The sequence below is a fragment of the Cupressus sempervirens genome, chromosome 4, assembly GCF_028749045.1.
Source record: "Cupressus sempervirens isolate cs-2001-9-10 chromosome 4, ASM2874904v1, whole genome shotgun sequence".
Taxonomy (NCBI): domain Eukaryota; kingdom Viridiplantae; phylum Streptophyta; class Pinopsida; order Cupressales; family Cupressaceae; genus Cupressus; species Cupressus sempervirens.
This window is the reverse complement of record NC_143121.1, coordinates 114,401,616-114,473,704: the sequence shown is the minus strand read 5'-3', so window position 1 is coordinate 114,473,704 and position 72,089 is coordinate 114,401,616. Positions and strand designations below refer to the sequence as shown.

At 33.6% G+C, this 72,089-nt stretch overlaps 1 protein-coding gene across 1 annotated transcript; it reads right to left on the bottom strand.

Annotated features, from left to right (window-relative positions):
- Positions 1–19,688: 19,688 nt before the first annotated feature.
- LOC149560189 (UDP-galactose/UDP-glucose transporter 4-like) lies at positions 19,689–63,250 on the bottom strand. The gene is made up of 5 exons (XM_089827573.1): positions 63,161–63,250; positions 20,903–20,925; positions 20,531–20,732; positions 19,931–20,161; positions 19,689–19,781 (listed from the first exon to the last, which is right to left on the bottom strand). The coding sequence occupies exons 1-5, from the start codon at positions 63,248–63,250 to the stop codon at positions 19,689–19,691; spliced, it is 639 nt and encodes a 212-aa protein (XP_089683699.1).
- Between the last annotated feature and the right edge of the window lie 8,839 nt (positions 63,251–72,089).

The window sequence follows — 72,089 nt, the reverse complement described above, 5'->3', positions numbered from 1 at the left end:
ATTTGTTTTTCCCTCTAATTTTGGTGCATTTTTCCTCCAATTTTTATGTCGCCGATATCAGATATCGGATCTCATATTGGATATCCGATATGAGATCTGAATATTCGATCTCATATCGGATATCCGATCTCAAATCAGATATCCGATAAGGCTTGGGCCTTACTTTTCAGGTTTGGTACCTAGATAGGTGAAAAAAAGTCAAAGCAGATTTTGAAGTGCTTTTAGACGTGTTCAAACTCTATTTTTTTCACATTGCCACTTTTTGACACACCATGATCCTGCACATACCCTGGATTAGCTAGACATTTTAGAATTGATAAGACATTATTTTTGCTGAAAGAGAAGTATTATTGGCCACAAATGTATAAGGATGTTCAAAAATTTGTAAAGAGTTTTGGTGTTTGTCAAGTTGTAAAGGGAGTGATTCAAAATACTAGTTTGTATACACCTATTACTATTTTTGAGAAACCTTAGACTAACTTTAGTATGGATTTTGTTCTTGGATTGCCTAAAAAAGTGAAAGGGTATGATTCCATATTTGTTGTAGTGGACAAATTTTCTAAGATGGCTTATTTCATACCATGTAAGAAGACATCAGATGCTAAGCATGTTGTTGAACGTTTCTTTAAAGAGATTGTAAGATTGCATGGATTACCAATAAGTATTATTTCTGACAAAGACAGTAAGTTTTTTGGATACTTTTGGAAGACTTTGTCGAAGAAGATGGGTACTGAATTGAAGTTTAGTTCTACATTCCATCCACAAATAGATGGATAGACAGAGGTGGTGAATAGAAGCTTAGGAAATTTACTAAGATGTTTGGTTGGGAATAAGCCGAGTAATTGGGAGATGGTATTGGCACAAGCTAAATTTGCATATAATAATTTTGTGAATAGGAGTATAGGGAAGACACCTTTTGAGATTTTTATTGGAATGCATCCTAGAGGTATATCAGATTTGAGAGATGTTGCTGGTGAAGAAAAGAGAAGCACTACAGGAAAAGAATTTTCTTATTTTATGGAGTCTTTGTATAAGAAAGTGAAGTTGAGATTGGAACAAACTAATCAGAAGTATAAGGAGAATGTTGATCAGTCTAGAAGACACCATGATTTTCAAGTTGGTGATGAGGTGATGGTTCATCTGAGGAAAGGAAGATTCCCGATTGGAACATATAGTAAGCTAAAGATGAAGAAATTTGGACCTTGTAAGATCTTGAAGAAGTTTGATAGTGGTAATGCTTTTGAAGTTGAGTTACCTGATGACAGGGATATATCTCCTATATTCAATATTGCTGATTTGTATAAGTATCATGAGTCAGAGGATGAAGTTTTTGTATCAGATGATTATCCTAAGAAGTAGATTGAGGAAGTTGAACAAATATTAGATCAGAGAGCTGGCAAGACTACAAGAGGAAAATATTACTATGAATATTTGGTGAAGTGGAATAACAAACTTATTGAAGATGCTTCATGAATTCCCCAATTTGAGTTGGATTTAGCTCAGGTTGGGACATCTCAATGATTCAAGAGAATCATTTCTTTCAACCCTAGTTGTCTAATGCAGGAGCATCTTGGGTTGCCTTGTTATTCTACTTATTTTTTTCATTCTGCAATTCCTTCATGTGCCTAGTAATCCTTTATTTTCCTAGCAATTCCTTCATGTACCAAGTAATCCTTCATGTGCCTAGAAATTTCTTCATGTGCCTAGTAGTTCCTTCATGTGCCTAGTAGTCCTTCATGTGCCTAGCAGTTCTTCATGTGCCTAGTAGTGCAGTTTCCTTCATGTGTCTAGTAGTGTAGTTTTTTTCATGTGCCGAGTTACTATAGCAATTCCTTCATGTGCTGAGTTACTGTAGCAATTCCTTTATGTGTCAAGTTACTGTAGCAATTCTTTCATGTGCTGAGTTACCTAGTGTATGCCAAGTGACTCTTCATGTGCTGAGTTACCCAATGTATGCTAAGTGTTTCTTCATGTGCCGAATTACCCAGTGTATGTTGAGTGTCAGTATTTGGATGTGATTTCTGCAGGCCAACTTGCAAGATTTATTTTGTTCATGACATTTATGTTAAGATCTTTTCTTGGGATGAGTCCAGACCATTGTTGGGTTGACCTTCCTCTTATGTAATGTTCTAGAATGATCTGTAAGCCATTTTGGCAAGTATAAATAGAGTGTTTAGGATTAGAGTTAGAAAATTTTTTGGGGAGAGTAGATGGGAGAGCAGAACTAAAAGTGTGAATTTGCAGTTGGATCTTTGAATCTAAATGTATTTGTATTTGGTTGTAACCCAAAAGGCCTTATAGTTGGGCATGTATGAAGATATTTTGATGAATCAATAAAAGTATTTCACTCTTCTTCCTCCTTTGGTTGTTGTTCCTTGTGTCTGCTTCCATTGTGTTAACTCTTGTAGGGTGGATTGGATAGCTGGGTGAGCCTTTGGCCCTAGTTATTCATCTTATTGTCTACATCACAAAATTAGATTGAAAATATTGCCTTTTAAACTTTTTTTTTCTACAAAAAATCAATGATCCCTTTCCCACTATATTTTTGAAAATATAATAATATTTATTACCAATCAGAGAGAAAATAAACAATGGTATCAGGTGGTTAAAACTCTTGTTGGCTTGATTGTACTATTAAATTATAAATAAATAATCAACTTGGTTAATAGTTAATAGAATGCATTTCTAATTTTAAATTATAAATGCATTTAAAGATGACAATAATGACCTTTTATTTAAGAGAAAATCATCTTCATAAAAAAAAATTCACAAAAATCTTTTCATAATAGAATCTTGATTGCTTCTATTTAAAAGGGTAATATTAAAATTGCTTTGTGACTCACATATCATCTGCAGATTATATAATAGTATAGGATGTAATGATGGTTAATAAAGAAAATCTATCATGATAGAAAAGACAATAGATCTACATGTCCGATGAAGTAGCTAGGATAATAGCTAGCATGGGTTTTGATACAAGCTCTCAATCTTTGTATAGTAGGGCTATCATTTCAAAACCAAGTGTAGGAAAGCTCCTTGCATATTCTTCAACATTATGTCAAAGACTTGAAACTTTACCTTGGAAATGGAAGTTTATTTGGTTTGTGGTATTAAAGTCCTTAAGAATTATACCACTGATTGTTTCATACTTGACTTTTATTGCTAATCGAGTAGGACTATTAAAAAAATCTTCTAATTTTTCAAAATCATCCTCTGCAAAGCCTCTAGATGTGAGATCTTGTATTCTCTTACGAATTCCACTGGGACCCATCATAGAAATATCTCCTAGAATTGTATTTTTATTGGCTACAATATGAACCAATTACAAGACTATTTCAACTCTCAAACCATGAATACCCTAATTTTTCAAATTCACCAAGACCAAATTAATGTCTATTTAGCTAGAAACAAGTTATAGCCTCTCTCACCAAGGCACTTAGAAAAGTGTGAACAATTATTGAAAACCTAGTCTTGATATAATTTATACTCTAGTGTAGTTACTTTCTTAAGTGCAATAGTTAATCTCATTATCATACAGATGGCTTAAACATCTCACACTAAGCTTAATTCATAAACTAAAAGTGTTAAATAGTCAAAGTTGACTTTTTTTTTTCTAATTGTATGAATATCTTTACATAAGGTTGTTCAATAATTCTTATAAATATATGATTTTATTATAAATAAAACTAGAAATTAGTTTTTTTTTATTTTCAATTTGTTATCAAAATCATTATTATCTACAGGAGATGAGGTTGTAGCAGCCATCTTTGGAGAAATTTAGTTATTTATATTCCATATTGATAAGTTATGTTCTTGGATCATTTTTGATAGTTGCTCCAAGATTATCAAAAGTGACATCATAATTTGATTCCTTTCTTTTGCTCATTGTAATTCTTATTAACATTGACTTCTTACTCTTGCTAATATTTTAATGTTAAAAAATCATATGTAATATCAAAAGTATTTTGTTGTGTTTCATTGTAAATAATATTAGATGTAATAATATCTTTATGATATGATATTTTTATGCATTTTAAAAAAATTGAGTGAGAAGGAAAAGTTTGATAATTAATTAAAATGAAATTTGTTTATAATATATTGAATTTGAAAATTCGTTTATTTGTATTTTAAGAGATAATAATTTAAATGTCATTGTATATATTTTTATATAAATTAGAGATGAATATTTGAAAAATAAGGTACTTGGTCAATACTTGGAAAAGAAAGTCCTTGGTCAAGTTATATAGGAAGAAAGAGAGCACTACTACATCTGAGGTCATTTTTCGACCATTATTGGTCAAAATTTTGACCCATTTTTCGACCAAAATTTGACCAACTTTGACCAACTCATTGGTCAGAATTGTTTTCGTCAAAATTTTGACCAACCTTCTAGTTGGTCAAAATTTCGACCAATACTTTGGTTGAAAAACTCTCATAGCCATAGTGCAAGTTTTGCCTAGAATTGGTCAAAATTTCAACCAATGAAGGTAGAAATTTTGACCAATAAAGGTCAAAAAGTTTGACCAATGAAGGTAGAAATTTTGACCAATGAAGATAGAAATTTCGACCAATAAAGGTCAAAAATTTTGACCAATGAAGGTAGAAATTTCGACCAATAAAGGTAAAAAATTTTGACCAATGAAGGTAGAAATTTTGACCAATAAAGGTCAAAAAAAAAATTTCAAGCATTCTATAAAACAGTTCACATGCTTTGCATATGATATGACATTTTTCATGCATCTTGCACTCTCTCATCTGGCTGATGATGGATTACGGAGAGTGATATGAAATGATGACGCTAAAAAACACACAATCAAATCCAAAATGAACTTGCATTACAAATGGATTGCGGAAATTTGATATTGTTGATTTTGCATGCATGTCTACCAGGACAATGACAACTTAAACATATATTTATATGTTTAAGTTGTCATTGTCCTGGTAGACATGCATGCAAAATCAACAATATCAGATTTCTGCAATCCATTTGTAATGCAAGTTCATTTTGGGTTTGATTGTGTGTTTTTTAGCGTCATCGTTTCATATCACTCTCTGTAATCCATCATCAGTTGGATGAGGGAGTGCAAGATGCATGCAAAATGTCATATCATATGGAAGGCATGTGAACTGTTTTATAGAATGCCTGAAAAATATCGACAATAACTAATCAAACTGTCATAAACACCGACAGTAACTAATATGCTTCTTCATTAATATGCCTGATACAATAAGAAAACTTGGCAACTATGCACAACAAGTTATACGCTAAAAGAAAATCATTTAGGAGAATCCACCTTAATGAAGGCTGCACCCAAGATTTTCAAAGTAGATTCAGGTGCTGAGAATGAAAAATCACTAAAACATAGCTATTTAGGAGCTTGGAAAACCTTAGGAACAGTCCATTACAACTTGCAAGACTAGACATGACCATCTTCATCCTCACATCTAAGGTTTATCAAGCCATAAAAAGTGTGTAACTGTTGAACAAAATCTGAAAATGTTTTGCTTAAATGGTATACTCTCAATTAAGCATCTAGTTGTTATGTGTTGTTAGTTTTACCTTGGACTAAAAGCTTCAATGGAAAGATAAAACTGAAGCTGACTATAGTGTAAATTATTATTACTTTCTTGCATGAACAAGTCTTGAAACATTCTCTTCAAGTACACCTGACTCCCTCTTATATATCTATAATAGTAACTCCCTCTAACATATATAAGACTTCACAATATAACCAATTCAACCAACTGCTATTGGGTTGAAAGGTTCCTTGTTAGATGAATTTGAACCAATGGTATCATCTGAGGAACATCCACAAAACTTCTAACAAACAAAACCTTGATGATGGATTTAGTATCTGCCACCAATTTAGAAAGATTCATACCTGTCTAAGCCACTTGTTGGTTTATCCAAAAACAACAACCTTGGACAACAACCTTGGCCTCATTAGAATTTCTAAGGCAATGCTCACTCTTGTCTTTTCTCCACCATTGATTCCCCTCAAGTACCAGATTCTTATGGGAGTGTTGGCACATTCCTAAAGACCCATTTCCACAGACCAGATTCACCAAGTTGTCTGTTCAAGTATGCTCATCAAGTTGACTCTTTAAGTTTTCTCATCAAGTCACCCAACCAAAGTGCCTCATCAAGGTCATTCTTTAAGTACACTCAGCAGGTCGGCTCACCAAGTTACTTCGTGAAGTCACCTCACCAAGTGGCCTCAATAAGTCAGCTCGCCAACTTGGACCATCAAGTTGCCACTTTAAGTCGACTCGCAATATTAGCTCGCCAGGCTAACTCCCATAGTTAGCTTGCCAAGCCAACAATTCAAGTACGCTTACCAAGTGGACTCTTTTTTATTCACTAACCAAGTCTGCCCCCTAGGTCAACTCTCTAGGTCAGCCCACCAAGTCACCCCCACCGAGTCACCTCAACGAGTTGACTCTTTAAGTCAGCTCACCATGTCAACTCACCCAGTGGTTATACCACCTTGCCTTAGCAAGTTGGCTTGCTATGTGTTCTTGCCAAGTTGCCCCATTGAGTTTCTTCTCTAAGCCCACTCACCATGTCAGCTCACTTCGTCGGTTCACCAAGTTGACTATTCAAGTATGCTTGCCAGGTGGGCTGGCTAAGTCACCCCACCAAGTCAACTGTTCAAGTGCGCTCGCCAAGTTGAGTCTGAGTTCATTCATCAAGTCACCCCACCAAAGCGCCTCATCAAGGTCAGTCCTTAAATCCACTCACCAAGTCATCTCGCCAAGTTGCCTCACTAAGTCAGCTCGCCCACATGTCCCACCAAGTCCCCAAGTCCACTCACCAAGCCGACAATTCAAGTGCGCTCACCAAGTTGACTCTTTAAGTTTTCTCACCAAGCCCATCCCCTAGGTCAATTCTCCAGGTCAGCTCGCCAAGTCACCCCACTCATCAAGGTCAATCTTTAGGTCCGCTCATCGAGCTTGCTCACCAAGTCAGCTCACCATGTTGCGCCTCTAAGTGGCCTCACTAAGTCAGCTCGGCAACTTGCTCCACCAAGTTTCCACTTTAAGTCCACTCACCATGTTAGATTCCCAAGCCGGCTCCCCAAGTGAATTCATCAAACAATCTCACCTACAATTCAACAACCTGCCCGAAAAATCAAACAAATATCAGTGGGGACTCTATGTCCATCTACCACTTCTATACACAAATCTAGGCCCTTCATCCCCTCATCCCAATATTCAGTGGGAAATAGAAGTCTCATTGTCTTTATAATAATAATAATAAGTTATAACCAATACAAAGACACTATATAATTAAAATAACCAAAGAACACAGCAAACAAGAGGAGAAGAATTCAAAACTTTGGAAAAGCAGTTGAGTTTTTCGTAGCTTATGTAATAGAGGTTTCCATGTTTAAATAAGCTTCCTTCCAATATGTTGTTTATGATTTTACATTGTTAATCCATTTCTCCATTTCCACAACTTATCTCAATTTTGTGTTTGACTTTGCAAAGCTAGAAGTTTTATGTTTTCAATTTAAATAAATTGATTAGTTTGTATCCTTTGCAACCATGATTCAATATAGACTGTGTTTTCTTGTAATTTCTGAAATATTATTTCTATCAAAGTTGTGATCTAGCTGCCTCTTTGGTAGGACATGACACTTTGACATCGAAGTGACCTATTGGAAACTCATCTTTGAGATGTGATATATCAAATTTGGTTACCTTTTGTAAAATTAGTTCTATAATTAACATATGGATCTGCTTCTTCATGCATCTCTTGAGATGTGTCCTAAGGAATCCTCGAATGAATGTCAGGATTTGAATCTTCTTCAAATCTACCAATTCTCTCATCAAGATTGTTTGCTGAATACTCCACATTAGTCATATCTATTGAACTATTTTGAGGAATGTTGTGGGCCTGGAAAGTTTGACATTTATAGTAAGATGCCTCAAGATTTATGATAAAAACCATATCCTCGTACCAAGAGCACATATTTCTCTGAATATCCATGTTTCTTGCCTGCCTGATGCCAAATGTGTGGTTTTTCCCATTGTAATTTGCATTTCATATGTTTAATAGAGTTGCTCGAGAATAACTACAAATTTTTGGATCATTGCACCTGGAGATTTTTCCATTTGCACAGTCTTGAAGCCATCTGCACCAAGCTTCATCTTCTGAAATTATTTTTGATGCTTCAGAATGTAGTGAAAGAATGGTTAGGAGCCTAGATGCATGCTTTCTAATGTGTGCAGTAGGTGGCACCCTCACACTAGATGAGATATTTTCTTTTGGAATGGCACCTTTATCTACAGAAGTAGAAACTTGATCTTGTCCCTTGTGCAAACTAGATGCATCATATACTTCAGTTGTAGCTAGTTGCTCATAATCATCACTAAGCATAAAACGCTGCAATAAACAAAGTCCAAGAGATTCAATTATTCTTTTTTGGTAACTCTGATTCTCTTAGCATAATTATGTCAATGCCTTAATGCCTTTAAGGGTTGCTAATACAGAATCAGCTGCATCAATACTTATTGGCCTATCTTTCTTTTTAGGAGTGATATATTCAACAAATGTAGTTAACATAAGTAGATCATTTGGGGCTTGGCTTTCAGAACTGTCTGAACTTGCAACCTCATTTTTCTCAGATGTGCATGCAATTATGCCTACCAACTGGGTGGCAGACTGTACAGTTGATTGAATAATTTGGCTCTGCAAAACAGAATGAGCCATTCAAATCATTTATATATCAATACATTAACCAAAGTTGAATGGATACAGATACATATACAATATAGGTATGATAGCAGATATTGATAAGGCCATTTTTTAAGACCCTCAATATGGATATGGTTGAATACAACATTCATAATAGAACATATACACATATATTTGACACGAGTTTCTAACTTCTTACAAGATATTTTCATTATTTCAAAAGCAACATAGACATGCAATTGCTATCTACATAATTATAAGTTGATTTAACTATTACAATATTCTAAAACTGATAGAGTTGTTCTTTGGAAGATAATTTAGAAAAATGGATAGCTGAAACAAGAAAATAATTATCGTCTTCCTCATTTGGTGTAGGTTTTTGTTTATGCCAACAACAAAACAAAGTTGCATAATTAAAGATTTTCTTAATTAAGGATGATTTATGTCAGAGTTTTAAAGATCAAATCACATATTATTTGGCACAATTGGAAAATTAAGTGTTTTTTACCACGCATGGGTAGGGAATCCAATGTCTATCCATGCCATATTGTATCTGTATCTGATATAGATATAGGGACATGCAAGCATGAGGAGGGGCAAGGGAGTTCCCAGCTTTTCTGTTTTAAAGTGACATGGTACTTATTCATCATTGAAACATCAATTTTCATGCAAAAGGAAAAGCTTGGCCATGCACAACTTGAAATAGAAGTAAATTTTGACATTGACCTTCAGAACTTGAATTAGAAGTAAATTTTCTCATTGACCTTACACTTGCAAATACCAAAAACATTATTACAATGCAAAGAATTCTTTCCTAAATGACATATAAACCTTAATTAAGCAAGTAGTTAATAAGTTCCCTCATGTATTTTGAGTAACCCACCCTAATATTTTCCTTGCAGTTAAAACAAAAGTCAATTCATGGTTGTGCCAGTATTGGTGCATGGCTTCATAAATTCAAACTAGGTAAGTGATGTTCATGCTAAGATAATTTTCTAACAATCTTATAACATTAGTAATCACACTCTCTCTTTTATACTTAAGTTTAGTGGATAGCACCAAAAGTTTCTATTTTCAGTTGCATTTTAAAATTAGGACTTTAAGGGAAATAAAGATGTGCTTCTCCTAACAACTGCAATATAATAGATTTTATAGAGTAGAAAAATCACTTGCACATTGCTATTTGCCTTGACTTCTGTAGATTTTGATGAAGTATTATTCCTCTTTGCAGGTGTGATCTTGCAAAGACCAATAAGTTCAGAAAGTAATAAAGTCAGTCATGTTTGAGAAATGATAATGGTATTTGTTCTATGTCATATGCCATAATATTTGGTGGAAGAAGAAAATAATAATCCAATATTAATACCCTAGGCACAAGACCATCCAAACTGTATGCAATGCTATTCTCTCTGGGTTTGATAAATTGACATGTACATGAATAGTTGCTATAAAAGACACAGCTTTGACAAGCTGAGACTACAATACAAAATATTATAGAAAATAAATGCATATAAAGAATTCTCTATAGTGTTAGATAATCAAACATCAAGTAGAATAAAAATGAAATGTGACTGTTTCATGGTCAACAGATTGATATCTTCCAAATACATCAATGTTCTAACTCTATCGAGTCTCTGTGATAGATGCACTTATAAAAAGTGAAATATATTAGCAATAGCAAACACGAGTTTTTCTGCAACTAAAATTGAACCAATAGAGGAGTTGGAAATGCTAACGTGGGCTTAGTTCTCTTTACAAAAACTTCTCACATCTTGGCAATAGGCATCTTACTAGTAGTTTGACACTCCTTTAATACTGTTATTTGCTTTCTTTTCATCTACTTCAACTAACTGTAACAAGGGTTCACAACTTTACTGAAATGGTCCAAAGGGTTGCAATGCTACCATTGGAGGACACATGGGAATGTAACTCAGGACAATATCCTACTACTACAATAAGTCAACCCATAACTCCAGCAGTGTGTGGCATGGTTGTGTTGTACCATAGTTGGAATACTCAGCTTGGCAAGAACTCAGCATTTTAAAAAATAACTTATCCAACGAGTGTTTCTATTTAATTTAATTGATTTGATTACAAATTAAGTACGAAATTGCATCCTCCTGTAGGATCTTAATATTATAGTAAGCTAACACCTGAAAATGAATTTATGATCATTGCCCTTGAGCATCATCATGATTCAGTGTAGTTCATAAATTGAATATTACAATGTTTGACATCTTCTTCCCTATTCTAGTTCAAACTTTGGGAGAGGTTTTTTATTTCTAATAATAATCACATTTGAATCTTGGATACTGATACCATGAGATTTTATAGGTCTTGCTCAACATTTCATTTGGACATAGCTTTCTATACATATAATGTTGGACCAATTTCATGATGTATTTTGTAAATTTCAATTTTACAATTGCAGGATTTGACAACCATCTCATAAAGTGGGTGATGCTAGTGTTCTCACATATTTTTCAATAGGCATGGTATCTAGATGGTGACTAAGAAGAATTTTTCTACATTTTAGTCTTGGTGTCTGAGTTGAATTTTAAGGGTTTACATATAGTTTTTTTGTAAGGGTTTACATCACTATTCTACTATTGTTGTAAGGGTTTGCATCCCTAGACCTATCTTTCTCCTGCAAGAATTTTAGACTAAGATTTAACATCAACAAACTAAATAATTTTTAAGATCGTATTTGCATGGTCCTAAATAATGTGTCTGTAATCATAGCCAAACAAGAAGCCCAACAATTTACTAGAAGATAAGCAATGTGCATCATGAACAGACAGAACTATAAGATACATCACCTCTTCCTCTTTCTTCTTCTCAGTCTCTTCAAATGCTGCCTTTTCAGCCTAAAAAGACAAGGAACAAAATCATCAAAAAATAAGAATGATTGGCTCTACAGTCTGCTTAAACATCTACAAGAGAGAATTTCAAAACAAGATTGACTCACATCTTTTCTTTTTCCCCATGTCTCCTCTGCTAATTTATTTTCTTAATGTTGAGCTGGTGCAACATTATTTTTCAAATTTAATGAGAAGAAAGTTAAAGGTTTGAGAGTTGAATACTAGGTATTCGCTGTTTGCTTTTCAATGAGATGTACTTTCAGATTCTTGTATTTAGAATCAAAAATTTTCATTTTTTAGGAGTTATCATGTTCAACATTCCTGGCATTCTAACTTTTAACATTTTTAGTTTACAATCTACTTACCATGGTCGGGAAATGTAACATGGTATCAGAGTATGTAAAGGGATGTTGTTTGTGAGGAAGAGTTTTTAGTGGTTTCAACAGTTGTGATGCCCAAGATTTAGTTATTGAAGCCAATATGTGCATGTAAGAGGCATTAGGTCCCATGATATGTTATTGAGCATGATGCTTAAGAACTAGTTATCGGAGGATTGATTTTCACCTACATAGGTGGCTGATTCTTTTCAGGGTGTGTTATGCTCAAGATTCTTCAGTATTTGAAGAGCTCCATATGAGTGAGAAGTTATAGGGCAGGATGCCCAAAGTACTTTAGTATTGAAGTGTTTCTGCACTTGTGATAGGTTGCTAATCTGTGTTATAGCTAACCAATCTATTTGGTTCTAGCATATTCTAAGATTTGCAGGTGTGACTACTCTCAAACTCGGAGAGCATGCTTGTGTAGAGGGTGCTTCCAAATTTACTCCTTGGAAATGCAATTTGTAGATGCTATTGGGGGAGGGCTAGAGGTTGATTTTTGAGTTTCATGGAGACAAGGTGGCAACTCAAGTCTCATGCTAACCTTCTTTAATTGGCTGGACAATAACAAAGGTCAACCAAAGCTGAAGAGAATCACCTCGGATTTGGTGAATAATCATTTGATACTGCACATTTTAGAGATGAAGACAACAAAGATGTATGATGCCTTGATCACTATATATTAGGATGTAAACATTTCTTGCAAGATGCTACTAAAGTGCAAGCTCAATGCCATACACCAACAATATATGCACACTGGCCAGTTATCTTATGAATATCAATAATCTTTGAAATGATTTCATCTAGAAGAGGACTTGATTGGAGATTGTTTCATTTAAAGTGAAGAGTCAAAACCAAACTCTCATTCATAAAATGAGTAAAGGTGTGAGTTAGCATCCAAACTTGAAGCAACTTTCTCCAAGGTGTCATGCCTATCCACTTATAGTGTTTTAGTGTAGGGTGGTGTGATATCTCATCTTTCAAATATGAAACTATCAATCAAATTATGAAACTACATGGTAGATGGATGAAAATAAAATATAAAATGGGGAAGGTAGCATGGGGCAGAGTGCAAGAAATATGTTTAGAAGGGATCAATTCTCGAGCCATACACATGCTAGGTAGATACTTGATCTATCAGCATAGTCGTAGCATATTTGTGACTGCAGTAAAATGTTAAAGAGGATTGGAATGAAGGCATCTTATGGTCAATAGCTTAGGACTATGGTGGACTAGAAATAAGAGTACCCATACTTGCACCGCTGATCTGGCATCACATTATTGGTTGTTTTTCACATTCAAGTACTGAGTCCCTTCACTAGCTGGGTGTTTTACAAAGTGAAAAAATAATTTTTTTATGGGTTAATCGACATTTTTTTTAAGAATAATAGTGCCTACTTTTTAGGACTGGAGATTTGAGAGGGTGGTAAAGGTGGGGGCTATAAATTGCACCACCAGCTAAGGCTTTTTATCACCCATTTCAACTCTTACAAGCTTGAACTGCAATACAAAATTTATAGCACCACCAGCTTTAAAATGACTTAAAACATCTCAGCAATACCTACTAAATTTTTTTACGAAATCCTCCTCTATATTCATGTTTTGTTACATTGTCATTTCTACATTGCATTACATTTTCCTTGGAGCCAATCCAGATCTAGAGTGATTCATAATACCCTGGATACTTGCACTACTATTCAGTGTTGATGTCATACTATCTTAGATATACTACAAATATTTTCAGTATTTGGATATGAAATTTTTCATAAAAGTCTTTAAGGCAACAAGGATTAGACAAAAATATCATGGAGGAATGTCACGCAAGTCATACTAGAGAACTATCTCAGTTCACAGCATCTATTTCAGGCAAGGAAATTACAAGAACATAATGATGACATAGGACAATTTTTTCAATTCATATCATCTTGTTCAACACCAATCAATTTTCCAGAATCAGGGAGCACATAACAATCTTCTTGAAGGAAGAAGTTACATCCTTCTCACCTCTAGGAAAAATCAGCCAGAAAGGGCCCAAAAAAAAGAAAATAATAGCAATTAAATTTAAAAAATTGTAAAATTTCGGAAGAAAGAGCCACTAATAAACAATTGTAGAAAGGAAAACCATTATGAACAGTTTAAATGATGCAAACCTAATGTATTCACATATATTTTACTTGTAACCAAAATAATGTTACACATGCAAAGCAAACAAGCGTATGTACACAAACAGTTTACCCACCAAAATTTATGATTTATTTTGGCAAAGGTTTCACCGCCAGTAAAACAAACTGTTAAAGATCTTGAACAAACATAAAATGAAACTAAAAAAACTAAATAATTTGAACAACAATAAATGAGAAAAGTGTAATCTTTTACTCCGTATACTTATCCATAATAGAATTTCTTACAAACCAAGCTTTAGACAGTTTGATAGTCCTGCTTCAAAAAAAAAGACATACATAGAGCCAAAATAAATTGAAAAACATACATAGAAAGGTCCAGAGCATCTTTGTATATATCATTACTTATGCAAACACATACTGTAAAATTGAGGTCACATCCTATGTTTTCTTACTGAACATTTCCTGGAACCAGAAAGCTAGGTTGAATTATAACCCCTTCTATAAGAAGTCCATCTTTCCCATCTCCACCAACCATTTCTTTCATCTTAAATGTCACTTTCTTTGGACCATCCTCATCTTCTTACACAAAAAACAAACCTACTTCAAACTCCATCCAACCATCCTCGGCATGTCTAAAAGAAGTCATATCATATCCTTCACTATGAACAGGATTCTCAGTGTTTTGCAAAAATTGAGCAGATCATTGTTGTTGTTCTCAAGGATTTGTAAATAGAAATTTGACTGGTTCAAAATACCAACCATATGGGCCATCATCTGATTCCTTGAACTTCAGTCTAAATAAGAAAGTATAGTCTATACCAGGAGACAAAAGTGTGCTGTCAAAATTGCCTTCCACTTCAAACCAACATACATCAATTAGTTTAGCTACTTCCTAAAAAAAATGCTGTAAAATGAATGAAAATTTTTCATTAGCTTTGCTTGACCATTATTTTCATGTTCACCTAAATATAAAACATTTAAAGAATTCAACAACTATGCAGTAGATTACCTAATGTTATCTTCAGAATTCCACTTCCAGTATCGATCATCACTTCTCCAAACTATACCCAACTCTCTTGCAGACAATATAAAGCATAGTTTCCCCATGGATTTGTGCAGCCAAAACTTTTGAATTGATCAAAGATTAAAAATAAATTCATTTGAGATTTAAAAGAAAGATGTTCTAAATAAGAATCTCTGCAAATAACAATCTAGTGACTTTTAGCTACAGCTTCTAACTTCATTAAGCCATGAGGCCATTGCAAACTGAAACATTTATTCTAGCATTATAAAATAAGATGTTCTGTGTGAGAATCTCTAAATTAGCTAGCCTACTGAAATAAAGGTAACCGAGAACCCTAGAGGACTAGAGTTAAGGCTCCCTAAATAGTATTTTAACAGTGTTTGGGGTCATGTAGTATGTCACTAAAGGAAACCAGGCAATTGAGTCAGTATTTGTGTTAAGTTTTCAATACAAACTGATTTGGTGGCTAAACTTGAAAGAGTAATTCTAGAATTATTTTATGTTATCTATTTAACATCACTGAGAAGCATGCAAGGTGTATAGATATTGTAATTAGACTTAATTATGATGAAATATAATAATAAATTATATGGTGGTTTGAAAGAGCTATGAATTTATAAAGAGAAGTAACATTATGAGAGCTTGCCTCTTAATTCCAATAAAGTTTCACTCAATAGAAGAAATCATAACATTAATCTCACAAAATGGAAATTTTATAACTGGATGACATTAAGCGATCTATGTTAAGGCTTGCAGAAGGCTTAAACTATATATGGCAGATTGGTATTAGATATAGGCAACTTAAAATTGGATATAGGTAAACGAAGTCTGGTGTTCTCTTGAATGTGTTCAAGAAAAAGAAATAAACTATTCTGACATTATTATAAAATTGAAATATTTTCTAACATTTAATTCCATTATAAAGTTAAAACAAAAATGATGGAATCAAGGGAAGAAGAATAGAAAAGAAACATGAAAGTTATATTAAATATTAAAATGAAGCTATGCACTGGTCTGAGCTTCGACTCTTTCGTAGCATAGTTACATTTTTTTTCTCAACTCGTGGCATCATTTTTTACTCAACTTCAAGCTTGCATCTTACAATTCTACATAGCTGAATTACACTAAGAGTGTGAAATATGGAGAGTGAAAGGTGTATGAAGCATACAAGGTGGCATATAGATATTTTTATTAGAGTTATATGATAAAATGTAAGAATCGGTTCTATTGTATAAGAATTGATTCTATGGTCGAATGAGAGAGAAGGGAATTCAAATTAGAAATCTTGCCTCTTATTCCACTACTTAAGTTTTATTTAACTAAAGCAATCACAAAATTAATTGTAGGAAATGGTGAATCAGTATCAGATTTCAGGCATACAGTAATGAAAAGTCTTTTTGATACAATTAATATGTTACTACAAATTCATATACTATTTTGAAATTATTATTGGAACCATTTTAAATATTTTCTTGACATTCTAATCTCATGGTAAAGTTAAATCCAAAATCTCATGGTAAAGTATAATCCAAAATAATGAAAATAGGGCAAGCATGAAATTTATATTAAATAATTGAATGACACTATGCACCAGTATAAACTTTGGCTCTTCCTAGTCACAGTTACATCATCTTTTGTCAACTCAAGGCATCATACTTCATGCTCAACTTCAAGCTTGCATCTTACAGCCTACAATGTTGGATTTGACTGAGAGAGTGAATAGAAACTAGAAATTCAAACAATGTATGGCAAAATAAACAATTGTAGGGGAGAGAATATTAACTTAAAATTAATATAGCTCTTTTTTTTTAGGTAAAATTAATATATTTCTTGCTACCCACAAAACATGTGAATTTTGTAGATGGGGTAGTAGATGGATTGGAGAAATTAAAGTGAAATATACTCAAACCCAGGACTAGATCTACTAAATATTTCTCTTGATTCTTAATGCCATAAATGCGATGGAGGATATATAGATAACAACTACTGACATAGTTGTTTGTACAAGACCTGAAGCAATGCTGACTACTTTTTTTCTAGCTTTATGTATTCTTTTTATTGATTGAGTTACTTGGAGCCTATTCAAACATTAACTGACAATCTTTCAGATATATATAAAAGTTGAGGCGTTGTTGTGCATAACAAGATAATGCCTTTATGTGCCTCAATTTCACAAATTTTTGTTTACCCAGTGACTATAGAAATAAGGATTCGAAGCCCCATTATAACTTTTAGCTTCCACTTATTGAACCTGACCCAGAACATAGAACATTAACAAACCACTCTAAAATTCACCCTCTTCTTTGTCTCAAATTTTATACATGTATGGTTCAGATAGTTAATGTTCTGAAAATTCCATAAGTGAGCAAAGTGTTCATTATACTTTAATTATAATAAGAATAGAAACATGATACTAGTTATTATCACCATGTTTTTACATAAACATTTGCATGTTACATGAAGACCTTCGGGGGTGCAAAACAACCAACACATACTCACGAATCTAAACAAATTGGCAAAAGTAATAAAATTAGAAAACTCAAGTGCCATAGCAAGACTATTCACCATGTTTACTAATCATAAATTAACAACCAGAAAATATTAGAATGAACAATCAACAAACATACATACTCAAGGAAATAAACAAACCAAAAAACATTAAAAAAATTGATTCCACAGCAAGGATGATCATCATGTTTACTAAACACAATAAATAAATTAACAAATGTTAGAATGTTACACCATTTAGTAAATATACTAAGGAACTGGAAAACTCTTACAAGCTCAGTTCTCTCTAGAAATAATAAATCATGAGAAATAAGGAAAGGAGACAGAGCACGAAGAGATCAAAAATTGTAGATCTCTAAAACAAAAGACTGGTATAACATACATATGGAAGACATAAAAAAGATGACCATTTAGGTCCTGTAGGTTTAAGAATCTCATAGGTTTTGCACCAAACTTGAAGGGGAAAAATGTTTGTATCTTAAAAAAGGATATATATGATTTAGCCTAAAACAAAACTTTTATAGAACAATTTCACGGTTTGGTGAGAAATCTTAAGTCTAAAATAGTACTGCAAAGTTGAATTTTCAAAAATGGATGAAATCAATCTTCTCAACGGACATAGAGAGGTCAGCGGCAAAAACTATGACTTCAAGTTAACAAAGCTTTTCATTAAATCCATCTAGCTATATCCTGAGATTGAAGTAGGGATAAGAATTAATTTGGGGGTTGTCATTTTAAGCCAAGGCATGTCCTAAGCATAAATAACAAGCTTAGAAAGCAAGAAATCCTGAAGTTTGGGCTATAGGTGAGAGAAGAAAACCCACTTTTGTGGCAATGAATCACATGTCCATTTGCCACTGAAATAAGCCCTTATTTTGCTGGTGGATCATTCTCATATTTGCTAGTGATCTAATCATTTTCAATGATTCGATCCATGCATTAAAGGTTGAGAGAGGTATAGGAAGTCAAGTCTGGGCATGACATTTCAACTGAAGAATTTAGATAGATAAAAAATAAATAATTGTATCTGACTCGTTCAAATAGTGAGGAATAAATAGAATTAATCTAGGGAGGAAAAATGGTTCATAAAAAGAACAAATTATTACATCAATTTTTTTTAAAAATTATTTGAAGCAAGCACAAGCAATCGCAATAAGGTGAAATACAAATTTAGTACAATGAGCATGGATACAGATAGGGAATTCTAAGCCGGTATTTGATATAATGGTCTCCTTTATGGAAAAGCCCTATTCTTTCTTAGTTTGCCCTATTTTTCACTGTGATAAATTTTGGTATATAGCCATCTGTTTGATTTTTTATGTAGGGAAACTTTCCTTGGCAGCAAGATGTCGAGTGGCAGAGCTCTTTCAGAAAATATCTCAGATGAACTATGCACAATGCATTCAAAGGAAACATAATTTAATTGTACCATTTTCAGAGTGATGACTGGGCATGCAAATACACATCGCCCAAGTAAATAGTAAGTCTTCTAGGAAATCTTCCAAATAGACTAAACACCAGAAACTGTGAGAAATACTCTACACTAGCAATTCTTACAGAGCCTTGCCAAAAACACAACTACACACAATAAAGGAATGCCTCAATATAGGCTTCAATTATGCCCAAGTCATTTAAGGGAAACAAAAATATTAAACAATATTTACTATCATTCATAATAGGTCCTTTGTACTTGGTAACATAGCTTCAAGTGCTACATTACAACTACTAGGTCCTTTGTACACCTTGAAAATATACTGAATCTTCCTTTGTACTCGGACACAGCCAACTAGAACATGGTTTTGAGGAAGAACAATGGGCCCTTACAACTACCTTCTTCCAAAATAAAGTCCTCGACAGTATAGGGCCCCATATAAATGTGACCAAGGTCATGATTGGCAAATGTTCCATGCAAATATGGAACTCCTCAAAGATTTGCAGCATTGCAAAAAGGTTAATTACCAAAAATGATAAGACAAGAATCACTGACACCAATTTAACAAGGGTCATTGGACGAGGTGAAATAACCCCACAAATAGATAGGTGGTTGAGCAATAATGCACAAAATCTAAATAGCCTAGAGGAAAAATATACAAGCTAATGCAGAATTAATTGATATTTTCCTAACAACTGGATGGGGATGGCTAGCATAGGGAGCCCAATCATTGTTGAACAGAAGAGCATTTCCATCTATTCATTTCAAACTAGCAAGGAAAATTAAATCAATAGAATCATACGTAATTGTTTCTCCCTTAATTGTGATTGGGTGAAAATGTATAGCACCCTAAAAGAGGGTCTTCACTTGTTGAATATGTGCAAAAGGTTATACAGCATCGCACCTGTGAAGCGGATGGATTGATAGTAAATATTTCCTGTAAGGAATCCATTATTAGAGCTCCATAGATCATTATCACTCCCGCAATGCTGAAATTTGGTGAAGTATGAGCATCTACAAGGGTGAACATGATTAAGCCCGCAACAAGTAGCAGCGTAGATATGTATTCATCGATGGGATATTTCCTCCTCAAGCCAGGTATAAAAGCTCCCATCACCATCACTAGAATAACGTTCTCACATATTTTTAAGAGAGATATGAGATCATTATTCAATCAAAATCAAAGAAACCACCCTATTCTCAGGCCCCAACAAGTAATTCTACTAACTTTCCATTAACAACAATAAAATTACTGCTCGACAATCACGCTTCCATTGTACAACTAGAGAAAGGAGCGATCGGGAGTTTAATTTAATTAAATAATTAGAAAAGAAGACATTCTAACACTCCAAAAAAATAGGGTAAGGAGCCACTACTTGAATTTCTATAATGTTTTTCAATTATTTATCCAAAACATTTACTACCATACATGTGACCATAAATATAAGATCCAGACTGCCCATGTAGCCTGTTAGGAAGAGGAAGAACTATAAATGCAAAGTACCTTGGTTGATTTGAACATGAGCTGAGCAGGATAGTTTAGAAAAGTGAGGGAACCCTTGGTTAGTCCATGGGATCCCATAAGACTGCCTAAAAGCTTCACATATGTTTCCCATGGATTTACAACTGATTTCATTTTGAATCCCTGCAATAAAATGAGATCTAAGTAGATGAAGTTTTGCACAAACGTGAAGTACCATCCATAGCTACAACACAATAGCACATAATCTACTTACAGTCTATTCAGGTTATCTCATAAAATAAGCACAACGACACAAGATATGAGGAAAATACATAAAACAAAGAGTAAGGAGATCGATCTAGAAATGCAAAATGGAACTCGCTAAAGATATTTTTGCTCCAAAATGACAAACACCTAAATTGTAGCCTGCTATAAATCTATTCCCCGATCAATAAGAGCGAACACTCACAGAGGGCGGGTGAATGTGCAGAGGCCAGGATTTGGCAGGTGAATGTAGACAAAAGCACACCGAGCTTCTCTAAAGCATTATCTTTGTTCCTACTCAGGCACTACAAAAATTTAGTGTTCAAACATTTTACCTCTAAAAGCTATGAAAATTTGGTCCTTTTTTTTTTTTTTGGTTATGAACCCGATTTGGTCGAAATTTTGATCAACACGGGGATAAAATCTAAAAAAACATGAAATGATAGGCCAATATGGCCTCTGGTCAAAAAATTTGGTCAAAAATGACCCTCAAATGTACTAGTGGAGAGAGAGAGAGAGAGAGAGAGAGAGAGAGAGAGAGAGAGAGAGAGAGAGAGAGAGAGAGAATAGATAGAGACAAAGAGGTGTATGGAAGAAGAAATATGGATAAATATAGATCAAGATGCAAATAGTTATATGGATACATGTTTAATATTTAATTTTACATGAATTATTTATCAAATTTTAGAATAACAAAAATAATAAAGAAAATGAAAGTGTGAAAACTCAAAACACATTGAATCCATTTTTCATAGGAAAACTTAAATTTAAAATAAGATTAGATTTATTCAGCATACAACAATCCCACATGGCTCGATTTTAAGAATTTTCCTTAGGGAAAAATCACCCAAGACCAAGAAGCTCAACAACTAGCAAAAAATGGACCAATAGAGGACGATCAGAATGACAATATGAAATTCAATTGACGTACAATTACACTAGGAGTGCCTATATATAAAGGCCTCTAGAATGTTTCTAGAATGTCTAGGAGTTAGCAATATGATAAGCCTCACAACTAAGCACATGTCCACTAGGAGTAGATTATCCTCCATTAAGCACAAGAGTTAGTGTAATGATGAGAGGATAAGCCTACAAAGGTGTGTCACATAAGATTATGTTGTAGACACCATGTGCTTAATTAAGAGTGTGAACACCTATGTTGTCTACATGACAACTCAGTTGATTATACAAACTCCAGTGTTATAGACACTATGTGCTAAAATAGAGTTTCTAACTCTTGTATTCTCAACATAAAAACTCATATGAGTACGCAAACTCCTAGGTGTCTAACCTAAGAAATAATAAAATAATGCATTTATCCTAAATAAACTTAAGTAAAGTGTAAATAATAATTATTTACACTAACACCCCTACTTGAGTGCAACTTAGAGGAATGCACTTAAGTTGACAAAAGCTATGTTGAAATGCATAATGGGTCTTGGCTACTAGGCCATGTTAGGTACCCAAGTACAAGTGCAATGCTGCAATGAAATCTCTCTAAAAATGAAGAAAGAGGCAAAACCTCATGGAAAAACCCTCCCCCAAAAAGAGAGATATGTACAATATAGAAGAGAAGGATCATGTGACCCCACCTGGTGAAAAATCCTTTACCTCCAAGAGATCTCACAAATGAATATACTTGACCTCCATGAAGGGCTTGGTGAAGATATCGGCCACCTACTACTCAGTAGGACAATACTACAATGTGATGACCTACTCATGAATCAACTCTCTGATGTAGTGCATATGAACCTCAATATGTTTGGTGTGCTAATGTTGCACTATATATTTTGAGATTTCAATAGCACTCTAGTTATCATAATGGATGATTGTGGGTCTAGGTAATTCAAAACCAAACTCCTTCAAAATCTATTGCAACCAAATAGCTTATGTCACTGCATTCATAGCTCCTTAATACTCTACCTTAGTTGATGAAAGAGAAATAGTGTTCTACTTTTTACTCTGTCGAAAAAAGGGGCCAAAACAAAGATGAAACATATATCCTAAAGTAGACTTGTGAGAATTAAGGTCCCATACATAGTCAAAGTTTGTATATCCCACTAATTGAAGTCCTGTACCAGATGCATAGTGTATCCCATGTGTATGTGTACCCTAGAAATAGTGCAAGATTTGTTTGGCTAGCTTCCAATGAATTTCATGTGGCTCTTACATGAAGTGAGAAACCATGCCAACTACAAATGAGATGTTAGAGCATGTATGTGTCAAGTAGATGAGGCTTTCAACCAACTATCGATACAAATTTGCATCAATAAGTGGAGTGGAACACTTTGTTTCTAACTTAACACCTAAAAGGAATGGGGTAGATGCAACCTTGCAGCCACTAATGTGAAATCAAGCTAGTTTATCAAGAGCATACTTGGGTTGTGATAATGTAATTCCTCATGAAGACTGATGTATCTCTATAACAAGGAAACAGTATAGTAGACCCAAGTCTATCATTGAAAACCTATCCTGCAAAGTAGCCTTGACACTTTCAATAATGGATGCTATGATCCCTATAATGATCAAGTCATCAACATGAAGCACAAGAAGAAAATATGGATCATACCTGTGAAGAATGTAGAAATTTGGATTGGAATGACATCTGATGAACCCTTTGGAGAGAAGAAAATAATACATCTTGGCATACCAAGCTCTTGGATCTTGTTTAAGCCCATAAATAGAGTCTTCAATTTGTAAACCAAGGTAGAAATTTGTATGAATCCTTGTGGTTGCTCCATATATATATCCTCATGAAGATCCCCATTCAGAAATGTGCTTTTCACATCCATCTAATGAACAACCCATCATTGAATTGCTGCTATAGCTAGTGTCAAATGAATAGAATTCATTTTTTCCACTAGTGCAAAGGTATCAATGTAATCAATGTGAGGTACCTAAGAAAAACCTTTTGCAACAAGTTAAGCCTTATGTTTATCAATACTTCCATCCACTATGAATTTGGTCTGATAGATCCACTTACACTTAACCAAATTTCTTCCCTTAGGAAAAGAGACTAAGTCCAACGTATCATTTCTCATGAGAGAATTATATTCATCATCCACTACTCTATCCCACTCTAGAATACCTAATGCTTCTTTAAATGATTATGGATCCGAAGCAACTGTAATATAAGCATATGGGAGTGAGTTGTGGTGTGACCTTGTCCTCCTTGTATCTGAAGGATTCCCTTCCGATGGTCCTGCCTCATGTAATGCCTACTTAGCCCATCTAGGTATATTAGAAGAAGATGTAGTAGGCATATCCTCAACCTCAACTAGTTGATGCCTCTCTTTGGGTCAGGGATGAACATCTTCCAAGTAACTGTTATCACTATCACTCTCTTTAATGAAGGAGGAAGAAGGAGGAGTTGAAGAAGTAAATCTTGGACAACTTTCTTCAAAATGAACATTCCTCTCATAGAATATGTCATGTGTCTCTAGATCCATTAACTTGTAGGCTTTATGTGAGTCTACATATCCAACAAAGATGCAAGGTTTGCTTTGTGCTTCCAACACCTTGTGTTTCCATGGAGGTATTTGTGCTCATGTTGGACAACCAAAGACTCTAAAGTGCTTAATCATAGGTTTCCATCCAATCCATGCTTCAAAAGGACTTACACCATCCAAAGCTTTATGAGGACTCCTATTCTAGATATAGTTAGCACAATTCATTTCTTTAGCCCAAAAGACTTGATCAAGAGACTTGTTTTGTAGCATGCAAGTGCTCATCTCTTTGAGAGTTCTATTTTTCCTTTTAGCAACACCATTTTGCATTGGTGTATATGGTATTCAATGCTAAAGGTCAATTCCCTCTTGAGTGAAAAAGTCTATTAGTATTTTGTTCACATACTCCCCCCATTATCTGTTCAAAGAACTTATATGGCTTTCCCTGACTACTTTTCCACTTGAGCCTTGAAGCTAAGAAATTTTTCAAACACTTCACTCTTATGAGCCATGAAAAAGACCCAAGTAAAGTGAGAGTAGTCATCTATGAAGTGAGTACATAGCAAGACTTGCCAAATGATGGCATTGGAAATGGTCCTGCCACATCACTATGAACCAATTCAAGAACACATTGTGCTCTCCAAGACTTCCCTTTTTTGAATATTTTTTCTGGATGTTTTCCAAGTGAGCAACCTGAACAAACACCTTTTGAAAACTAGACTTGAGGTAGACCATTAACCATTTTCTTGCTGCTAAGCTACTAAAGATATCTGTAGTTGAGATGTCCAAATCTCTCATGCCACAATTTGCCTTCTGCATTTGAATGTAATAACAAGGCTTGTGCATTTGATTTTGGCACAAAGGAGGAGAAAGTGTAAAGCCTTAAATCATGATTTTCTTCACCTATTGCAGTCATAGATTCATCCTTGATGCTTTTCACTACCACTGAATCTGGAAGAAATTCCACTTTATTTCCACCTCCATAGTGAGTCATTTGGTAGACTGAAAGAAGGTTGGAGGTAAGATTAGGAACATATTGAGAATCCTTGAACACTCCATTTTTCATCTCAACTTCACGTTTACCTTCAACTTCCACCTTAGTATCATCACCTACAAAGATGTGTGGTACCTCTAAATGTGTCATGGAAGAAAAATCTCACATTAATGCACCCATATGATGTGAGGCACCTGAATCAATGATCCATTCTCCCTAACTAATAGTTTTTGTGAGTAAAGCATGTCCTTTTCCCTTAGAATCTAAAGATGAAGATCCTTTCTCTTTATAAGCATTAAGCACTGGAACATTGTGTTTCTTCATGATGCTCTTCAACTCATCAATCTGCTTGTGATAACTCTGATGTTCATCATGACCCATCTTCTTACAATAGGCACACTTTTTCTTATCCTAATTAGTGTCCCCCTTTCTGTTTGTATTTGAGGAAGACTTTCCTTATTGATTTGATGTTGGTGTTGTCTTTTCTATATCCTCTTATTTGTTATTCTTCCACTTCTTCTTTTTTCCCTTTCCTGTTTGAACTTTGACCAGTTGAAATTTGAGAACCCTCATAATTAGCCACCAATGCCTTAGACTTTGAAGACTTGAGAATCCCCATTTTTTGTAACTTAGTTTGTTCATCTTCTAACAACTAAGCATAATCATCAAAAGTTATTTTCTTATAGAAAGCTCCTAAGGTAGTCTTTGTGGTGTTGAAAGAAGAGACAAATGTGGAGTTCTCAGATGGCAGCTTATTATGAATGAGATAGATCAACCTATCATCTTTAATAGGACTACCACAATCATCAAGTTTTGTTTTTAATTCGTTCACCTTAATGATAAAATCCTATATTGAATCAAAGGTCTTAGGATCTAGGGAGATGAGCTCATCTTCAATTTTGTAAACATCCTCCTCAATTACTTTACCATATAGGTTTTTGAGGGCATTCTAAGTTTACTTGGCTATATCATACTTCATGATATGATAGAGGACCTTATCTTCAACCCCAAACCTAATATCACTTAGGGCTTTCCTATGTCCCTATATCCAAGCATCAATATCACTTTTGGATACCTAATCACTTGTTGGTTTAGGAAAGGAACTATCTACATATTGAAAAAATTCATCATGCATCAATTCACACCATTTTTAATAGACCATGTGGCATAGTTATGTGGTGTTAATTTTGGAATCTTAAGATCTCCCATGATGTAAGAAATAAAAGATAATAGCAGGAAAAGAGAAACACAACACCAAGAGACACCCCTTGATTCACTCAACCAAAAAATCCCCCCAATGAAATATTTTGGCACTTTATACTTAGTGCGATTACAATAGCCTCTTGCCAATTTTGGCCTTAGTTGACTTTTGATTTACTATTTACAACCTCCTCTTAGAGTTCAAATTTGGTACAAAGCACTATAGCTTAAATATACAAAAATTCTAAAGTTTATCAAAGTAATACAATGCAAAAAAGAACCTATTTCTAAAAGTGGTATTTTTGTCCACACAAGCCTATAATCTGATTATAGATCTAGACAATAGACAAAGAATTATTCACTTTTTAAAAAATGGAACCTAATTTGGAGTCTAGATGAGCCCGTACAGAACAATTGAAGTTTCAAAATATAGGATTGGATAGGTATAGTCACCAAAAACTACAATTTCTAACAAATCCATGCACCAAAACTAGAAAATAATAGCACCACTAAAAGACTTAAAAAATTCTAGCCAAAATCAAAAAAATGCACCTAATTTGGGGCCCAGATGACTAAGATATGGCCTCCCACAGTCAGACTATCAAATCAAAACTGAATCTGGACAGGGGTCTAACCAAAAAAATGTGAGGTTAAATTTGACATCCAAATGGCCATCATAGTAGTGCAATTTGGCCTATGAATGATGGTCATACAATCATCAAATTTAATACAGTGTTGGGCTAACATTAGTGAAAAAGGTCACCCTGGGTGATGTGGTAGGGCTGTATTATATGACTGATGACATGGTATAGTATGATTGTATGGAGGCTCCTTGTGGTAGCTAAGGTATTAGACATGTGGAGGGGTTTTGCTGACTCGAACTGCTTAGTTAGCTATTGTGTTGGCATCATGTTGGACTATTCGAATAGCGTGGAGGGGTGACATGGTGCCGATGTGGAGCAGAGTGAGCTGATGACTAGGCAATGTCCACGTGGCACTTTGTAAGTTGTTGGCACCTAGTGATTGGGTTGCATGTCAAAGCAGTGGTCATCAAAAATTCTTCCAGAAAGAGAGACCACAGCAGGGCAATGGCAGCGAAAGGATCTTTGTAGTGGTCGTAAAAAAAAAGTGTGATAGGGTCATGTGGGATAATTATCCCACATGCACCCTATTTACAAATGCCAAAAGGCTTAAAAACAAAGCCCGCCAGAGGTAATAACAAAGAAGGTCGTCGAGGGTTTTTATGTTGCCCGCCACAATTTGTGAAGTGGCCAAAAATATTGTTGAAGCCTGCAGGATATCGATCAAGGTTTAAGCTCACCGAAATGTGTAGTGGTCACCAGTGATGGAATATGATGGAATATTCCATAGTTGTGGGAGTCAGGATTTGACCACCCGGTTCCTACAAAAAAATTCTCTACAGGCCTGATAGGTTGAATTTCTTTTGAAAATACAAATTCAAAAAATCTAAAAATTGTAAAATAATGGCAAATAAAATTAAATAGATAGATTTGAAACAAAATAAATGCGTAGATCTAATAGATCATACCAAATTTCCAAATTGGGCCTTCGGGTGCCAGTCTACAAAAAAAAATTGCCTCAAATTTGACTATGGCCCAACATAGGTGAATTTATAGTCAAATTTCATCAGATTGATGCTCTGGATGTAATGGTGAGGTCTACTTTGGCTCTAGATACTCTCAATAGCTGTAGATACTCCAAATTTAAATCAAGGTGTCCTTAGAGAGGTGAAGCAAGAACGGTCTCCAATGACTATGAAATGATGCCTCTATGGCTTTGATACCATGTACGAATTTGCCTTAGGGAAAAATCACCCAGGAACAAGAAGCTAAAAACTAGCACAAAATGGACCATTAGAGTATGATTAGAATAACAATATGAAATTCACTTGATGTAAAAGTATAGTAGGAGTGCCTATATATAAAATCCTCCAGAATGCTTCTAGAATGTCTAGGAGTTAGCAATATGATAAGCCTCACAATTAAGCACATGTCCACCAGGAGTAGATTATCCTCCATTAAGCATACGAGTTAGTGCAATAATGAGAGGATAAGCCTATAAAGGTGTGTCATGTAAAATTATGTTGTAGACACCATGTGCTTAATTAGGAGTGCAAACAACTATGTTGTCTACATGACAACTTAATTGATTATGCAAACTCCAGTGTTGTAGACACCATGTGCTAAAATAAAGTTGCTAGCTCTTGTGTTGTCAACATTACAACTCATAGTGAGTACACAAACTCCTAGGTGTCTAACCTAAGAAATAATAAAATAATGCATTTATCCTAAGTAAACTTAAGTAAAGTGTAAATAATAATTATTTACACTAACATTGATTGGGTGAATAGGAGAAAATAACCATTGCAATGGAAATTTATGATAAATATTAAAGTATCCTCTAAAAAATAATTTTAAATATTAAAAAAATTATGAAAAATAATTCACATGTAGAATATTAGTGTACTTTTTCACTCCAGGCTATCCTAAATCATAGGTTGTTATTGCCACATTTTGCAAATATTATCAAGGGCCTTTAATATTGGAACCACTAACGATAAATGATGTAAAATTATTGTATGATAGTAAAGGAACTCTTGTACCAGAAGTACAAATATTTTCAATAGAAAAATTTGGAGATAGCCCTGAAGATGATTTACAATATGAGTTGCACATATTAGACGACATCCACAAACATCTATCAACATTGCTAAAAAAATATAACAAGAATGTGGCATCTGAAGACATCAAAGTTGTAACAGTTGTATGGTTGACAAAATATAGTTTCTCCAAAACAAGAATGGTGAGAATAGATTTGTATCCTATTTTGAACAAATATTTCTTTATTTACTTGTTATTTAACCTCTCTTAGTTACACCTACTTATAGTCTAATTATGTAGGTGGATAGTAATAATGGAACTTGGGATTGTTCATAAATAACATGTCATTCTTGGAAGTCCAACTACTTTGGATGTAGAATGTGTGGATAAAAAAGATGTAGATGTACCAATGCTTCATCTTTAGAGTTATAATTAGGAATCCCTCCCATAGCTAAAACTATACCCAAATAGAAGATAATGTTTGAGGTAGCAAGACCCAATATAGAAACAAAAATTTCCATCATATTGATGCCTATTAAAAACTTAAATCCATATTAGACAATGTGGCATATAAAGGCTTGTGTAACAATGAAGAAGGATATGCACCAGTATGTCAAAGATAATGGGCCTAGGTAGGTGTTTAGTTTTGAAGACATTGATAATGAAGGAATGGAGACCCACATTAGTTGTTATAATGAAATAGAAAGAATCCATTATGTTAATATACACATTAGAGATGTCTAAACGATAGTGTGTGGCATGGTGAAAAGTGAAAATAAATTTTTTAACAAGCTCAATAGTGGGATAGATATAATGTTAACACTAGATTCAAAGGTTATCTCCTATGAGGATGACCCATTTATCCCACAACATTGATTCATTTTCACACCAATTCATGCAATTATGAAGATGTCAAATAATATGGATGTTGATATTCTTAGAATTATCTCCCATATACAAGAAACCTCAACAATTAAAAGAAATGTGGAATAGAGGTCCTCTGACGTACAATCAAGATGTTGGACATGTCCCACACTATGATCAATGTTACACTATGGGGAGCAGCTACTGAGAAAGAGGGTGTAGTTCTTCAACAAAAATATTACCTCCAGGAAGCTACAATTCTTGCTATTAAGAATGGAAGAATACTTGAATTTAGTTAAAGATTCATAACTACCTTAAGTAATGCATGTTTTCTAATAAACCCTCCAATACAGCAAACTAAATAGCTAAAGCATTGGTATGAGCAAAATGTTAATAACCTCTACATATGACTTCAGGAAAACTTTTCCCCATGCCTTTGTCAACCACACAATGATAATTAGTGATATAAATCAATGTGGTTTGTCATCATCCAAACAATTCTAATGCACACTAAAGGAAACACTAATATTCTTTAATCAACAAGTTTTTTTGTTACCCAACTTGTCCCAAGATAGTTAACAACAACTAGTGAAAAAATTGACTTGAAAGAGTTAATGATAAGAGTTGGTTTTTCCCAAAATGTAACCAGCCTATTACTACATGCAATTACAAATACATAGCTCAGCTGAAATTACAGGACCACACAAGTGCAATGTGGGTTATTGCATTTGGCGAGGTTGCAATAAAGATGATGTAGAAGTATTGTATTACCTATAGTTTGATGATAATGCTAACAAGAGTACCAAACAAGCCATAAGAGATATATAACATAGGAAATATGTGTTCACAATTACATGTGTGCGTGAAATATATAATGTGAAGAACATGTAAAGGAAAATTTTACAAAGGTCTCTCTAATAGATTTCACAATAGAGAGTAATAGACATGTGCACTTCTCAAAACTTTAAGAGGGAAAGTCAGTGGATCACACCATTAAAAAAAATGAAAAGGAGAATACAAATGTGTACATCAATATTTATATGTATTTATCAATCATTCCTCAAAAAACATGAGATGATAAATACATGGAGCGTAGGTTTGAAATGAATATAATAATATTACCTTTTACAATTGTTAAAATCTGAATTCAATATGATGTGTTGGATGATTGCAAATAAAACTTCATAGTGCATATTATTTTATGATAATACACCAAAGAGCTATTACACCATCTATTACTCAACACACCTATTCTTGGAAAAGCACCCAATAGTTTTTGTTTTTTTTAAATTAACATTAAACTGAATAGGCCCAATACACATTACAAGCTCAAAATGTTACGTGTGATTAAGACTTGTTGGTTTATATATTGTTATAATATTCTATTTCTTAAAATGTAAATTAACAAACATTCAAGGCATCACATATGTGTTACCGCATAGTTCCGAACATGAAGAAAATATTAAAAAGGTCTACCTAATAGATATAACAATAAGCGTAATGCATTGCTTCAATAGACTACGGATGTGTCTACTTCTCAAGACCTCGGTCGAAGAATAATAAATAGATCGCACCATGCAAAACAAAAGAGGGTAAGTACAAAGTTGTACTTCAATGATTATATGTATGTATCATTTGTTTCCAACCAAATACGAGATGGTAAATGTACCAATGGCTGGTTTGAAATAAGTATAAGCTATGAGCACCTTTTACAATCATTAAAGCTTGACCTCATTGGATCTACAACTATACATAAATATAATGTGTTGAATGATTGTGAATAAAATGCCATCATAAATCTTGATTTATGATAAGGTACTAGGCACATTTTATACCATCTATTGTTCAAACATAACTATTCTTGGCAAAACATCTAGTAGTTTCGTTATTTAGTTATTTTCAAATTAGAATCAAGTAACATAGACCAATTGCGCATTGTTAGCCTCATAATATAATGTGTGATTCATAGTTGTTGGTTTATATATTGTTATGATGTTGTATTTTAAATGTAAATTGATAAATGTTCAAGGTGTCAAATTATGTGTTATTACATATTAACAAATAGGAGAAAAGGAATTTGTAGATGGGAAACACTAGTGTTAAGGGTAGTGAAGCCGGATCAAACTGTCAACCATCCACTATAAAAAAAACCCTGTGAAAGGAATCAATCTTACTATGATTAACACAAAGAATATATATTAGCACATAGAAAGGAAAAAAGAAAGCAACAATAACATACTAATCTCATACATGGGGATCAGTTGAGCCCTTCCACAAATGATCAAACAAATGATAATATACAAAAAATATCAAAGAAAAGGATGGTCATAGGCTATGATATTGTGAGAGCATTTGTAACTACTACATTCACCACAAAGAAGAAGTCAATGCAAGAAAATAGAAAAGGTACCAAGAGAGCCAAACATAGAAAGTGGAAAAACATGTACAAGATTGTACAAAACCAAATATTTCATTCAGTAATAATAATAAATTTATAATAGAAATGAAGAAATGTTTTACAGAGATTGGATGCCCTATCTCAACAAAACACATGTACCATATGTAAGGAACAATACCTAGAAATGTATGTTCAACTATCAAACTATAATGCTACATGTAAGAGGTGTTCTGATGAGAAGGGAATTCATAAATTTTTGACCCTCAACAACATAGATCTAGTTGAGCAACCAAATGTACTGAAAAGGTTAACCAAAGTAGAAGAAATTTTGATTACTAGGGTGGCCCCAATATTACAAGAAAAACATGCTAGTGGATGTCAATAGAAATATAGTGGACATACAATCAATTTTCCACAAGATATACAAATGATTGTAAATATATTTCCATGAATAGTACATACACAAGGAAACATTTATAATTGTTACATAAAAAGGAGCCATGTTAGAGATACACTACAATACAAATTCAAATATTATCCATACTATCATGTTATCGCAGTGAGTGTTGGAAATTTGGCTCAACTTCCTGAAGAAAATGTAGACATTTCAGCATTGTCACACACAATTGATATAGATGATGAGATGGTCATGACAAGTAACCAATTAGAGTTGGGTGATTATGATTATGAGTTGATTATAATCAAGACCTCTTTGCTCATACCCATATTGCCAAGAAGGCAACAAGAACTCAATGTTATTAAAAAAGAGCTCAATATATAAGATGTTGCAAAGAACATAATGGATGTAGAAACCCACAACAACTCTGATACACCTTATAAAAATCAAGGACAACTCTAATACACCTTGTGAAAGTTGGATGGACAAAATAAACTAAAATGGAAAAATACTCAATATGTTGTGCACTAATATATTTCATTAACCATTTTGTCCATATCAATTACATTACAAGATGCATCTGTTTATAGAGGTCTTTGATTGTTTCTAGAAACATCTAAATTAGCTTACATAAGACAAACAGACTTTTCTAGAACTATCTAAACATAATGAATTCTAGAACTTTACAAACCTAAATATTAATTTGACCTAACCCTATTTAGTGATCCGCTAAAATTTTTAGAATCCTATATTATGCTTTTACATTCCATTTAAGGGGGAAATTACACATTTCAACACTCCCCCTAATTTCAACCTCAAATGTTGTTGCATACAAATCTAAATCCTTTCTTTTTCCTGATGCCAAAATTTCATTTTTCAATAATCTTCAAATCTGTTAGTGTCTTTGTGAATACATGACTAAGGTTTGCCTCATCTACCAAGATGTATGACTCATTTTGTCTTCCAAGGTTGCGGCCTTAAAATTTTTGCAAACATTTTGTCAACAATTAGCTGCCAATGATTTCCTCTTTTCACAAGATCCACTAATAATCTTGCCTCATCTTTCACAAATGCCAATGATGGGATTCACTAATAACCTTGATAAAATTCATGTCTTCTTTCAGTTACCCCTTGATAGATCCATCTGTCACAAATGGTGACAGGGTTCTCCAAATAACCTTTCTTTGCAAAATAAAAAATCTCTTTGTTGTCACAAATGGTGATAAACAAATTCCTTCCTTCTTCATCTATCCATTGATTAGTTGCTTCTATCAAAAAATGGTGATAGGATTCTCCCAATTAACTTGACTTTGATTCATTTGTCACAAATGGTGACAAAATTTTCTTAACCTTGGCTATGATACCACTTGTAGAAACCCACGACAACTCTGATACACCTTGTAAAAACACAAGACAACTCTAATACACCTTGTAAAAGGTGGATGGACAAAATAAACTAAAATGGAAAAATACTCAATGTGTTGCACACTAATATACTTCATCAACCATTTTGTTCATATCAATTACATTACAAGATGTCTCTATTTATAGAGGTCTTTGATTGTTTCTAGAAACATCTAAATTGGCCAACATAAGACAAATAGACTTTTATAGAACTATCTAAACATAATAACTTCTAGAACTTTACAAACCTAAATATTAATTTGACTTAACCCTATTCAATGATCCGCTAAAATTTATAGAATCCTATATTATGCTTTTACATTTCATTTGAGGGGGAAATTACATAGTCTAGCAATGGATTGGCCTAACATAGATTCATCTCTGATAAATGAATATAATACTAAAGGATTGCCAAATTTAGCATTTCCAACCCTCTTCCCTAGTGAAATTGTGTTACCAATGCAACCACTAATACAAGAAGTACACATGCATGAATATGCAATCCACTTAATAAGTTGTCATGACTAGAGATTTGGAAGGCACCCAAGATTTGTAACACACCACAAACAAAAATAAAACTAAGCTATGAACAAACATAAAGAACCTTGGAATTTTTATTTAATCATCAAATTTAAAGATCAAGTAGAAAGATTGAATCATTCTCAGAAATATAAACCTCAACATAAAAGAATATATCATCAAAATATATTTCCATAAAGATGTCTATACATAATGAGTTCAGTACAATATTAATGAACAATATCATTCAAGACGCCTAGGTCCCACAAATGAAATTTACAATTATCAAATTCAGTTTCATGAAGTAACTTCAACAGTCTTCCTTCACACTAGATATTCAACTTGAACACCTGAAAATAACACAAACATGCAACACAACACATAGAGGGCTCAGTACACACTGAGTTAAAAAGCATAGTCCACCTGCATACATGTCAGAATTAACATATATATATATATAAAACCTTAAAGTAGATATCTAACCACATAACATAGTGCAATTCTAATATTACTATGTAAGAAGTAACACCTTCTAAACAATGCAAAATTAAACTCGCACTAAGAATAACTAGTTAATGAACCATATATATACTGAGGTGTCATCACTATGGTGCTAAGATACTACATCCGTATATGGTAAGCCCTTAGACAACACATAATGGGGTTCTCTATAATACTCGTTAAATGATGCCATAGAGACCTGCCTTGTTCTATGTACTTAACCTTACCGGTTTAAGTCATAGGTAAGGCCAATTATCTTTTATTTATAATTAACCCTCCCAATTCATCTTAAATTATCACTGAATTTAATTAACTGAATAGAATAAATCGATATTCAGCCACCTCGATATACGTTCATTACAGCTATCCTTAACATACACATCAAACAGATATTCTAAGAATGCACATGCAACTAATAACAAGACAGTTTTCTCATGATATTACATTCTTCATCTTTTAAAACTTTCATCTTCTACTGTCAATTTGAAAGTAAACTTAGGTTATTTTAATAATAGAAGTAAATACTACAATATTACAATCTCGTAAATATCACTAAACTGATACATCAGTTGAATGATATTTACCAGTCGTAGTACTGTACTACTTATCTCTACTATTATAACAAACTAAGCTTAACCTCCGAATTGGCCAAGATATTAATACAATGTACATATGATACCCTTGTTTCATCACACCAACATATTTCATAATCTGTCTCATATCTTAAAACGACTTTCCATTTTATCAAAGAACAGAAATACATCTTATTTCAAAACAATCTGTAAATGCTTATTAAAACACTTCATAATAAAATCAAGTATTACTAAATCCAAGTGTAGTCGATGCTGAACAAAAGATAACCTACAAGGTTATTGAATATCTAAGCGTCTACTGATGTTTTACCACTGTTTAACGGTGAGATACCACCCTGTTATAACCACAATCAGCATTTAAAATACACTATCTAAATTAAATTTGAAATACGACTCACAAATATGTAATATAATTTTCAATACATCAATGACCAAAAATGAATAAGATGCAAAATCCCAAAAATAGTAAGATGCTCACAAGCTATTCACATAATGACCTTGGTGATACAACAGCATCTTCCTATATCTATGCTCTCAAAATAATATCTTGTTTATTTGCAACCAATTCCACAACAACAGTTATTCATAACTCTAATCTCCATCATAAATTATGAAGAAAATTTATACTATCACAGAGTTTCTGTTCGGAACAAGTTTCCTTTTAAAAACATTTGACAAATTGTCATTTCCAAAACCATTATCAATTGTTAACTAAGTTACTGTTTTCAATATATAATTTAATCATATTATCGGATTCGACACAGTTCTAAAGAAAAATAATGACAAAACCCTCGAATTACTCATTAATATCATAATACAAGATAACTGTCATAAGAAATTCAAACTAGCAATGTTTAGACTATATAACGACCATGTATCATGAAGATATTTCAAACATTTCGTTACCCATAAAACACCATGCAATTAACATGACAATTTAACATTGTTATGGTTTCATGCAAACCATTTGACAAAATGCCTCTACCTTCGACAGCAGACAAGAGCCGAATTTTTTTTAAAACATTCTCAAGTCTGAGGCCGAGCCTCTCAAAATTTGTTATATATTACCAAGTAAGCTGGAGGTATGGTTCTCACAAAGCTCATACAAAAAGGGAGCACAAAAACTTGCTTGAAATTAACACAATAGCCAGCATCTGACTGCCGCAACCATATGTTTCTCACAAAACTCAACTTGGTGGGAAACATGTGTTTAGGGTGAAGCTAAATAAACATAAATAAGGAAACTTCCAGTCATATCTCTCCACAACTTCCACATTCAAAGGTGAATACATGTAGAACTTTGCATCGCACACAGTGCATATACTCATCTCTGAATGTAAAATTTCACAATATGCAAATCTGATAACTTTTACATTATGAAAAATGAATATTACATGGCATTCACAAACAGAGTGAAAGAGTAGAGTAAGAAATTTCCCCCTACCTGAACAACTGAAGATGGAAGATTGTTCCTCAATCCAACCTAATGCCAAAACCCCAAAAACTGAATCCAACACCGGTGAGCAAACTCTACAATGTCCACTCACACAATTCGCAGAAGACTTCACAATGGAGTGAAGCAGAAACCCCATAAACAACAAAAGCCAACTATTGAGAAATAACTCCATTGAATTATACCCAATAAGAAAATTAACCTTCCAACCAAATCCCATTAAAATGCCGATATCTCAGCACAAAACCACAGATGTAAAATCAACAGAGCAATGTGGCTCAGAAACTGGCCCATAATTAGCAAAAACCTGACTCACATCAAGGTATGGCCGACTACAACTTTAGTGCCATAAGTTTGGCAGTTCCAAGTCCACTGCCATGAATATGGCTCAAACAAAATAACAATGTTACCCTCCTTCATAGCAATCGATACCCATTTAGGGTTACATCAATGCTAATTGCTTAAGAGGTGATTTAACTCTTTTTTTTAAAACAAATACAAATGTATATGCCAACCTCCACTAAGGAGTTAGACCTTTAATCATAAGAAAACACTTATATAACTATATATAAATGCAAACCATGGTTCCCTCAATTAACCATTCAATATGAGTCATGAAACGAAACCATCTTAAGAGTTAACATGATCTAAATATTTAATCCCTATTTAGTTACATATATGAAAGTACAAAGAAGGATTCTGAATAAATATAGCATATAACCATTTAAATATATCTGCAACATCAAGTCTACATACAGCATGAAACAGAATGCAGTAAACAAATAGTCAAAAACATAATAACATAATCAATAATCTATCAACTTGAAATCATAGATATGCCAAATTCAATTCATAAAATCCTAAATCACATTTATTGCTAAAACATAGTTTTTTTCACAAAAAATACGTTCAGCATCAGTCTCATGATTCAACAACAGTATTATAACCAAGTTCTATAGAAAATCAATCATAACTTCGGAATGAAATCTTAAAACAACAAAGTCCTAATTTGCAGAAAAACCCGAAGTAGTGGTCAGGCATGACAAGATTTTGATATTTCATTTATAATATGATGATGCGTCATTGTAGCCATAGTCTAGCGACATTTTTTTTGAAATAAAAATTTTGAAGAGAACATAGTGAGGTGACTACAAAAAATCTTTGTGCACATTTAAGACAACTGCTAGATACACAACTAGTTGGAGAGCTTATGAATTTCATATCTATAATAAAAGGTACAAGGCCATATTGGAAAAAATGTTGTGTTGATCTGGAAAATATTATCAACTAACTTGGAACATCTACCATAATCTTCACATTAAGTGTTGCAAATATGAAATGGGAGGACTTACAAGTATTATTAAGAGTCAATATAGAGATGGGCATGCAAACAAATAAACAATGATCACATAATATCATTAGTAGTCCATATATTGTGGCATTATATTTTCATCTAAGTTTCACAATATTCTACAAGGAAGTGACTAAAAATATCCTTGGTGCAATATATTGGTGGTATAAAACTAAATGGAAACATCAAGGAACCGTACATATACATGAGTTCATTTGGATTTCAAATGTACCATATATGGATACATTGAACTAGAAAAATAGTGTCCATGTTGAGTGCACTAGGAAATTATTTGACATGTGTGTTAGTAAATGGAATCCCAATGATACATATCATTAAGCCAATAGAATATATCATTCTCACTTGGACAATCCTTTCCTTTTGGGTACACAAGATATCTTGACTTCAAATCTTGCACATGATTATGAAGAATTGGTTAACTAAGTTCAAAGACACACAAAATGTACTAAGCATACATGTCTACATAAGAAAGGAAATAAGTTAACATGTAGGTATAAAGCCCCCTAGAAAGAATAGGTAGTATCTATGTTGCCATGTGATAATGTTAGGAAAATACAATATGAGCTTGCAATAAATGATGATAGGTCAAATATACACAATCCAATGATGCTTTCAATTTGGAGGGAAAATATGGATTGACAACCTATTCTCTCCTAGATAGTTGTCTTGAAATACATTGCTAAATATGCAACAAATGTGGAAAAATGATCAAAAACATGTATTGATATGTTGAAAAGTATCTACTACACATAGAATAGATGGCCCAACCCTATCAGCATATCAAAAATTCTTATACAAAGTAATTATTGAACGTGATATAGTAACCCAAGAAACATGTCATATATTACAAAAACTACCACTTTTTGTTTGTAGTCAGATGTTATATCTTTAAATGTTGGATGGGAAGTTCTCCATCGAATAATTGAAAAATTAGTGACACTCAGATCCATCCTAGTCATCTCCATGCTTACATGAGTTGTCCTCCCAAACTTGAAATAGTGACTTTACTTCAATCTACAAGGTCTTATATATATTATCTAAATCGCAAAGGATGAAAATGGAAAGAATGATGAAAGGCAGCTATTCTCAATGTCTATCCAAAATTTTAGAAAATCCTAGATCTAGAATTAGAACACATTGTAATGCTTTGTTGGAGTAAACTATTTTTATATAAATATTTTTTTCATATAGAGAAGCAAAGATAGGCCTCACAAAAGAACAAATAATCAATAATTGGAAACAAATGTGCACCAATGGATATGATGTTTGGCATGTTAATCACAATATTGATAAAGAAAATAAAACTAAGGATGAGGATAAAAATGAAGATAAATTACAACTAGTCAAGTCAATGATGCCATGATAGGCACCTATAAATGGGAACTCTTATCACAAATGGGTCCATTAAGTACTATAGTACCTGATGAGTTAGATATTCTTGGAAGGCATGAATTTGACACAAGCAACAGATGGGACAATATTACTAAATTCTTCCATATATACATGGAAATGCTACACAATTTATATATGTTAGAAAAAGTAGTTATTGTATTAGCATTGTGCCGATGTGTTATAGTTATCCCCAATACACATTATCCCCGAAGAAAATTCTACTACTGCAGATAATTATAGAACATAGCTGGTCTTAGTCACATGAATTGTCACACATGATAGTACATTGTACAATAGGCACAAGGAAATCTTATTTTATTGTAACCATTAAAGAAATTTTGAATAGTAAAGGACCTCAACAAAAAATGGAAATTAGTGATACTCGCCCCTGAAGGCATTGTTGCATTCAACATACATGCAACAACAATATATTCAATGCTCAGGATCCCTATCAAAGAAATGCTACCATTACAACACTAGTAATTTAAAGAATTACAAGAGGAATTAAATTATGTCAAGTATATCCTTATTGATGAGATGAGCTTCATAGGTCCAAAGCTCCTCCTTAAAATTGGCAACCGCCTACAAGAGGCACTTCCCAATCAACATGTATGCTTTGGTCCCAGGGTGTCAATTATACCTTTTGGAAACCTAATACAACTTCCCCCTATTGTGGAGAAGCCAATTTATGAATCACATTCAAATTCTCAGCTACTTTGTGAGCCATTTACAATAGTTGTTACATTACAAACAATATTTTGACAATAAGGTGATAATAACACACAAGAAAAGTTCCACCAACTTTTGTATAATATAAGAGATACAAACCCAATACAACATGATTGAGAGTTTCTAGTGAGTCGTACATACATAAACTTAAATGAAGATGACAAAAAAGAATTCAAGAGATCTACACATTTTCTTGCTACTAACAATGAAATAAAATTGCATAATAAAAAGATGTTAAAACCATTAAGTTGGCCAATTGCATTAACTATGACAATAAATTATGTGAACAAAGATAAAAACCTTATGTATGATGAAAATTTAAAGAAAAATGTCCTAATTTTTCAAGGATAATGGATAGTGCTTACCACAAACATATAGATAAAAGCATGCCTTGTTAATGTAGCTCTTGGTGAGATTATTGATATCATTTATGGACTAGGTAGTAAGTCACCAGATGTGCCCATCTATGTTGTTGCACATTTTGAGAATTATAATGGACCACCATGGAATCATGAGGATCATAAATGTATGCATATAGTGCTAGTCACTATAGGTAACTACAATAGCTACCAATCACCATGTCATGGGGTATCACTATACAAAAATATCAAGGCCTAACACTATAAGAAGCAACAATGGATATTGGTTCAGTCAAGAGGCATGGCCTTAATTTTACAACACTGTCTAGAGTGAAATCAATAGAGGGGTTTCGCATTTGACCTACTTTCACCTTTGACATGTACGCCAAAATGAAAAGTAATTCATACACAATTATATGAAAAAAAGAGGAAGCTCTCCTAGATCATGTTACCCTTCATACAAAGTGTCACTATTTTGACTGCATATAGAAATGAATATGTACATATTTGGTAAAAAAATTTCTTATTAGAAAAATAATAACTATTCAAGCACATTATCAAAAGTATACAAGACTATTGACGTTACCCTTGCACCCTTTAAAGGTGCAAGTGCTAGTTATAGATAGTGATTACAAAAGAGACTTGTTACAAAATTAATTTGCTATGAAATAGTTATGAAAGAAGGAAAACATATTTTTACATACAAAAGGAACATGTCTACCTAAATATGTTCAAATCAAAATAGGGGTAGAGACCTAGTAGTCGTTAGGGGTTCCAATGCCTGTGATAGATTAATTTTCATAGATACCTCCCAATAGCCGATCACACAAATAGTAATAATCAATCATTTGTACACAACTATTGTGACATTTTGCCACAAGTAATAGTGATTTTTGGTATTTTTCGTGGGTGACTATTAGGGGATGAATGTAATGAGTATCAGGTGAGTGTTTTAAAATGACACTTTTTTTACCACTTCACACTCTACAACCTCTACATTCTTCATTATCTCTTTACAAATGTGAAAATTCAAAAACTCTTTCTAAACATAATAAGAATGACTAAAAGTTTTAAGAAATTTCTCTAGTATTTCTCATTCATAAGCCCTCCACCCCTTACATTCACAAGTAGTCTTGCATTTGTAGGCATCTCTTTGATAACTACCTTCCTTTCCAAGCTAATGACCAAACTCATTTTTGTGCAAATTGAATAAAATTATTAACTTTACAAACTTGGTGCAAAAATATTCAACTTATTAACTTTGATAAGAAGTGACAAAATTCATTATTTATGAAAGTACATCTTGAAATTTATGCATTTTTAAAAAAATAGATTAGCAATTGATCTTTGAAAAATTAGCCACTAAGTCTTCTCTCAATCCAAACATCATCCATTTATCAACAGTGCATAATTTAGGAATATGATCTTCAACTTCTCATGGCTCTTCATTTAATGGTTGTCATGAATATATAAATATCTATGCATGTATACATGCACTATATTATAGTGTGAATTGTATTAATAGATTGATCCCCTACTTCAAGATTTTTCTAACCACAATAAATAGTGTGTTCTTCTTCTTAGTATGAGAGCCAAGTTTGGCTTGAGTAGAGATGGATGAAGAACAAGATGATGTTGATTTTGTTATTAAAAAATTGGTTGAAAAATTGGATTCAACTCAAGAGGAGGATATTAAAGAAAGTAAGGATGAAGTTGAAGTTAATTTTAAGGACTATTACTAGCAAGAATAATTTGTGAGGTTTAAGGGAAAATTTCCTACTTAGAGACCAACTCATTTTCATGGACCAAAAGTGGAAAGTCTTGTGTCCCATAATGATTGTTGGGAAAGATAACATTGACAAAGAATGGGAGAGTTTTGAACAAACTCTACTTTACAAAGATAAAAATCATGGCGAGGGCCATCAGATCTTGACCGAGAACTCTTTCCTTAAAAAGGTGTATGGATTGTTGTTAGCAAAGTTTCCACTTGATGAAATGAAACCATAGTTCCTAGTGATTGAAGATCTCAAGACCGTAGGAATTACAAAGCTCTAGGAAGCAAGAGAGAGCCCTCATCTCAAGGATATGCTTGATCTAGAAGCCTTTTACAACTCTGAGAGTAAGGTTTCTGATAATTTTATTGTTGCAAATTGTAAGAGTAGAAACATAGTGGAATGCATTGATTGGAGGCTCCTCTTCTATTCATTCAAGCCCAATATTTGGGTGTTATTGTGGTGAGATTGGCAGGAATTGCAACAACTAGATGTTGAGGCCTTATACTCCTCCCCACATATTGGATGGTGATGTGGAATTTGTCCACACAAACTCATGAGGTACAACATTTCATGGAGTCAAAAAATAGGTAGAGGAAACTATTCATGGTTGTAGTGATTTCTTTCACTTTCAAGGAAGTCAATGGGTTTCTCCACTCCTCATTGTGACCTCTTCACAATTTTAGATGGTGGTAAACATATGGAGCTATTTCTATGCTAGACAAGGTGGCCATGAAGTGTCAGCGAGCTACATACTAGGATATGAGATTTACTCCTTTTTGTTGGGATATGAAGCCTAATAGTCATATGTCTTTTCATTCTCCCTCTTGACTCTTCATATTTGTAGAGCTCTATATAATGGTTCTATGCAGCCCATGTATCGTATCGATTAATTAATACAAGTAATTCCCTACTAGAGTGTGGATATAGGCAAGTTTTGTTGGACCATTATAAATCTGTGTTATTTTGTGTTTCATCTTCTTTGATTCAATTTCTTTGCTTGATATTATATTTACAATTGGTATTAGAGCCGAGGTGAGGCTCGAGTGGAGATGGAAAACAATGAAGTTGATTTTATCATTAATGAATTTCTTGGAAATTTGAGCTCCATAGAAAATGAGGTTGTTTCTACTAAGAGTAGAAGAATCCACCATGTGCACTGGTGGGATGGCTAGGAAAAAAAGCTTGAAGATGAACGGGAAGATTTAAAATCTCTTAAATATGAGCTTGATGTAATTCTTGAGTGCACAGGCATGCATTATAAGAAAATTTTCATGGAAGAATTACGGAAGCAGACAAGAGAAGATAAGAATAGTGAGTCTATAAAATGTCTAGTGTTGACATATTATAAAATGAATTCTCTTATTTCTAGTTCCAACCTTGATGACACAAATAATTTTGCATCTAGAGTTCATAGGATGCTGCAACTAGAATACTTTGAAGAACATAGGAAGTTTCCAATAGAAGAAGATGAAAGGGCAGATGAGAAGTCTATTGTGAAAGAAGATAAAACAATGAACAAGAAGTTCACTATAGAAGAAGCTAAAAGGGAAGAGTTGATTTTTTAAATTGAGATGGAGGTCATAGGACAAAGAGTAGAGTCTCCCATAGGTTCAAGTGATATTCCTATAGAGGTGGAAGCGAACACTAATGAAGACATGAGAAAGACTAATGAAGATACTTCAGCAACTACAAAGGCTGACAGTAGTGGGTTTCTTATTGCATGCAAGATTCTGATGTTGAATCGTTATATCCTCAAAAAAAAAATTCCAAAGACCAACATACTATGTCCAAAGAAACCACAAGCTTGGGTTGCACAGACCAAGCCATTTCCCATCAGTCCCATGCTGATCATGACCCTGATGGACAATCTATACTATCATAGAGCTTGGCAATAAGGGGTTTGCTGACAAGTCTCAATTTCTTTATTAATGATATTGGGGATTCAATTGTTAGGAATGACAATAAATATAACATTTTTGACTATCCATAGCTAAGAAAAGAACATTGGGAGGATGCGAGCAAGATGTAGTTTCCTCAATGCTACAAAAGGAGAACAATGGATGGTGTGGGTGACAACACCAAGGGACAATGTAGGTATAGACAATACCACCAAAAAAAGAAACATTGTCAAGAATATGAGTAGGACCAGGGTCATAATAAATACCCAAACCAAGAAATGGCTCAAAGGCATGTGAAGTGGTCAAACACACATGAGAGTTATAATTTCAATACACTAGAACTTGGAGGGCTTGTTGAAAAAGTAGTGACTAGGTTTCAATATCCACCCACCAACGATTTGGATAGGTCAACACACAATGATAATCAGTCTGGCAAACAAAATTGGGAGGATGCCAATAGCATGCAATTTCCTCAACAGTGTGAAAGGAGGGCACTTAATAGTCAGGGGGACAATATTGTTCCCCATTCTCATTATAATGTGCAAACCATTATGGACTTGCTACAAGATTTTAATAATTCACCAATTTGTGCCATGTAGACTGCTATATTTGGTAGTTGGTCAGGAAGATTGTTGCTTGAGGAACAGAGGTTTGATGCACTCATGCAAGACTACACATATATGAATTGGAAAGAAAATATGTGGGAGCAACAAGTTGTATTTAAAATGACTAAGAGCATTGGCCTTTTACATGCTCTATTGAGGATTGTAGAGAAAGGGGGAGTATGCGGCTTTGTGATGAAAGAAGATATTTATAAATTTGATCTCATGTGGAGAATATTTATTAGGAGTGTGCTAGAGAAAAGTCTAGCAACATTGAGATCATCTCAAGGCCTCATTTTCCTTTGAGATTCTAAAAGGGTAGTAGGGAATTCCATGATGCATGGCTATGCTAGCTAGACTTCATGGGGGAGATTTTTCAGATATGAAACCCAATAGTCATATGTCTTTTTGTTCTCCCTCTTGACTCTTCGTATCCTTAGAGTTCTATATAATGGTTGTGTGCAACCCATGTATCATATCGGTTAATTAATACAAGTAATTCCTTGATCGAGTGTGGATGTAGGAAAGTTTTGCCGAACCATGATAAATCTATGTTATTGTGTGTTTTTTCTTCTTTGATTCATTTTTTTGCTTGTTATTATATTTACACTTTCTTGTTTCACCTACACCTTAAACTTTAGTCCCCACTCCTAATAAGTCATTTAGAAGGTTAGGGATGATATTAAGGATTATTGCAGTTTCAATAATCATCTGCGTTGCTTGTTTCTTTGCAATCCTAAGGAAATTTAAATCTGTATATTCAAGGAAGCTAGTAGTTCTTTTGAAGGAGAAAGAAGATTCCCCATAACTGATGTCTTTTGAGAAAGAGAAAATTTAATTTAGCTCAAAAAGTTTAGATCAAAGTAATAGAGGATTTTAGTGACACTAACAAGCTTGGAGATGGAGGCTTTGGCACAGTTTATAAGGGAATGAATAGAGACAATGAGAAGATAGCAAAGAGAAAATTGTCCACAAGGCCTGCACAAGGGAAAAGAGAATTTATGAAAAATATCTATAATTATTACTAAGAACTCATTATTCCATGTAGAAACTAGAGGTTTCAAACTAGTAGTAGTTTTGGTATGCAAAGGATGAAAAATACAAAGAATCTAGTTAATAATAAACATAGAGTGCTTTTGGCAAGGGGGAATCAAAGAAATTTCTTGGAGACCATTGTCATTGGAAAGCCTCTGCAAATGTATCTTGCAAGGGATATTTCTAATTTTGTTTGGATGCTATGCTATTTTTCTAGAAGAATATTTCAAACTTTGCATTCTCAAGATGCCATATCAAATCTGTATTGTTGCTTGAGTGGCTACAATTACATTGAGTCAAGTGGTACAATGTTTAAAGAATCTTTGATGATGAGAAAGCCAACCAAGAGCTTTGTGTTAATTTTAAAAGATAAACTAAAAATCACAAAATAGAGAAAGAGACACATGATTTATATCACAATTCACCACAACTTTGGCTACACCCACACTAAGAGAAAAGAAAATATATTATTTAGTCATTGCAGCTTACAACTTAAGATACATAGGCCTTTGTCCTTATATTTATACATTAGTCTTCAAGAGAAGATGAAGAGACAAATAAGAAGAATGTGAAATGAATAGACATGACAGTTGGACTTCACATCCAACAATCTCCCACTTGAAGTTGAATTCATGCTACAACCTCATATCTAAATATCCTCCCACTTAAACTCTATTTTCCCTTACCAAATCCCATGGTAAGCAATTGCAAAAAGACAATCTTCATAGCTGGAATAGCAACCACAGAAATCACTAATCACATCTGACTATCCATACAACATCAGTAGATTTATAACCACATAACCAACCCATACAATAACTCACCAAATATACCATCTTCCAACAAAACACACCAAAAAACCATTGATGTGCAAAAAACTAGAAGACCATTATAGAGATTTTTAAATTGCATGAGCAATGCCAACTATAAGTTGACTCAATCTACCAATCAACACATAGAAGGCATGGCATTAACTTGAAATGATTTGTGAATCGCAACCAACCTGCTACAAAATGACATCTTCCAAGTCCTCATGAAAAGACCATGTAATGTTGTTAAAAAACAATGAACTACAACAAAAATAGATGAACTCAAAAACTCTTGGAAGGAATACCAACACAAATCATAATTCATCCTTCTACCAACACCACCAAGTACTTATTTGTGTCAAGTATGATTTCCTTTACCTCCCAATATGAGAGCAATTACAACACCCAAAAACCATGAAAGAAAGCTCCTATAAACAAGAAGATCAAAATCCAAACATTCCAAAATTAGGAACAATATCAACCATCTCCTAAATGCACAAGGAGATGAATCTGTCGAATAGACCAAGTGTGGGGAGTGAGAATGCTCCTTTAGGATACACCAAGTCTCAATGACTCTTCTCCAAGAACAATCTACACTAGGTTTATAATGAACTTGCACCCATCCATAGGTGAAGACTATTCAGACTTCATGCTAAAACCTCAAAAGAGAAACCGTCTCAACAAACATTCTCTAAACCAAGAGAACTGTAGCCTCACCCAGGCCTCTTAGTTTTCAATAGCACCTCCATGGTCAATTTTCCAAAGTACCTGATACCAAGAGCATTAACAAATCAACTGTCAAAACTCCCACTACACATCTACATAACTAGGGAATAGAACATGACAACTTGATCTCCACAAATTAGAACCTCATACTCTAAAGAGCATAACCTATCATGAGAACCTATATCATGTCAATGCTCTAATCTAGAATCAAGAGCTCACCATGACAATACATCTCTAATCATGTGGAGGAAAAACATCTCATGACAACAATTTTTTTTTTTTTTTTAAAACTCCCACTACACAATGACAGTGAACTTTCCATGATACCAAATATCACATTGAAGCTACAATTTCTCCATAATTTGGACAAGCACAATGAAAATCGATATCTTCCAATAAAATTTTGAGAAGTCTCCCTTTATTGTCTCCTTATACAGCTAAAAAGATTTACTAGTTGAGAAAACATTTTTTATTTTACCTTGTCTTCTTTGTGGTTCCAGTAGATTGAAATTATAATACAGAAATTGAAATGGTCTTTACCTTGGCCTTCACAAAGTGGATGATATGCAAACAGGCCACCTTATTCTACTTGAAGACATCGTACGAGGTGAAAATAATGTTGTACTCATGGTCCTCGGTGCTGATTGGGAAGTGCAACTACATTTCACAGAGTTTTACAACAACAGTTCCAGACTGTATCTTATGTACCCATATTTTTTGGTAAAAAAATTTTGATCTCCCTCAATGCCTTTTCCACCATGTTCCACAACTCTTTTGCACATTCCAGATTCTCTTGTGCCTCTCACCTTTGAGTAGTGCATTGTCACATACTTTCGTAATAGCCTGTATAGATTGACTGACCTCGACTTATTTTCAATAGACTTCCTTGCCTTTTTCTCTACTCTCTAGAATCTTAACATGCTCTAATACCAATTGTTAATTTTAAACGATAAACTACAAATCAAAAAATAGAGAAAGAGACACATGATTTATACCATGGTTCACTGCAACTGTGGGTATGGCCACACTAAGAGTAGAGCAAATATATTATTCAGTCATTGTAGCTTACAGCTTAAGATACATAGGGCTTTGCCCTTATATTTATACATTAGCCTTCAAGAGAAGACAAAGAGACAAATAAGAAGAATTTGAAATGAATAGACATGACAGTTGGACTTCACATCCAATACTTTGCCCAAATGGAGGAGTTTGAAAGATGTCTTGTTCAAGGTATATCAGTCAAACCAACACAAAAAAAGTTAAAGATGGGTTCAATTTATGCAATGATACAAACCTCAAAAATAAGTATAGATTTGAGGACTGCATCAAGAACTTTGAAGGGAAAATAGTGTTTGGGATGGAGATCAGAGGGTGTTCCTACTCAAATCCGACATTAAATTTATATGTAACAATGGGATCATACCATTACAAATGTGGCTGAGATTCTTGTAAGTGAAAATGTTTATTATTATGATATGATGTGGGAAAGACTCATTAGGAGTGTGCTAGAATAGAGTCTAGCAACTTTAAGATCTTCTAAGGTCTTATTGTTCTTTGACATCTGAAATAGGAAGTAGTGGATTCCATATAATGTATGGTTGTACCGGTTAGACTTCATGGGGGAGATTGTTGGGATATGAAGCCTAATGGTCAAACTAGTTGTTCAACTGCTCATGGCTTTTTTTATGGTTTGTGTGAATGTATAAATAGATATGTGCAGTCAATTACTATGTTATATTATGAATTACACTAATAGATTGATTCCCTTCTAGAGTGTGGACATATGCAAGATTTTTATATTGTGTCCATGTCTTCTTAATTTATTATTTTGTCTCATTTCCTTGCTTGTTTTAAATTTACAATTATATCATGCCTATTGATTTATTGCTTGTAAAACCTTTAAACATATTCAACACATAAATTAATGTATTGTTTTGCTTTGAAAGGGATTAAAGATGATACCTTTTTGAATATGAATAGAAGTGCTTTCTTTTTGATATCCATGAAAGGATAGCACAGCTTCTTTTTATCATTATAACATATATTCTAGATGCATTTTTAGTCTTGAAAAAAATATTCTTACAATTTCAAAAACTGAGCATAACTTGAGCTTATCGAAACATACTCCATTTGTACTAAAAGTTTTAAAACCATCCCAAGGGTACTAATAAATGTGACATATCATGTGTAATTCACTCAATGGATTGATTAACTTACAAGAATTAGTTGTAATTTCAAATAATAGGTAGGCTATTAAAGTGAATATTCCACTATTGAATATAATAGTATAACTGATCTAGCTCATTCCTTGCCAATTGAAATTGTGTATTGTCAACTACTCCACAGTTGCTAGTGGAATTTAGCTTTCCAAATACACCAAATCATTATCCTTTGACATGCTCACATGAAGCTTGTATATGAGTGACTCTAACAAGATATTCATCATCCATAATAGCTTGCATGCAAATATATAATATTCTCACAATTTGTGATTATCTTTGAGCTCGTGTTCAATTATTTTTCCTTGTGAACATCAAAGACTAAAAAAATAATTTTTTCCATAACCATGTTTTCATATTTCAAAATCTTGAAAGTTTGTCAATTTGTTCATCATGCTTCTCACATGCCCTACCATCATCACATTCCATAGTATTGAATGACATATCTACAAATTATGTCAAACAATTCACATTCCTTTTGTATTCTTCTACAAGGCACAACTTTAGCTATTGGGCATCCCTATTATGCCTTTTCACCAAATCATATACTTCTTTTTGGCCTTCTGTCAAGTGATAATTCCATTCAAAAATGGAATAAGATTTTAACACTCAAGACCACTTCCTTCAACAACCTTTTCCTTACCAAGTAAAACATCATTTTAAAATTTATCTTGATTTTAAAATATTTGAATAGATTCACTATATTTCTTTCCAAGGATGGTTCTCTCTAAAGGTTCAATTTGGTCCATTGTCTTCAATTACTTGTAAGAGGAACTTTGTATCTTAATTTTTATTAGGATAAGGTGAATCATCCTTATCATGATTTATTTGTTCTTTTTAGTAAGATTCTAAATGAATACAAAATCTTCCACAAGGATGGACATGGAGTAGAAAAATAGAAAGTTTCTTTTTCTATTGATTTATTCTCTTTGCTTTGTTTTTGATGCAAGAGTTGTGCATAAAGGAAGTTTCTAAAATAATTTCTATATGTGTTGAATGTAAACACTTTAGAAATTATTTCCTTTTGTACAAAACCTCTATAAGTAAAAGACATTGTTGCAGAGAATTATGTGACAAAGAGAAGTATTTAAAGAGCGTTGTTATGTTGCCAAAATAATTTTGAACTTACTTATCAAAAATGATTACTCTTGGAGATTGTATTCTAATTTTTTTGTTGATAATAAAATTGAATATAGCTTTGGAGTGGTGGTTTTTTTCCTAAAGATTTTTACCATGTATATCTAGTGTTATGTGTTTATGTGTAAAATACATTTTCTGTATATCTTTTTTTAGTTTGGAATAGTTTAAGGATTTGTGGGATAAATTTCAGCATCATCTCTCCTATTAGATTTAACATTTGGAAATGTTTCTACACTTTGGATTCATTTAAATTGGTATTAGAGCCTAGCTAGCTTTGTTATTATTTTTAAGTAGATATGATTTTCATGTTGATGTAGTTTCAGTGAGATTTTTGCAAAGGGAGCTTTTCGTAATCTTATTATAGGTTAGATATGGAAACCTCGTCCATCAAAAAAGAGATGGATATGTTTAATGCTAACAATTTTAAGTTGTATAAACTAAAATGGAGGACATGCTTGTAGATAGAGATATGTTGGTCATGGTTTCTTCAACAAAACCTAAAATTACATTACAAGATGATTGGGATAAGATGAATACAAAATCCAAAGATTTGATAAGACTCTGATTAGCTGATTATGTACTCCTAAATGTTCATTGAAAGAAGATTGCAACTAATATTTGGAAGAAGCTTGGTGATATTTATCAAGGGAAATCTATGGTAAATAATTTATTCCTGAGAAAGAAGTTGTATTCTTTGAGAATGGAGGAAAGAGGTTATATTGTTGATCACTTGAATGCATTTAATATGTTAATTGCTCAGTTAAATTATGTTGGTGATAAGATTGATGATCAAGATGAATGCATGCATCTATTATGTTCTATGTCAGACTCATGGGGTCCTCTTGTTATGGCTATTGGAAGCACAATAACCATTTTCAAATTAGAGGATATGGTTGGTTCATTATTATCTAAAGAAATGCAAAGAAAACCTTCTAATAAGGAGGACGTAGTTGCTCATGGTAGAACAATGGAAGAAATAAAGAAAAAGGACAAGAATGGAAAAGCCAAGTCTCTGAGGAGATATATATCACCTAGTAAAAAATCTAAGGAAAAATGTTATACATGCGATAAACTTGGTCATCTTCATAAATAATTCTAGGAAAAGAAGAAAAAGAAAGGTAAAAAGGATTTCTCTGATTCTAACATTGAAAAATCTTCTTAAGATGATGTATATGCTTTTTTTGTAGCCTTGGAAACACTTGCATTAGAAGATGTGTGTTTGGTAGATCTAGTTGCTTCTTTCCACATGACATCTCACAGAGATTAGTTTTCAAAATATGAAGAGTTTGATGGTGGAAAGGTGTATCTAGGTGATAACTCTCACTTGAATATTGTTAGTTGTGGTAGAGTCAAGATTAGATTCCTTGATGGTAGAATGAAGGGGATTGTGTTAGTTTATGGTGACTAATCAGGAAAGTACTGTACATACTTCATAAATTTTTGGGTCAGGGTCAACGTTGTGGCCGACATATGGCTGACATGTTGTAATCCTAAAGCGGCATAAAATACTTGTATAAAATGGCTTAGGGTTATGTATTTTCATTAAGTTGTGATGTGAATTTGGTTCTTGTGGCAGTATTGAGTTGTAAGGGATTACAGATTGTAATCAGGTTATAATCACTAAATTGTAATAAGATCAAATTTGTTGTTTGGTGGACATAGCCTAGGGATTGGGTGAACTGTGTTAAATCTTGGTGCCTTGTGTTCTTTTTTGTGTGATCTATTATTTTTTTTTATTGGTCATATTTGCATGTAATTGTTATTTTTTATTTGTGGTTTAATCCTAACAAGTGGTATCAGAGCCTAGTTATTTTTCAGTTATCCTCTATAGGAAAGTTTCATGGTTGAGTGGGAGCAACGACAAATGAGGGTAAGCTGAGGGTCGATAGGTTTAATGGGCAGAACTTCCAGTTATAGAAGATGCAAATGGAAGACTATCTGTATCAGAAGGATTTATGGAAGCCATTGGAAGGCAATGCCAAGAATTAGGGATCTATGTCAAATGATGAATGGGATCTTTTGGATAGAAAGGTACTTGGAAGCATTCGATTATGCCTGGTACCATCAGTGGCATTTAATATTACAAAAGCAAAGACAACATAAGAATTGATGAAAACTCTAGCGACAATATATGAAAACCCTTCACTTCAAACAACATATTTCTTATGAAGCGTTTATTTAATATGAAAATGGTAGAAGGTAGATCTATTACAGATCATTTAAATGAGTTTAATACTATTACTAGTTAGTTATCTTCTGTGGGTATCAATTTTGAAGAAGAAATTAGGGCTTTCTTGATTTTGTGTTCTTTGCCTGAAAGCTAGAATGCCTTGGTAATGGTTGTGAGTAATTCTATTCCTAGATCTAGTACCCTAAAATATGATGATGTGATCAGTGTTATTTTGAGTGAGGAAACTTTTAGTAAAACCTCGGGTGGATCTACATTAGGAAGTGCTTTGAATGCACAAAGCAGGGGCAGAATAACTGAGAGAGGAATTAATTTTGGAACTCGTGGGAAATCAAGAGGAAAGTCAAAGGGGAGGAGGTCTCAATCAAGAGGACCGAATGACTATTGGTAGTACAGGAAACCAGGGCACAAAAAGAAAGATAGCTAGAATCAAAAAAAAAAAATGGAGATAAATCAAATGGAAACAAGGAGGCAAATGTGGTAAGTAACAAATTCGAAGAGGATGCTTTGCTTCTATCTTTAGAAAGTGTTGATGATTCATGGGTTTTAGATTTTGGTGCTTCATTTTCACGCCACACCTCATAGAGGTTATTTCATTGATTATGTCAAAGGGGATTTTGGGCTTGTTTATTTGGGGGTTAATGAACCCTATCAAATTGTTCAAAAGGGAAAAATTAAGATTAAGTTGAAAAATGGGAATCATTGACTACTACATGAGGTGAGACATGCTCCAAGGCTGAGTAGGAATTTAATTTCAGCAAGGCAACTCGGTGATGAGGGTTGTGTAGTTACCTTTAATGACAAAAATTGGAAGGTTTCAAAAGGTTCCCTTGTAGTAGCAAAAGGTGTGAAAATAGGCACCTTATATATTTGTATAGGTCATATTGTTCCTTCTACTTTAATTTTTTCAGAGAAAAATAAATGTTCAAGAACAATTGTTGCATTTGAGCAGGGAGAACAAATAGCTATTGTAGATTCTGATATAGCACTGTGGCACAACAGACTTGGGCACATAAGTGAGAAAGGTATGAAATTACTTCATTCAAAGAAAGTTTTACCAGGTCTAAAATGTGTTAATATGGATTTCTGTGAAAGTTGTGTGTATGGAAGAAAAAAGAGAGTGATTTTTGTAAAGACTGGGAAGGAAAATAAAAGGAAGATATTAGAGCTTGTGCATACCGATGTATGGGGACCGGCTCAGGTATCTTCCCTTGGTGGCTCTCATTATTGTGTTACATTTATTAATGACACAACTAGAAAAGTATGGGTTTATTTCCTTAGACAGAAATCTGATGTATTTCAAACTTTTAAGAAATGGAAATGTTTGGTTGAAAATGAGACTGGTAAAAAATTAAAATGTCTCAGATCTGATAATGGTGGTGAGTATTGCAATCATGAATTTGAAGATTATTGCTCCAATAATATTATTCATAGACAAAAAACTTTTCCAAGGACTCCACAGGAAAATGGAGTGGCTGAACACATGAATAGGACTATAATGGAACGTGCAAGGAGCATGAGGTTGCATGTTGGGTTTCCCTTACACATGTGGGTGGAGGCTATCAATACTACTATATATTTGATTAATAGAGGTACCTCTACTTCTTTGGGTTGTGGTATTCCAGAGGAGGCATGGACTGATAAGAAGGTGAGTTATTCTTTTCTCAAAATATTTGGTTGTGAAGCATTTTCTCACATAGATTCTAAAAATAGAACCAAGCTAGAAGCTAAGTCAAAGAAATGTGTAATTTTTGGATATGGAATTAATGAGTTTGGTTATAGGCTTTGGGATTTTGAAATCATAAAATTGTAAGAAGTAGGGATGTCATATTCAATGAGAAAGTGTTGTACAAAGATCTATTGCAGAAACATGAGAAGAAAGAGATGATTATGTAGTGTTGGATGATACTCCAAAAGCTAATGTTTCAGCTATCTGAAACAAAAAATACCACACACACCAATGAATTTTAAATGGTCAATAAGGAAAATTAGACCTCCATAAAGATTTTCTCCCTCTTTGTATTCTATTTTACTTATTGATGCTGGTGAACCTGAAAGTTATGATGAAGCTATGTAGGTGGGTACTAAGATTTAGTGGGAGTTTGCAATGAAAGATGAACTGGACTCTTTGCTAAAGAATAAGACATGGGATTTGTGCAAGTTTCCTATAGGTAAAAAGGCTTTACAGAATAAATGGGTTTACAGGTTAAAAGAAGAGGATGGAGGTAAGAAAATATTTAAAGGCAGGTTAGTTGTAAAAAGATTTGCATAGAAAAATGGAATTGATTTTGATGAGATATTTTCTCCTATTGTTAAAATGACTTCTATTTGTACTATTTTAAGTCTCATGGCTACTAAAGATTTGCATTTGGAGTAGCTAGATGTTAAAACATCCTTCCTTCATGGTGACTTGGATGAAGAAATATATATGGCTCAACCACAAGGTTTTGAGGTCAAAGGTAAGGAGAATTTAGTGTGCAAATTGAAGAAAAGTTTATATGGCTTGAAGCAAGAACCTCAACAATGGTATTTGAAATTTGATAGTTTTATGCATGAGCATGGATATAATAGGTGTCATTTAGATTACTATGTTTACTTTAAGAGGTTGGATGATGATAGCTACATTATTTTATGTTTGTATGTTGATGATATGCTTGTAGTTGGGTCTAACATGGATTACATTAAGGGGTTGAAAAGCCAATTAGCACATGCATTTGCTATGAAGGATTTGGGGGCAACAAAACAAATCCTTTGTATGAAGATTTGCAAAGATAGGAAGAACAAAACATTGACGCTATCTCAGGTTGATTATGGGGAGAAGGTGTTGCAATATTTCTCTATAGAGAATGCTAAAGTTGTCAGCACACCTTTACCTAGTCATTTGAAGTTGACTAAGGAGATGTGTCCTAAGACATAGGAAGAGGAGGATAAGATGTCCAAGGTACCCTATGCTTCAACTAGAGGAAGTTTGATGTATGCTATTATATGTACCATGCCAGATATTACACATCCAATGGGAGCCCCCTGTGGTAGTCATATTGATATAGGACTAGTCTCCAAGTGGGAGATTGTTGTTTACTGTGGAGTCTGATCAATCCCCAAGTGGGAGATTGTTAGTTTGTGGTGATTGATCAGGAAAGTACTGTACATACTTCATAAAGTTTTGGGTCGTGTCTAACATATAGCTGACATTTTTTAACCGTAAAGAAGCATAAAATACTTGTATAAAATGGCTTAGTCTTAGGTATTTTCATTAAGTTGTGATGTGAATTTGGTTCTTGCGATGGTATTGAGCTATAAGGGATTACAGATTGTAATCAAGTTATAATCACTAGATTGTAATAAGATCAAACTTGTTGTTTGGTGGATGTAGCCCAGGGATTGGGTGAACCACGTTAAATCTTAGTGCCTTGTGTTCTTTTCTATGTGATCTATTATTTTCTATTATTGGTCATATTTGCATGTAATTGTTATTTTTTATCTGTGGTTTAATCCTAACAAATTGATGATGCGTGTAGGTTGGTTTCTTAAGTGATGGATGTAAGATGAAAAGAGGCTCTATAGTGCTTGTTGAAGGTGTTAGGATGGGCACCTCATGTAGGATGGATGCATGCACAATTCAGTGCAACAATTCTTTTGTGATAACCAAGAAAAGGTCCTTGGACTCTTTATCCTCACTAGTAGATCAAGAAAAGAAGAAGAACATTGTTTCTACATCTAATGATCATGCTTTCTAGGTGTCTAAAGGTGCAAATATTCTACAGATGAAGCTTCCTGCTAAGAAGATAATATTATAACAACAAAGACTTACTCACATTGATAAGAAGTGTAGTAGAGCCCTTAAAAATAAGAGAATTGTTGAACGTCTTAATGATTGTGATATGGAGTTTCACTTATGTGAACATTATATTTATGGTAAAAAATGTCATTTTTCCTTTTATTCCAATTCTCATAAGTCTTTTGGGGTTTTAAATTATGTTCATTTAGATGTGTTTGGTCATCTTAATGTTCCTTTGATATCTAGATCTCTATATTTTGTCTCATAAATAGATGATTATTGTAGAAGGACATTTGTGTATTTCCTCAAGAAATTTTGATTTATTTTTTTTAGTTTAAGGAATTTAAATCCTTGGTTAAAAATCAAACAAGTGGAAAAATTAAGTATTTGAGGATTGATAATGGTGGTGAGTTTTGTTTATCAAAATTCAATAGCTTCTATCAGAATCATGGAATTGAGAGACATAAGACAGCTCCGTACACCCCACAAAAAAATGTAGTTGTAGAGAGGATGAATAGAATCTTAATGGAAAATGATAGGAATATGGTGAGTGGTTCTAGCCTTGAACAAAAGTTGTGTGCTAAAGTTGTAGTTGCATGTTATCTAATTAATAAATTTCTTACTTCAGTACTTGTTGAGAAGGCACCCATAGAGGTGTGGTCTAGCAAGAAGCCCTCATTGAAACATCTCAAAGTCTTTTGTTGTGAGGCATATGCTCATGTGCCAAGTGAGAAAAGATCAAAGGTGGAGAATAAGATAGTTAAGTGTATTTTCATTGGCTATGGTGTTACTATGAAATCTTACAAGATTTGCGATCTAGTTACATAAAAGGTTTTATCTAGTAGAAGTATTATATTTTGTGAGTTAAAACCTTCCATAGTTGATTTTTAGTCAAAGAAGGAAGAGAAATAAAAAAAGGAAGTACTTCACATTCCTACTACCTTTAAGAAAGAAGAACTGTGAGCCCCTGATGGACTTGATAATGAGGAGAGCCTAAGAAGCTTTGAAAGTTCTAAAGAAGAGAAAGAACCTAAACCCCAAACTTTGAGGAGGTTTACCCATGATAGGAAACAACCTAATAGATGGGTGAGTGCACCAAGATGGTGTGTTAAAAGTGGACATTGTAGGAAAAAAATTGAAAAGTGCACATAGCATGATCATGTTATGTGTACTTTTTATTAAATTCAAAAAATAGGCTTGGCTCATTACTGAGCCAAGCAAATAATATTTAAAAAATGTTACACTAAACATAACGTGATCACATATTTACTTATCAAAAACGTAATCATGTTTTTACTTGTAAAAATAAATTTTTGTTTGCCCATGAATAGGGTCATTTTTTACACCCAAATCCATGGACAACAAGCCACAACTCCAAAAAAGACCACAAACATGATCAGGTTTGCCTCCCTTAACCTCGAATTTATTTTGTTTTTTGAGAATCTTTGATGGTGCCTCCATGAAAAGGTTAGTTATTGTTGAAGTTGATGAAAGATCAACCCCATAGCTCCCAAGAATCACTTGCATGCAAAAACCTGTTACAGAAAGAGAGAAGAGAAAGCTATGGAGGCAAGAATTGCAAGATCCATAGATAAGACATTCTTGATGAGCAAAAAGAAAGATTGCTATTATCAAAAGTGAATGAATAATTACAAAGAGGTGAATCCTTATAAAGGAATCACGAAACCCTAACTAGGTTTGCACATTATAATTAATATAAAATATTAATTATATGCACATAAAAGCAAGCTTAAGAACTAGAGTAATAAACCACTTAATTAACTAAATCAAGATGATCTAATTAATAAGTGAAACAAAATAATTACTCTAACAATTATCATTGTTTTTATTTTTTGTATTATATGTTGTATTATTTTAGGTTTTTTGTATTGATTTGTATTTTTTATAATTATTTAATAATCAAATACATCTAGACCCAATAAATGCAAAGGAAATCAAAGGTTGCCTCCTATGGAAGAAGAAAACATTAACACTGAGAAAACACCTCAAAATGAGCCATAAAACTCTCAAGGGGCAGCCTTAAACACACAAAACTCTCAAATGGCTGACCCACAACAACAACCATCATGTTTAGGGCCTCCACAAATCCCATTAGATCATATGAACTCTAGTCAAAAAGATCTTGTTAATTGTCTCATAGAAAATATTACCAGTATAACTAATTTGGTTAGTAGGTTGAGGACTTCTAACTTTGGCCACCTCTCCATCCTAGGTGACACAATAGAAAGAATGATCACTAGTGCCAATGAGGTGACTAAATTAAATTCATGGAGGGATAGGTGTCATGCATATTATGAGGATGGATTATCCTATGACCAAGTGAAAGATATAAACTTTTTAAAAAGGTGACATGTGTGTTATTTTTACCAATCTTGAGACTAGCCTCATCCTACATGAAACCACCCCTCAATTTTCTATTTATTGGTGCACTCATAAGGGGATCAAATAGATTTTTTGGGATAGGTAGTAAATGGTGTTTGACAAACCTTGTTGTAATAATATTGAGGTTCCTTTATCTTTTTTGAGAAAAAATTATTGTGAGTTTATCCTTGGCAAGAAGCTAAATTACTTTGACTTTTGCTAGTTCTACAATAGAGGGAGAGGATCTACATATGATAGACTCAAGGCCCACAAAATCACCCAATCAAATAAAGAAAGAATCTATTAAAAAAAACCTTGCATTCATGTTGTGCTCCCAACATTCATGAAGGAGTCTATGGACCTGTAGACTCTTCATGCAACAACATCATTGACTGATGTCATCATTGAGCATGACACGTAGCTAGCCCCAAGAGGGGTAAATAGGCTCCATCATCATTTGACACTCTAGCAAAGTCATCCTATCCCATGTCACATCCTCCATCATTAGATATTTTATTTGGCTTAGCCCTCCAGCCTATTCAACATGTATGCATCAATTGCCATGGTTTATGTGATGGGGTAGATACTGATGTAGGTGAGGATGGATTTACATCCAATTTACATATACATTGTGAGACAAAATGCCATGCATATAGTATTGTGGACATGGCCCTTACCAATTATCTAATGAAGATGGTGTTTTTCGAAGGGGTGACATAGGTTTTTTTATTTGTGTTTTGACTTGTTATTAACAAATTTCACCTAAAATTGATAAATTGAGATAGATTTGTATTTAAATAAGAATAGGTATTGATATGTGATTTATGCATGTTTTAGGGTGCATTGGGTGATAGGAGCACACCTCGTAGTACTTTTTTGAGTAGACATACATGGGTAGCTTGAACACTTGAAGTAAACAAAATGCATTTACTATGAAATAAAATAATACTTCTTGGTTTGAAAATATTAATTTTTTAATAAATATACATATTTAATTGGTGTTTTATAAGGCTTGTCTTCAAGTCATGCATCCCAAATTGATGATATGACACTTTTAGCCATTGACTTTGGCTTATTGGGTTTTGCAGTATCATATCTTGCACTCCTCATGTTTAGAATCTCAATATAACTCATATAGTATCACATTTATTTCTCTTATTTTACTTATGTTTTTGTTAGGATGCCCCATGTACTTTGGGGTCATTAGGAAAGAGGAGGAAATCATCGAGGACACCCAAAGAATAAAAGGTAAATAAGTTCAATTCTATTATATTTCTTAAAATAGATTATAATTGAAGATGGTAAAATTTCTAATCTATATTGATGAATGCAACTGACTTGTTTATTGTAACTGCATGTAGAAACAAATGGATTTCATAGAGCTGATGAATGCACCAAATATCACTAATGTTCAAGAAAGGGAAGAGGTGATATTTTCATTATTATTTTTAATCACATTCTTTTTTGTTCAAAAATATTAGAAATTGGCTTCTTTTCTGAATTGATGTCATATTCTATGACTTTTTTATATACAAAATAGTCATAGTTGCATCATCATTAGTGGTTCCTTCTAATACTATAAGACAACCATCAATAATATTCATTAGAACTCTATATACACACTTTAAATGTATGCATTTAAATATTCAATTATATGTATTTATTTTATTTTTACTATTTCATTCAAGTATATAACATATATTGTATTTTACCATATAGGTAAACATCACAATAGTTTCATCAATTGATGTGCCTCTTACTACCATAGTAGTCCTAGCTACAATTGTGGTATGCATTTGTTCTTTATTCCATGCCTCTTGTTTTTTTAGTATGTCTTAATTATATATGATCCTTCTTTACTTTTATTAACCTATTAGAACCCACATTACAAATGGTGGATTCTCTTCCTATCCACTTTTCTAGGAGACTTGCTCGCTCATTTTGGAGCCCATTATGCTCATCATTCAGCCCTAGCATAGAAGAAAGAGATGAGGTAATAAAAAATTCAATAATCAATGTAAGTTACAATCCTATATTTAGTTAATTTGATATTATTTTTGGATAAAATATCTAACTTAACATTTGGATTCTTCATGTACAGATGCAGAGCGAGCCATGTAATGCCATGAAGAAGCTTCATTTTGATGATCTTGCTTCATCATAGATTTGCATAGATGCATGTTATGTAAATACATCTTTTTGGTGATTGAATGATCAATTTTTGTACATATTTGAAATTTGTAGTGTGCATATTGATCTTCATATAGGTGATGCCAAATTTTCTAATTTTACTTTTGATCTGGTATATATGTTATATTTGGACATTTGCTCTCAATATTTGATCACATTTGATTGGAAATGAAACTTGATATTTGATACTATTTATCATGTATTATTTTCAATTTTAGATTTCCAATATGTTTGTAATAATAATATATATTAAATATTTAGATGCATACTAGAGAAAGAAAACTTTAAAAATGAACAAGATGAACTTGATAATGTTGAATAGATGAACATTGTTATGATATATACCATAAGGATTTAGTCTTAAAACTGATCTTGATATGACAAATAAACAACTGAGACAAAATATTGTGAGAGTTTTGCCTTTTTAACAGTTATATATTTTTATGCTTAGTGATGAAGATATATGGTTATAAATTTGGTTTTTGAATACATATACCTCGATATGTAGGAAATATTTACTCTAACAAATGAACAAGTGATAATGTTGAATTGATAAACCAATGTCATGATATACTAGATAGATTTAGTCTTACAACTAATCTTGATCACACAAATCAAAATCAAAGATAAAATGTTACAAGATCAATTATTAGACTATTCCATTCACTTTATATGGGTGGGTGAACTATAGTGACACCCTTGTTTTAGCTGCAAAGTGTCCAAAACAATCACGACTGCCACACACTAAAGTGTCTCCAAGGTGCGCTAAGCATGTTCAACTATCATTTTCTAATGGTCATATCTTAAAGTGCATGAGGGATATCAACAAACTATCATATGGTACATGACTATATTGAGGAACATTACAATAACCTATCTCAGTTTTGAGATATTCCAAATGGGTTTGATTTGGCATAGTATTCTCACTTGATGCCAAAACTTGCAATGTTACATAGTGAATTGGAGCAACACTAGATATCTTTGCAAATTCCATCATGGCATCATTTGGACTATTTTGTTAGCTCTAGATGGGTGGGTGAACCTTAGGAACACCCTTGTTTTAGCCATGGAGTGTCTAGAAAAATCACGACCACCATGCACCAAAGTGTCTCCAAGGTGTACTAAGTACATTTCAGTTGTCATCTTCTAATGGTCACATCTAATGGTCTCATCTCAAAGCTTGTGAGGTCTGTAGACATACTGTTAGATGGTACACATCTATGTTGACAAACCCTATAGTAACCTATTCTAGTTCTGAGAGATTATAAATGGATTTGATTTGGCACAACATTCTCGCTTGATGCCAAAACTTGTAGTGTTGCTTAGTGAATTAGAGAAACACTACATATCTTTGTAACCATCCATCGTGGCATCGATTGGATTGTTCTGTTAGCTCCATATGGGCAGGTGCACCCTATAAATACCCTTTTCTGGACCATGGAGTCTCTATAATAATCACAACCACCATGCACCAAAGTGTCTCCAACATGCACTAAGCACATTTCAATTGCCATCTTCAAATGGTCATATCTTGGAGCTTGTGAGAGCTATAGACAAATTGTCAAATTGTACATAACCATGTTGATGAACCTTATAGTAACGTCTCTCAATTATGAGAGATTCCAAATGGATTTTATTTAGCGCAAGGGTATGTGCAGGATCATGGTCAACCAAACTAAGCTCTTAAGTGGCAATTAAAATCAACAATTTAGGGTTATGTTAACTTGACATGCAATTTTCTACTTGTCATAAACTTTATATCAAAAATTTGAGAGAAAATAATCTCTAGGAAAATGAATTTAGTTTCTAAACTACTAGTTCTTATCTAAATAAAAAATAAAAATTGGTCGGTCAACATTTTGAATTTTAATGCAATAGTACAAAAAATTTAGGACAAAAATAAGAAGTAGACGTATGTTAGACCAACTTAATCAAAATCAAATGATAATGTTTTTAAATAATATTTTAGATAGAAGAAGTAGACTCATTCCTAGACATGACACATATTTTTGTATATTTTTATTCTAAATAAATAATTACTTATTAATTTTCTACTGTAGTATTTTTGGAATAAAAAGACTCTCATGTCCAACCATCTTAACTAATTCAAAAATAGAAATTTTAATTTGAATTTTCCTTATAGTAGAAGAAGCATAGAATGTGATGCATCTTTTGGATTTCAAAAATGTTGTACCATTTGAAAGTTATAGTTGTTTTCAAGTAGTGTGCCAATCATCACTTTATATGTAACTCCATTAGAAAATAATTAATAATTACTTGTTGAACTCATAATTTAAAAAACCTTAAATTTAAGGAAAGCTAAGAAAATTCTTAAGAAATCCTTTTCATTTCATCAATTTTTGGTGAAAAAGAGTCATCAACTACATGTTTGAAGTAAAAAACACACAAGAACAAGCCAAAAAACACATTTTCGAGATATTTTTTAAGTTGACCATATAGGTTTGGTATCAAAAGGTATAGTGGGCCTTATAAAGGTATTGATTTTTTTCATTTAGTATTAGGATGGGTGGGAAAAAAAGTTGGAATTGACTTTGAAATGCTTTGAGGCATTTTATGACTACATATTTTTTTAGATCACCACTTTTTGGCACACCATGATCCTGCGCATACCCACAACATTCTCACTTGATGCCAACACTTGTAGTGTTGCTTAATAAAGTGGAGAAACACTACATATCTTTGCAACCATTCATCATGGCATTGATTGCACTATTTTTTTAGCTCTGGATGGGTGGTTGAACTATAGGAACACCCTTTTTTTGGTTGTGGAGTGTCTAGAACAATCATGACTACCATGTACTGAAGTGTCTCCAAGGTGCCCTAAGAACATTTTAGCTTCCATCTTCTAATGGTCATATATCAGAGCTTGTGAGAGATATAGAAAAACTATCAAATAGTACATGTCCATGTTGATGAACTCTATAGTAATCTATCTCAGTTTTGAGAGATTTTAAATGGATTTGATTTGGCAAAACATTCTCACTTGATGTTGCTTAGTGTTAATTGGAGCAACACTACATATCTTTGCAACTATCTATCATGGCATTGATTGGACTATTCTATTAGCTCTAGATGAATAGGTGAACCCTAGAAACACCCTTATTTCAATCAAGGAGTGTCAAAAATAATCATGACAACTATGCACAAAAGTGTCTCCAATGTGCACTAAGCATGTTTGACCTACCATCTTCTAATGGTCATATATTAGAACTCATGAGGGCTTTAAACAAACTATTAGCTAGTGCATGACCATGTTGATGAACCCTACAGTAATCTATCTTAGTTTGAAGAAATTCCAAATGGATTTGATTTGGTACAACATTCTTGCTTGATTCCAAAACTTCTTGTATTGCTTAGTGAGTTGGAGTAACATTTGCAACTGTCCATTATGGCATCAATTGGATTATTTTGTTAGCTTTGGATGGGCAAGTGAACCCTAGGAATACCCTTTTTTGGCTGTGGAGTGAACAATCATGACCACCATGCATCAAAGTGTCTCCAAGATGCACTAAGCATGTTTCAACTACCATGTTCTAATGGTCATATCTCAAAGCTCATGAGGGATATAGACAAAATAAAATATGATACACGACCATGTTGATGAATCCTACAATTACCTAGCTTAGTTATGAGGTATTCTAAATGATTTTGATTTGGAACAACATTCTTTCTTGATGCCAAAATTAGCAATGTTACTAAGTGAATTTAATCAACACTGCATATCTTTGTAACTATCCATTGTGGCATTGATTAGACTATTTTGTTAGCTTAAGATGGGTGGTTAAACCCTAGAAACACCCTTTTTTAGTCATGGAGTGTCTAGAATAATCGCAACCACCATGCATCAAAGTCCAGGGTATAATACAGTGGCAAATTTTCGTATTTTGGGGAATTTGACATTTTTCCAGTGTTATTTTTGGTGATTTTTGAGCCCTTCCATGGTTTCCTGGTCACCAAGCTTTGTTGGGTTTACCTGGTTTCCTAGCATTGTAATCGCCAAGCAAATGTTTCATTTGAGTTTTTTCCTGGCAGTATTCGCCTTTCACGCAGCCGACCAGGTAACGCTTATCCTGGAATGTTTGCCAGGTTTCAAGTTTCCATTTAATGCAATATGGGAGAATTCGCCATCCTAGTTTCATTTTACCATGGAGGAGTTGGCTCATTTCACGTTATGGAAAGTGGAGGAGTCAGCTCATTTTGCCAACACACTTTCATTTTGTCATGGAGGAGTCAGCTAATTTGGCATGGTAAATTAGTAATTGTATTGATTTGTATATAAATTTGAATTCGCCCAAGCAATGAGACATTCACTAAATATCGCTGGCACTCCATCAAATTTTTGGCAACACGGGACACATCGCAAGCAAGACTCAGACTCTAGAGATAGCTTCCATAAGTGGTGGTACACTGGTATGTGCAACTGTGCTATAAAATACTTTTCTTGAGCTTATGTAGTTTAATTTAATCAAAAGCTTATCTATAGTTTCCTTTCTTATCTCATTTTCATTAGAAATTTTTCAGAAAGTGGACGTTAATGGTTTTTAAAGCTTGCATGCATGGATATTGACCACCTAAGGTCAATATCCTATTTCTTTTGCCATGGAATGTCGATTCACCAACTGTCAAAAATTAGATATGAAATTTAACTTTTTTTCTTTAAGTTTCAATTCTTAGTCTGAAAGTAATATTGCTTATTCTCAGGGAAGTAAAGTTTAAATGGATTATCAGTGGATTGAGATGTCAGGGGAGGGTGAGTCTATAACTAATATTGCTCAATCTTAGGGAAGTGACAAGGGTAAGACCCCCAAGGGCAGTGAAGGGATTAATCTTACATCAAAATGCCAAAAACATAGAGATACTACCATAAAGGCTTTCTTTGGAATTGACAATGTTTCTGGTCCACCAACTTTTGGCAAGTACAAGTGCAGAAGGAAATCGCAATACCTCACCACCACTAGAAGAGCAGGTTGTTATTCAATTAAATCAAAATGCATCAAATGAGGATAACAATGTTCCAACAACAGAAGATGTTGTAACAGAAGATAATATTGATGTTGGTAGGAAGAAAAGAAAAAGGAATGTAAAAATGGGGTGGGAGTGGGAAATGAAAAGGACTTTCCAGGTTGATTGGGTAGCAAAGTACTGGTTTATTGAACCAGTCACAAATAATGATGAACCACCAACGGAATGCAAGTGTACGATTTGTACCTGGAAAACTAAAAGAGAGAAAAAGTTGTAGTTAAAGCTCGACACTATAGAAAAACATATTGGTAAGCTTTATGAAAAACAAATTTTAGATGGAAACGAAGTAGCGGCAGTGAGATGGAAATCAAAGGAAGAATGCCTTCATGTTAAGTATGCCATAGAATATGAAGAGCATTTCAAGAAAATAGTAGTAATTGGTAGTGGCAGTAGTGGCAATCCAATCAAGGATGGGCTTCAACATGCAGCCAATGATGCAAACTTGGCAAAGATCATTCAGATGAGTGTTATTTTTCATATTCTATCTAGAGGGCGTCCTATGAGAGACTTTTTAAAATATGGTAATTTATTATCTTTTTTGAGAGTTCCTCACTATCCTATGTCACATTGGTCAATATACACTGGATGGGAAATGGAAAGATGTCTTGCTGAGGTGGAAAAGAAAAATGTACAGGAGAGAGTAAAAGAATCCAAGTTCATTTCATTATCCTTAGATGAATTCAATGTGGTAGATAACACTGCTTGGGTCTATATGCATGCATATACTGTAAAAGATCATGTCCGTTAAGCTAATCTACTTTGTGTTTGTAAAATGAGGGCCAATTCAACTATAGACAATTTATATTTAGAAGTTAAGAAAGCTTTGAATGAAATTGCTGGTATGGATGACTTGACAATTGCAAAGAAGTTAGTGTGTGTCAGAGCTAATGGAGCTGCAATAATGCAAGGGCAAAGGACTGGTCCTTGTGCAAGATTACAAACTAGTATTGCACCTTACATGCTTGACATACATTGCATGGCCCACCGAATGAATTTAGCATATAAGATTTTAAGTACTTTTCCTACAGTGTCAAAATTGAAGATCTAATCCATGAGCTCCACTCGTACTTTTGCAAAAGTCCTAAACGCTTTGTAGAATTTAAGATTTTTTATGAGGGAATAACAATAGGAAATAAGATTCTCAAGGATGTTGAGACTAGATGGATATCTTTGCATGGACCAGCATAACGAGTTCTAGCAGAATATCAATCCTTGATTGGAGTTCTATATGAGCAATGCCTTACAGTGGATAGAGCTCTTGATTTGTTAAATAAGTTAAGTGATATAGAGAACCTATTAAATTTAGCCAATTTTCTCCCCATGCGGGATTTAATGAACAAAATTGTTAAGAAAGCCCAAGATAGAACTATGTATATTCATGAGTATTCTGATTTATGTAAAATGACATGCATGGCTCTGGATTCTTTGTATTCAGATATCTCAGGTCATAGCCCATTTTTTTCAAGGTGGGAGATAATTACAGATCTGAATCATGCTGAGAATTTTTTACAATTCAATGGGAAAAATGAGCTATGTGTGTTTGTGAAAGTATTTGAAATACCAATGCACCAATCTAAAACAACCAAGAGAGGTAGAGTACTACTAGTTAGAAAGGATGATTTTGACAAGATTGTTAAATCTGTTAGTGAAAATGTGAAGTCTATTTCTTACCAACTTTCAAGTGAGATTCTTGAAAGATTCCCTTGAGAAGAAATTCTTGAAGCCATGAGTTGTGTGTTTCCTCAATTTTGGAAAAACTTTGGACATAATCCAACTGATGCAAAGTTGTTTCATAATAAACTTGACGAATTGATAACACAGATTTCAAAGAATACATATTGCAATGGACAACTAATACAAGGAATCTTAGATTCAAATAATCTTAAAAATCAATGTAAACTTTTTGCATTGTGTATGAAAAACCAGATGGAAAACTTTGAGAATCCATTCGATCCTGGTGCAATAACAAGGCTCTAGAAAAGGATAAGTCAGAGTCAAGTATTACATACTTCAATATCAAAATATTTCAAACTTGTTGATTTATGTCAAACAATGATATTAGGGTTGGTGGAAGATGAGAGAGTTTTCAGTGCATTGGGGTTTTTGAAATCAAATGTCAGAAACAAACTAGACAAAAATTGGAAACTTGTTTGAGGTTTTTTGTAACTCAATACAATGTTAGAGATTTTCCTTATGATAGGTCATTGGCCATTTGGAATTCCACACGTGAAAGACGAGGCCTTTGCAACACTTTAAAAGATGGTGGTTCTACTTCTACTGCTGAATCCAACATAAATGATGAATTTAGGTCTCAAAGTCAAAATGAAGATGAAGATTTTATGGATTTTGAATACCCAATTCAGAATGAAGAGGAACCTATTAGTACTAGTCAGCCTTCAATTTCAAGATCTGGATTTTGGAGTCCATATGGGATATAGAAGCATCACATTTGAGATGGATTCAATGAAGCAAATTGTGATTTAGTAATGTAGCATTCAATTCTAAGGAATTTATAGGTATACAGTATACTCTACTTCAGTTCTTCCATATTCATTATTCAGTCATATTGCAATTACAATTTACAAAAATCGAGTTTAAGATTTTTGTTACTCTATTGTTGACATAATGTTATTTTTGTACCTTTCTCTTGATTTGAGTTCAAGATTTTTGTTAGTTGTTACTCTTCTGGCTCTACAAGACCAGGGGGGGTATACCCAGGGATGATTCAAGACTGGGAAAACTATATGAGGATTGTTTTTAGTGTCATTCTAATTCTCATCTCAAATCCTCAAATACATACACAATTCTTGATAACTTGATAAAAATGACAAAAATGTGAATGACAGAAAAAGTTTTACATCAAACATTCCTTTTGTGGGCCCTTTCTATTACATCCTCTAGAATTGGCATAACACAATAATTTGATTCTTTTATCCATCTAATTCCTCAGAATAAGTGACCATGAGGCTTGAAAGTGACGTGTCTCCTTCAGTTACCTGCAAGTTTATTTTAACTTGGGGATTTTCTTTGTCTTTATCATCGACTGTTAAAGCAATAGCTACACTTGCATGATCTTCTGCCTCATCATCTTCTGACATCTACTCTATAGACATGAATTTATCCTTCCACTTATTATAAACAATGTCATCTAGCCAATCAAAATTCAAAACTTCTTTTTGTACAGTTATCAAGGAATTTGCAATTGCCTCCATATTACCCAATTCTTTTCGGATAGAATTATAAAATATTTGCACTTTAACCAACTCCTCATTTGTTATTGCCCACAACAAATGGCCAACTTCATTTATAACCCTATTTATTCTCTCACAAAAAGCTTCATCTAGCTCCCTCTTCCATTCTTCATTTTCTTTTATTTTATCAACTAACTTTAGAGCATAAGGGAATAAATCAAATTTTTTTGCAAAAGACTTGGAAAGACAATTGGTTAATTTTCTATAGAAAGAATCTTGTTGTCATCAAAATATTCCAACTTATTTAGTAAATCAAAAATTCCTTCTATCTAATGATATGTTAGATGAATAATAGATGTACACATAGCAGTGATATCTAAGCTTTTCTCTATCCACTTCTGTACAATGGATCTAAAAATATCTTCATTTTTCTTTAATTCATCTCTAATTGCTGAAATCTTTGATAATTGATCAAAAAATGCAGGCCATTCTATCCTATCTATTAGATACATAATACCATGCCTCAATTTTTCTTCATGTTGATTATTAAGCTCTACATGCATGGCATACAACTTATTCTTCTCTTCTTCAAAATCATCTACAGTATAGAACTGAGGTCTCTCTGTAGTATTAGGTATCTCAATAATTGGAGTAGACTTGAAGGGTTCAATAGGTGGCCTTGGGGGGTATGCAATCTTGGGTTTGCTAGTCTCTCCCATTTTTCTTTTCCCCAGTACCTTCTCCATTTGAGATACTTTGTTCTCCAGTGACTGTATCTATATACCCCTTTCCTCATATGCTTTCAAAACTTCTTCAAACCTAGCACTAAGTTGGGTAAATCTATCTTCTTCCTGGCTAGATACAACACCACCAAATTTTAGCATTTCTGAGGCTATTCCCATTATCTACTTACTGCCTACCTCACCAGCCCTATAAATTGTCAATGAACTAGTATGCTCTACAATAGAAAGTTCTTGCATTTTGGTCTTATCTCTTTTTTCAATTGACCAAATAACAATGGCTTGGTGGTCATCATAAATTTTACTCCTCTATGAGCCTGTCATACCTCTTCTTCAGTTTCAAACTGGACATCCTTGTGCTTCCTAATTCAATCAAAAACCAAGGCATTCATTATATCCCATTCTAGAAAAATAAAGACGCTTGACTGTTTAATTATCTGCCTCTCGGCCTCAAGGGTAAATTGAGAAAAATCATTCAAAAATTTAGATTTTACCTCCTCCTTAATAGTAGAATCTGACTTATCAAGTTGTTCTGCCTTTATTTTTTCACAAGTTTTTTTAAAATTTCCTATATTTAGCCTCCACAAAAATTGTGCAAATCTCTAAACTTCACAAAATTTTCATCATTGATAAACCTCTTAGAAGCTTTGGCAACTACAGGGTCAATCTCCTTACCTTGATAATCAGCAATAGTTAAATCCAAGGAAGGTGTGGGTGGCTCCTGAGGCTCTCCAATCCCTAAATCTATGGGATTAACAATTACTCTTCCCTCTCCATCAAAATTTTTAAGTTGTTCTCTCAGGGATGTTTCATCATCAATTCTAATTGGAGACTGGCTTGGAGAATATTGTTCCACTTGGGAAGAAGACCCCTGTTCTAACTTTCTTCTTTTTGGAGAGCTAGTTGTGGATGGACTTCCTGATATTGGCCTCTAATGTGGGGGGTGCCTATTTCACACTTTGAACCATGACATAACCTGCCCTTCTTTGCAATGTATACTGGCCAGGAGATACCACATTTATACTATCTATTCTCTTCTGTACCTCTGCAGCTTTGTCTAGATAAGCCTTGACATATGCATCTTTCTTCTCATTCATGGCTTGTATTATCTTAGCAAAATTATTCATTACTGCCTGCATCTTAGCTCCCCAATATTTCTTTTCTTTCAATGGATCATAATGGGTGTCAAATGCATTAATGAATTCTAGGGTTTTGCTATATACCACCCATTTCTCCTTTCTCAATTCTTGCTCTTGTAGAGTAAAAACATTTCTAATCAGATCCTTTGGGTAGTATACTTGGTGTACCATGCGGGAAGCTTTTATTCTCTCCCTTAAAAGGTCATAGAATCCTTTAGGGTCATTAAACTTGGCATGAGA

What these genes read in the sequence shown, in the direction of transcription:
- LOC149560189 (XM_089827573.1), bottom strand. Translation starts at nt 63,250, where the DNA reads ATGGCAATTGAAATGTGCTTAGTGCATGTTGGAGACACTTTGGTGCAT. An exon ending in TCATGTTCAAATCAACCAAG is followed by an intron (nt 20,162 to 20,530) that starts GTACTTTGCATT and finishes AAAATATGTGAG; the next exon opens with AACGTTATTCTAGTGATGGT. An exon ending in TCAATCCATCCGCTTCACAG is followed by an intron (nt 19,782 to 19,930) that starts GTGCGATGCTGT and finishes TGAAATGAATAG; the next exon opens with ATGGAAATGCTCTTCTGTTC.